Consider the following 56522-nt stretch of genomic DNA (forward strand, 5'->3'; position numbering starts at 1 on the left):
CTTGACTTTTAAGAGAGTAATACTTTTATTCAGACCTACTTTACAGCCTGCCATTTTCATGTTTGGGTGTTTTTTTAAGCGGCCATAAACATACGGCCAAATGTTTAGTGGTATGTTATAGTGTAATTTCCATCCATACAGGATTCAATTTGATTGGGTCTATTCAGTACAGAATTACTCTGCAACCCATAAACATAATCAAAAACCTACCTTAGTCAATTTACTTCCAAGGGTTGTAGGCCTCATGATGGTCACGAGAGTAGTTTCACCATACCTCACCACGCTTGTCAGTTCAAGTTGGTGTAAGGTGAACCCAGGACCGGTTCCGATATCACTCATCATTCATCTTAGCCGTGGTGGGCATTGAACTCAGGTCTCTGAGTTCATAGTGTAGTCAGCTAACCACTGTTCGACAATTCAAATCCTGTTGCCCTACATCACAATAATGTTGACACCAGTGTTACCATTGTTAGGGATAATCAGAGATACGGTGGTGAGTTGTTAAGATATATGGTGGCGAAATGTTAACTACCTCACCTGGTATACATGCGGTCGTGAGTTCGATCCTGACCGTGACGCCTGCTGTATATTTGGAGTTTTTATGTTCTTCCATGGTCGCGTGGATTCTTCTCCAGATCCACCGGGTTTTCCCTCAATTTTTAGAATAAACATGCATTTGAAGCATGTGGCTGCTATAAATGTCCACATTATAAGCCACTTCGTTGCACTATAATTTGTGACCAGGTCGTTTCTGAAAAAGAGCCTTTAGCTCAGTCAGCCTTACCTGGTAAAATACAAAATATTTCTATTGTAGTTTATATTTAGTTTTTCGTTTTCTGTACCCCAGCGGCCTAGCTGCCACACAGTGAAGCCTCCATCATTATTCGTTTGGGGGTGTAAGAAGTCAGCAGTCCTGGAGAGGCTGGTTCCAGACATGTAAATGTGGAAATTCTACCAAGAAGTGATGGAGTAAGCAAATGTTTTCGTGTTTCCAGTGATGCATGAATATGTATGGGGATGGTGTATGTATGTTTAACTTCTTTCACACCGTGCATAGCTAACCGTGCCATGTGTAAATCACTACTGTCCTATTGTGGCGAGCGCTGAAAGTGACTATTAAAGTTTGCTTGAACTCATGTATCTTTAATGCAGTTGCCATTTCTCCCAACTCCATCCCGATTGTTCCATCTGTGTAATTTCATGAGACAACTAAACCAGCGAAACGTCGTACAGTACCAAATTGGCAAACGTGTGGATTGTTCACCAACAGCACACCCGGTGGGCGGTTTGCTGCTGAAGCAGTCATAACATTGACACGTTTGTTCACGTGACAACTTCATCAAATCAATTATGAATCAAGCGCTCTCTTTTGCTTTGTTTGCTCCATCAATTAATGCATCTCCCGGGCATCTGTGAAACTGCTGGACATCTTATTCTTGGTTCTTTCGGTAAAGTCACATAGAAGGGAAATAATAAAATAAAATGAATATAAATGCTCAGGCTATACGTTTCGACTGCAACACAAGCAATCATCATCATCATCAGGTGTGAAATCCATCTGTGAAGACGAGCTTTACAGCTCAGCGCACTCCTCCCCAGTATATAAATACATATTCTAAATCTCATCGATTAAACTGCAGCCCCCTTGCCACGCATCACGTGCGAGATGACGCAACCATCCCTCCCCCTCGTCCTTTCACGACCAGAACAATTCCGTCACCGCCCCCCCCCCTCCTCCAACGTGATCGCCGTCCAATGGGAATGCGGGGATGCGCGTGACCCCCCCCCTCCCACCCCAACTGCCTCTTTAAGTGGGGGCCGCAGAGCGGGGTGGGGCTCAGTTCGGCGCCAGCCGCCGACGTGACAGGAGAGCAATTCCGTATCGCATCAGAGACCCGGTCAACAGCGATTTGTTTTTATCTCGGTAAGAGCGAAAACGTGTGTCAGTAAATGCCTGTCGATGTTATGATCGAGGTGACGCTCGCGTAATTTGTGTGTGTGTAACGTGTCCTTCACGTAATGCGGTATAACGCGGTGTGTTCTTTTGTTGTTGGAGCTGACGTGTTTGCAACGACGTTACTTGTTTTCTTCTTAAGCCTGGCGGCGTTATATAACTTTTTGGGGGGTAGTTGTGGTTATGATTTTTTTGTTTTGTATAAACGACCGTTCTCTCGTCGTGTTGTGAGGGGGGTGGTGGAATGATGCCCGAACAAAAGCGATGGCTGTTTACGTGAGGGAGAGAAGGGAGCGCCGATGGGTAGGCAGACTCGTACACGATCGGTCAGCAACCCGCTTTGTACAAACCCAGGGGGGGTTATTGGTGATGGGTCGTTAGTGATCGTTGGTGTTGAGCGCCTCGTGCGGTGTGAGATACACATCAGCGCTGGGGAGACAAAGGCGGCCGGGCGTGGTGCTGGCCACCCAACCGCCCCATCGTGGGTGCTCGCTAACAGCCCCACACATCTGTCTAGGTGATACGGGGGGGGGGGGGTCTGTCTTTGATGATGTTGGAGGTGATTCTGATGATGTTGCCGCTGGTAAGTTGATGGTGGTGGTGAGGTTTCATGGTAGAGGCGATGATGTAATAGTGTAGGTGATGTTGACGGTAAGTTGGTGATTGTGGAGGTGATGTTGATGGTGGGTGCTGGTGTTGAAGACTGGATAGAGGTCACGGTTGATGATGGTGGTAATTCTATAGGTGATGGTGCTAATGATAGTGTAGGTGATGTTGAGATGGCAGTAGTGATTGTGGAGGTGATGTTAATGGTGTTATTGGCGTTGGAAGGTGGATTTGTGAGATAGGGTGACGGTGTTGATGGCGGTCGTAGTGATGATGATGATGGTGGTTGGTGGTGGCTAACGGTGTAGCAGCGACCACACCCCAAAGGTCTGTTGTAAACAGATCGGTGTCCTAGCAAATAACAAGACGTGGGTCCAAACAAACTTGGTGGAAATTGAGAGAACACGGCGAAGTGAACGTGGTATAAGAAGCACATATTGTTGTCGTTTATGTAACCTGCTAACGGCTTGTTGCCGCAAGGGGCGGACTGTAAGGGTCCAATCGTTAAATGTGCTGCAGAGTTGACGCAGCCAATCACTGGGAGCGCCGTGACTTGTCAAATGTGGTGCACTCGTCCACCAAGCCCATCATCACTGCGGAGTCAGTTAAATGAAGTACCAATTTGTAGGAAGTCAACGGTGGTTGTACCATGGATAGGCTAGCTGTTTGCTGCTCTGTTGTTTGGTTGTATTGGGAGACTGGCGTGACTTTAACGATTATAATAATGATGCCCTTTATCAAGATTTCAGTCTCGAGACTTTTTTAGGAGGATTCTGAATTGGGATGTTGTGTCCAATTGTATTCACGAGTTGTTTGGCATGAGGAAGGAAACTGGAGTACCCAGAAAATGCACACACAACGGGGAATGGCACGAAAAGCTCCACACGTAACATTGTGTTATCGTCAACTTGCTGTGCTGTCATGTCCTGGCCCCACCGGGTTTGAGCGTTTCCCAGTTTTTTTTGTGGGCCACCAATCCATCGCCCCTCGAGTGCTGCTGGATTGCAGTCACGCCCTCATTTCTATTCGGACTCTCTCATAACACGATTTGTGCCACACATGACCACCGGGAGGAGTTGTTGTTGTTACAAAGTGTTCTTTTTGTTGTTGTCTCTCGGCAGGTTTCTATTTTTAAAATCTGCCACCATGAATGTTCTCTGGAGCCTCGTGCCAGCGCTGCTGGCGGTGATGGCCTCGGCCACTCCCATCCACGACCCCATGCTGGACGAGGAGTGGGGCTTATGGAAGGACTTTCACCAGAAGCTCTACGAGCCGGTGCGGCGGACGCACGCAGAAGTTGGCACTCGCGGATTTGTTTGCGTATCATTTTATCTGCTGTTTGCGTGGCCGGGCGATTTTAACTGATATGATAAATATATAATTGGAGTGATAATTTTTAGACTCCTTTTTGTTGGTGCACTACAAGATGAAGGCTTTCCCCCACTGTTTTAGGTCATGGCGCGGTGGGGGTTGTTTAACCATACTTTATATTTAGATACGATGTGCTACTGCTGTTAGCAATGGCTGGGAATGGAACTTTGGTGATGGCCGTACAGTGCACAACCACTGATCCAACAGCTTCCCCCAATAATGAATAACGTCCCTCTTTTATTCATCAAAGTCTCAAGACTTTTTCAGGGGCATCCTATATTGAGATGTCCATTTCCATTTAGTGTGTGTGTTTTGCACTCGCATAGTAACTTTGTGACCTTGGTGTGACGTGGTTTTCTTTGTTTGTGCTATAGAGGCAGGAGAGCTGGCGGCGTATGATCTGGGAGAAAAACCTGAATAAGATTAAGATACACAATCTTGAACACTCCATGGGGAAGCACTCTTGGCGCATGGGGATGAACCACTTTGGTGACATGGTAAAGACCTTTATCCCACGGTGTACATATACTATCAATGCACTACATGTGTTAATGCCCTCTTCATTGACATACAACTGTGGTCACAGCTGAAAGTATTGGTTTTAGTCTAGGAATATAATGAATTCCAATTGCATTCCCGCCTGAGCAGACTAATGAAGAGTTCCGCCAGAAGATGAATGGTTACCACGGGGCACAACCGCGCAAGGTCTCCAAGGGTTCCACCTTCCTGGTTCCCCAAAACTACGAGGCTCCACCCACTGTCGACTGGAGGGACAAGGGCTTCGTCACAGAAGTGAAGGACCAGGTGATGTCTCCAGACATGGTTTTTGTATTCCAAATTACCTCAAATCGGTGGCAGGGTGGCGAAATGTTAAATACCTCGCCTGGTTTACAGGAGGTTGTAGGTTCGATCCCGACCCTGATGCCTGTATATTTGGAGTTTGCATGTTTCTCTCCCCATGGCCGTGTGGATTTTTTCTCCGGGGCCATCTGGTTTTTCCCATTCACATCTAGAAACATGCATTTAGAGTATTAGGCTGCTAGAAATGTCCGCATGATATGCCATTTCGTTCAGCTATCATGTGGACAGGTGGCTTCTGAAATAGAGCTATGTAGCTCAGTGGGCTTTACCTGGTAAATGAAAACATTTGTTTAGTTTTTAAAACTAGTTTTCGATTATATCAGGAAGCATAGGTAAGGAGAAATTGCACTTTCAGCATTTGTTTGGCAATCCATTTGAGGCATCTTAACCAAACGCAATTTCCCATGGATCGCATTCCCTTTCACCAGGACAATTTCTCACCAACACTTTTCTGGGTCACTGGTACCTTTTGACTAGTAACCAATGCCATAGCAAGAGGGTTTAATGAATGTGGAATGCCGGATGCAAAAATATTACCCAGGTAACTCCGGCTGAAGTTAAAACACTTAACAACCCAACAATCTTCTCAAAATTAATAACTTGGTGTGCTTTACTCTTTGGTTCTTTCGGTAAAGTCACGTATGAAGATAAAATAATAAATTAAATAATAGCATACGACGTTTCGATTGCCGAAACAACCAAACAGTAATTCCTGCAGTCACGAAAGCTCCAAATTAAGATTAGTGTGCTTTGTTATTCTACTGCTGCATGTAGGCCTCCCCGAGCTGTGTTGTGTCGGTCATGGGAGTTTTTGTTACCATACACACTGCTCAGTGGCGGTTAGTGAAGGCTCGGGGAAGGTGGTCGAGGAGCGGTTGACATAACGCGATGTCGCCTTGCGTGTTAGGGCGAGTGCGGCTCGTGCTGGGCGTTCAGCACGACCGGCGCCCTCGAGGGGCAGCACATGAGGAAGGTGGGCCAGCTGGTGTCGCTGAGCGAGCAGAACCTGGTGGACTGCTCGCGGCCCGAGGGCAACCAGGGTTGCGGTGGCGGCCTCATGGACCAGGCCTTCCAGTACGTCAAGGACAATGGAGGCATCGACTCCGAGGCGGCCTACCCGTACACCGGCACGGTGAGCACTGGAGTCCTCGCGATTTGTGCCCTCCCCCCACCATTGCGATTAAATTACAAACATGAGAAATGTAATTGTTGAATCCATGCATTGATACACATCCTTGTAATTCTGAGTTTTGTAATCGAATGTATTGGGTGTTCATTGTTTGACACGTAAATTCACTTAAAGATGCCCGGTGTTTGCGTAATAATGCAAGGCAAGATTTGACTGCAGTTTAAAAGTGTTTATTGTTGTGTTTTTGCGTTTCAGGATGGAGATAAGTGCAACTACGATCCCAAGTTCAACTCTGCGAATGACACTGGATTCGTAGACGTCACCAGTGGCGACGAGAAAGCGTTGAAGATCGCCGTGGCATCTGTCGGTCCAGTGTCCGTCGCCATCGATGCGAGCCATGAGTCCTTCCAGTTCTATCAGTCGGGTGAGCGCTCGTGTGTCTGGAGTTTTCGGCGGGTTTTTATGTTCGTGTATTTGGATTTGAAAACTAAAAATGTACTTTAAGATGATTGCACAACTGCACAGGATTCGGTGAAGGGTATACCCCCCCCCCCCAATCCCTCCTTGATAAATGCTTTTTTATGTCTTGAACTTTGATTGAGTAATAATTAAACAATTTCCAGCCTTAAGTAAATTTGCTGCTTAATGACGCCCCCCCCCCCCCCCACCACATCAAACTTTTTCTTTCATGGGGGTTGTTTGACCATACTTCACCATCCTGGCCAGGTGAGGGTTGGTGCAAGGGGGGGGGGGCAGGACTGTTTCCGATATTACAATTGACGTTAGCCATGGTCAAAAATCGAACTTTAGTCACCGGGTTCGTAGCGCAGTTGCATGAATCGCTTCACCCATCGTTACCCACACAGCAGTTGTAGTTACTTTTTAAAGTTTTGTTATTTCAAATTGTCCGTTATGCTTCGCTTCTGGATGGTGTTGTTCTTGTGTGACCTTCGGGCGAGTCAGCGGCTTGTTGTCTTTGTGACACGAGGCAGGCGTAGTCCAAAGTTCAAAACATGTTTTGAGATAGATTTGCGCAGTGCATTGTTTTCACAGAGTACTTCAACGTTTTTTAACCAATTATCTTTGTTCCTTGGATTTAACATCCATTTTTAAAATAAGTAAAAGTTTCTAAAGAGTTGCAAAACATGAAATGTGTATCGTGTTTCTGATGTAAACTGGTGAGAGTGTTTTGGTTGGATCGGTGCCAACTTTGCCACGTGCCAGCGGTAGTTTATCATCGCTTTGCTGAGCATTGCTGAAAGGGGCCATCGAGGGGAAATCCCTTCTCGGCGGCAGGAAGTAGCGGACTTTATTCGACGTGTATTCCGTTTCCTTTATAAAGAGAAGTGTCTTTTTAGTGCGATTTCCATGCAAGTCGTTCACGATTTTAAAATCGAATTATTTACATAATATCGCATCTCCGCTGCTGGATGAAGACCTCCCCCACTGTCATGTCGGTCGTGGGAGGTTGTTTTTTTTTACCATTCTTCACCCTCTCCATGGCGGGTTGGTGAAATTGAGGTGGGAGCAGGGGAGATTATATATGTCCAGTTGAAATATCACTTGCCACTCGCGTTAGCCATGGCTGGGAATGAAGGTCTGATCGTCTGGTTCATAGCGCAATAGCACTAACCACTACGCTGGCACTCTGCAGTGGAAATTATTGCCTTGTTATAAATACATTTGCTTACTGTGCAGGATTCTTGGGCGTCACATGATCATGGTGTTTGTGCAATATGCTTGTGCTGTTTTTCATGAAGCCGTGCATGCATGTTTATATAGTTGAATAATTTTTAACTTCTGCGGGTAGAGTTTTACTGGCTTTTCTTATTGCTTTTTAGTGTTTTTTTTTATATATATATATCTCTCCTAGGTGTGTACTTCGAGCCCGACTGCAGCAGCCAAGACCTGGACCATGGCGTGCTCGTCGTGGGCTATGGTGTGAAGGGGACTGGTGAGAATGGGAAGAAATACTGGATTGTGAAAAACAGGTACGTCCCATTGTTATGGTTCGTGTATAAGACTACGTACGCCTTTAGCCACACCTATTGTCACGTTTGCATTTGTATTGTTTTAATGTATCTGTCAATAAGTAGGTAATTTAATTGGCTTAATTGGCTAATAATTAGGCATGTAATTGATTCGTGCCACACCGATCTCCCACATCGATTCCATAAATTGCCTTATGTTTGTGTGTCTTATAATTTGTCTTTTTCCTTCATATTTAAAAGTATTCTCATTGTGTTTGTATAATTTGAAGTTGTATTCACTAATTGCCATAGGCGTAACATCATAACAGTTGCATATAATTTCCAAGAATCGCACGTAATTGGATATGCACATACAATTTGTTGCGTGTATCCTGAGTGCAATAATCATTCCTGCGAACTAATGCATCGTTTAACATGTGCCTATAAATGACCGTCGAGTTTTCATGCCATGAAAAATAACTTCCTAGTGCTAACCAGAAGTGCGTGGTTTGTATTTTTAAATTGCTTATCCATGTGAATGTACGCCTGTTGAACGTTTTTCGCACTGTATGTCGCCAACCGTGCTAATTTGGACATCAAACTAAATACAAAAAGCAGTTCTAAAGAAATTGGTTTTCAATCTAGATGTACCGTGCATTGCTCCAGTGGCTTCCTAATATCGGAAAGAAGAGCGCTCCAGACTGCCGCAGAAGTGCATCTGAAAGCGCTCGATGCAGTGACAGTCTTTGTTCGTAGGCAATCGAGGAGGACCGGAGGTTCACGTGATGGTTTTATGCTCTTCGAGATCTGTGACATTTTGTGTAATGAGAGCGAGCTTCGTTCAGCAACTGGAAGCCAATGCAGCTGGGCGAGCACTGGACTGACATGGTTTTGGATCTTGGCAACGAAGTGATATTGCCATGACATTTTTTATTAACACAACTGTTGTGTGTGTGTCTTCCCTCTTGTGTGTGTGTTCCCTCTTGTGTGTGTCCTCTGCAGCTGGAGCCCCAAGTGGGGCGACGAGGGCTACGTGCTGATGGCGCGCAACAAGAAGAACCACTGCGGCATCGCCACGGCGGCCAGCTACCCCTTGGTTTAAATGAAGCCACAGCAATGCCCACTTTAGGCTCGTTTGCTTTATATTTATCCCAACTAAACTTCTTTTTTTTTGGTCGCAATTTTACAATCTTGTTTGTTTTGATTAGGAAATCTAGATCAAGTTCGTTTTAATAGTCGTGTTCAACTTTTACATTTGATTGTACATAATGTGATCTTAGTTTCACAATGGTTAACAAATTGTTCTTAAACGTGAAATGTGTTTTTTATTTGGCATTTCAAAGGAAATAGTATTTTTTTGGGGGTATATCTGTGCAATACCCGAGTGTGTACACTAACCTCAAACTCAATAAAGTATTGACAACAATTTTTGGAGAGCTCTTATGCCAATTGATGTATCTGTTTTCATCCGTGACATTAATTCCACAAACATACCCTAATGTTACAGGAGGGTGGTTTATTTATTAGGAGACCTAAAAAAAATTACATTTTGACAAATGTGAAAACTCAACCTTTGGCCTTTGTTGGTTCTGAAAGATATGTTATCGTTACAGAGATGAGTTCGTTGGGTGTTTTATGGTGCATTGTTATGCGTTTGTTGACATACACGAGTTGAGTCATTCTCCAAGTTAAACTCCACAGTCTTGTCACGTTAAAAAAATGACAACATACAAGAAGCAGTTTGTAGATCTTGTAATTGTATAGTTTTGTTTTAACAGTGAGTGGGGAAAGGGTGCCGATTTGAGGAAAGTGTTGGGATCGGAGCTAGTAATGTCTTATTTTTGGTTCTTTCGGTAAAGTCACGTAGAAGGGAAATAATAAAATAATAAAAATACAACTAAAATTCTCACGACGTTTTGATTGCAACACAAGCAATCATCAGGTGTGAAAACCACAGCAAGAACATTTTTGAAAAGTGGCGGTGGTTTTCACACCTGATGATTTGCTTGTGTTGCAATCAAAACGTCGAGAATTTTATTGTTAAATTTTTATTATTTTATTATTTCCCTTCTACGTGACTTTACCGAAATGACCAATAATATGAATCCCTGCAGTCACGAAAGCTTTAAATTGAAATCCAGTAATGTCTGTTAACCTTTGCACCCCACTTGAATCCATGCACAGTTTCTTACAGCACAGTGTTCGTACTGCTTGGCACAATACCCCTGTATCCTGTGAGACGATAAACATCGTGGTATGTGGGAGCATTGGTGGCGCTAGGAATTGGTTGTCCGTGTTTGTATGCATCACGGTTGAGCTGTGTGATGGTACAAGCAACCCAGAGGACCACTTCAATCATAAAACACATGCAATTGGAACAATTAATTTGGTGATGCTGCTTTGGCAGGGGTGCACATTGTATAACTCCGCATTCGTCCATAAGTGGCCGAAAAATAAAATATTGTATATAATAGGTGAAGTTTTTGGCAAAAGCCCTTCACAGCCACCAAGAGGCCAGACGGTGGATAATAGGGATTGGAGACTGCAATTTACACCATGAGGCCTGATGAGGATTAAACCTTCAAAAATGTATTTCTGATTACTGGTTTTTAAATTGGCATAGGAATAGTTACACTTGCAGCTATTGGGTAACAGACAAACCCTTACACAATAAAAACGTGTTTATAAATACACTTTTAAATTTACAATTATGTTGGTGACCATGTTCCAATTAAAATTAAACTGGTAATTTAATATTATTGAAAGACAATCTTAACTGGGCCAATGGTAAGGACAGTCTCCAATCCTTACTGTCCACTCTGCTGTGAAGGGCCATTGCCCAATTATATATTTTTATTTTAAGACCAGTGGCGTTAATGAACGTGAGTACTAACTGAAGAATGATTTAAATCTCGAAGAATTTATGACGAGATAAAGATTAAAAACTAGTTGGATCAATTGTGCCATGCTTTAAAGTATACGTGATGCTTTAGATGAGGATCCTGATACCAGAGGCAGATTAATAACCAGGGGGTGGGCCTAAAATGTTCAACAGTTTCATCGGGCCTTAGATTAATACAAAAAAATCATTAAATGCATTTTCTCTGATAAAATATCAATAAAAGAAAATGTTTCAGGGTCTGGAGGGGGGTGAGGGCATATGCCTGATCCACCACTGCCTGATCCTAGGTTTGTATTGGAGAAGCCACCCATAAACCAGGTTCTCAAGTGTACCGAGCTGTTGGGGTCAAGTCAGGTCTTAAATAACAGCACAGTGAAACTGGCTTTTTACTTCATGTGCCTTCATTCCAGCTCTGAATACACGGATTGCTTTTACTGCTACGAAACTACACATTTCTCCACAGCAGGGTGTATAATTGCAATCGGCCCTCGTGTGGTTAAGAGGTCACTTGGGAATACAGTATCAAGAGAAGTTATATGATATCTCCTCCTCTGCTAACAGTGGGGTGATGCATTGCTGCATGAGAGTTTTAAAAAAATGGTCACGTGGGAGGCTAACGGAATTTGCTCACGTCAACGACGAAAGAACGTTGCTGGCTCATTTCCTCTTCACTGGCCGATGGTGACTGAACAGTGCATGACTGGAGGGGGCGAAAACGTAGTTGGAGGAGGTGGTGGTTTTGGGGGAATGTTGCACTGTGACACGTGCAGTCACGCGCGTTCCGTGAGCGATGCACATGTTTGCTTGTGGGTGAGCAGCGTGTTGGGAGTTGTGTCCAAAATGACGTCGGCATTTTTAGGAAGTTGACGAGAACGAAGTGCGGCCAGAATGTTTTGTCTTACTCCAGCTACGATTGGGGATGTTATAAAAATCCTTGGTTCGGCAGTTTTAATCGAATGCTTTTGATCATCGTGCTTCGTGACTTTACGTTAATAGGCATGTGACGATGCACTTCCCTTTCCAGCGATTCAATGGATTTTCACGATTTGGTGGGAAGAGGGGTCACAGTTCAATTGAAGAATCCTTCATCTAATTATAATTATTTTTTATCTCGTTTGCATTATTTCTGTGGGTTTTTTTCGTGGCTTAAGCGTAGTTTTGTCCTCCATGACTCTAAATGTAACCTCACAGTGATGTAGCCTTGCGATAGTGCGTTTACCGCTTGTTTTAGAGGTCTCAAATTTCAGCTAAACTGGGTAATGCTGCAGGAGTATTAACAATAAAGCAATTCCTCCTTGACACTCGTCAACATTTCAGGAAATGCCACTTTTATACGTGAAGAAGGGCCATTGCCTGAAACGTTACCTATTAATGCTTTTATGTCTCCCTTTGAAGGCGACGTTATTGACGAGCGTGTTCAGTTTTTGTTTATTAATTGTGGTTGTGCACAAGTGGACGCTGAAGATCCCAATATTATTCAAAAGAGGAGGCCGTGCGCCGATGTCGCGGTCGAAAATTCGCCAAACATGAACAATCGCTCGCACCATTCTGCCCGTCGCGCGCGCGCCCGGAAGGTGCGATCGTAATGGGTCTGTGCATCGTCACGTGCCTAATCGTTTAACCGACGGTCCCGTCGCCTATTTCTTTTCCACGTGCTTCTTCACGATCTCCAGGTACTCGTTGACGTCGTCGGGTGACCCCACGGCGAAGGGCACGCGCTGGTGGATGGTCTCGGGCTGGACGTCCAGGATGCGCTGAGTGCCTGTGGTGGCGATGCCTCCCGCCTGCTCGATGACGAACGCCATCGGGTTGCACTCGTACAGGAGACGCAGCTACGCACACGGGGCAAGGCGGCGAAAGGGCGCAGGGGGAGGGTGGTGATGGGTCAGAACGGCAGTGCCACTGTGACCATATTGGGGCATCTGTTAAAAAGAGCTTCATAGCTCATCGGATTCCTCCAGTATAAATAAAGATTCAGATTCTGACATTAGGGCATTTCTCAATGTCCACCACAATGGCGCGGCTGAGGGCCATGGTGACGAGATGTTAACTACCTCGCCTGGTATGCAGGAGGTCATGGGTTCGATCCCGACCCTGAAGCCTGCTGTATATTTATAGTTTGAATGTCTCTCCCTGTGGCCGTGTGTATTTTTCTCCGGATCCTCCAGTTTTCCCCTCCACATTTAGAAGCATGCATTTAGAGTTTTAGGCTGCTAGAAATTTCCACGTGATAAGCCACTTCGTTGAGCTATCATTCGTGGCCAGGTCGCTTCTGAAAAAGAGCTACATAGCTCAGTGGGTCTTACCTGGTAAAATGAAAATAAATCTTGACTGAAAGCTTTCGTGACTGCAGGAATTCATATTCTTTGGGGTTTTCTGTAAAGTCACGTAGATAGGTTCAAATAAATTTAGTTTTATTTTCTTTGAACCTATCTGCGTGACTTTACCGAAAGACCCAAAGAATAAAAATGAAAATAGTTTAGTTAAAGTTAAATAATATTTGGTGGCACGGCAGTTCGATTTGGTTCCATGCTGCAGAAGTCTTCTTAAGATAATCGCAGAGGTGGCTGTGTGGTTCTGGGGGGTCAGAGAGCTGAGGCTGCTCCGCTGAGTTATGCTGGGATTTGAATCCGAGTTTCAGCCACTGCCTGCGACTAAACCAGGCTCTTAAGTGCAGCGAGTTGGTGGTCTCATCCCGGTCACCAAACGACTGCACGCGCAACAACAAAAACCCGCATCGGATGAGAAGATTTGTTTTCACTCAGTCTGGCTAAATTCTAGCTCTGAAGATTAAACAGCAGCGAATAGTTCTCAGCGCCAGGGAGTGTGAGAAAGTACAACCCCGGGGGGTGTGGAGGTAGAATTCAACCCGAGGAAACCATTCTGCAGGCTGTTGTCGAGCACGTGGGGCGAAGCGCTGGTCCGGTGAGACTTCAGATTGGACACTTCGTCTCATCACGTTTGGCAAATAGTTACACAAAAGATTGGAAGATAAAAATATATCATTGCGCGAAGTGGATGGGTGCGTACACGCTTATTCGAATTATTAATTTTCTTGGTGCAGTGTTTTGCCATTTATGGTAATGTGGAGGGGTAACTAGTCAAAAGTAACTACACAGTATGCACTCGAAGTACACCTAGCCTGGCACAAATGACAAAGTGATATCACCACCACTAAGCAGCAAAGGGCAGCTGTTGCAAGTTTACACAGATGAATACTTTTGGTCCGTTTAATCACCAACTTAATAACTTAAAGATATAGGCAACATAAATAAGAACAATACAAATAATAGAAATAATAATAGAAATAACATTTCTGATTTATAATTTTATTTTTATTGTTATTTCTATTGTTTTTATTGTTATTATTTATTTTTACCTACGTGACTTTACCGAAAAAACCTAAGAGTATGAATCCTTGCAGTCACGAAAGCTTCAAATCTAGAACATAAAAAACAAATATGTATTGTAGACAAATACCTAAGCTGAGTCGTGTTTAAAGCTGCGAATGAAAATAAAAGCATTTAAAGTTATGGTCAGGAGCATACACGGGGTGCCTCTGAGTCGTCAATCTTGTACTTTTCAATTCGATGTCACTGCAGTGATGTCACGAGAGTGCTCCTGACAAATAATGTTCTCATAGTTTAATTATATATATAAATATTTTCCTCTTTAATAAAACTTCAAACTCGCATTGTACAATAATAGGGTTGATCCTCCTTTTTTTCTGGCAACAAAACTGAAACCTTTTTACGAGGAATCATGTCTGCATTAACCACAATACGTGCGGTCAAAATGCAAACAAAAAACACACTCTGATAATATATGCATTGTCCTTGAAACTGAGTGGTCCACACCTGAGACAGCTTTCTTTAGAGCCTCGTCTCAATTGGTGCTAGACCAGATGACACCAAAAGGCGTACAGCTCAAAGACAATCCCACTATCAAAGTAATGAGGGATCGGGGTAAGCATCTACAAAATATAATATTGGCTACCCTATTATTATATTTTGGGACCCTATTATTATATTTTGGTACTGGCAAAGGAGGTCTAATGATCGCATTGTATAGCCCTGAAGAAAATATAGAATCTCGCGCAAAGTTCATCACTTGGCGACTACCGTAACGCGCGTACGTGTAACAATTCATCGTGGTGAGGATTACTCAGGAATTTGTTTTCCATTATAGCTCCGCGTCCCACGTACAGCCCGCATCTCGTGACAGCAGATGAGTGTGCGTAATGCTTTGACTGCGCGCCAAGTCAACAGGCTCCCTTGTGTTGTTGCCCTGTGCGTCGCACCTTTCCCTTGGGGCTCTTGGTGTTTGCCGGGTACATGAAGATGCCGCCGTACTTGATGGTCCGGTGAACGTCGGCCACCATGGACCCCACGTAGCGGGCGCCGTAGGGGGCACTGCCGTCCTGAGAGCGACAGCAGAGGCAGGGGGCTTCGTGAGGCGCGTCGCGTGGGTCCCGACACGATCCCTCCATCACGCGGTGGTTACTCTCCATATCCGTGGAGGCACTCGGGCAAAAAAAGGCGTCTTGCCAGCGCTTTACGCATGGGTGCCCTAATAAAACTCGCGAGAGACATTTGGTGTCATGAATTGTGTCAACAAAGCAATGTACCCGAGTCAATACAACGTGAAACTTATAAAATAAGTTATATAACCATTAAACATAATTTAGCAACGTCAGTGAATGACATGGTAAAAGCAGATGTAGTGGGTTGTGGAACTCCCTACCTGTGGAGAGCAGGCTCCCCACTCACGCTCACATCTTTAGATCCCCACTCAAAAACCCATCGTTTAAAAACATGGTTTTCTTTTCTTCTAAATCGTGTTGTTCTCTCTTTGGCTCTTATTCTGCCACCCGGCTCTCTCTTTAAATACATTTCTCATTTTTACTCACACAGCGACTTGGGACCTTTTTTTGTGACAGGTGCCTTATAAGTGCAAATTATGATTAGGTGCACGGAAAGAGGGGGGGGGGGTTAGTGAACGTTTAAATGTACCTAAACTATTCGGTCATCGGATGTTGGCGTTGGTGTCATCGAATGTTGGCGTTGGTATCAAGACTGCCAAAGGAATTCGATAGAGTAGCAGTGGGAAAACCATCTCCCCTACTGGGGGCCAGACAGGATATTCAAATGCCTTTGGCGACCACACAGCAGCTGACACCGAACTTTGATTGTGCTCGGACTGTGTCTGTCGACTGTGTGCTCGGAACTACCTGGATGACGAGACGCGACTGAGCACGCTGAGAGTTAGAAACGCTGTTTCCAGGTCAAAAAATATCACTCCTCCTCTCCTATTCGATCGGCGCGGCTAAGATGCTCGCAGTTACGGATAAATTATCGTCTGCAAGGCCGTTTCGAAGTGGTCGGCGTTGTGTGACCTTAGGCCGAGTGGAATGAAGTCACAGGACGGATATGGCCCATGAGCCATAGATTCTTCACCACTGGTGTCGAGCGAGAAGATCGTTGAGTGAGATCCATGACATGAATTTACAGAACCCGTCTTGTTGCTACATAGTCATGTATGTATGTTGAACTTCTTTCGCTCCATATGTAGCCAACCATGTTAATCGGAGGTGCGGGGGGAAGGACAACAAACTCAACACAAAAAGCAATTTTAAATAAATTCGTTGTCAATATAGAATTGAAAGTGCAGAGCTTCAGTGGCTTCCTAATATCGGAAGGAAGAACGTTCCAGACGGCCGCAGAAGCACATCTTAAAGCGCGCGATGCAGTGACCTTTATTCGATGACTCGCCAAAATCCGGAGTCCGCGTGATGGTTTATTCTCCTTGACGAGATCAGCAAGGTATCGTGGTTCATTTGTGGCAAGTAATTTGTGTGTAATGAGTGCGACCTTAAACTGTATTCGTTCAGCAACCGGAAGCCAATGCAGCTCAGCGAGCACAGGACGGACACGGTAGTAGTGTTTGATGCACGACAGTCAAACCAATATTTGTATTTCTTGAAAATACAATTTACTCAATAACAAATGCAGAACCAAATTCGATCTGATGGGTTTTTTTTTGTACAGCCTATGCGGACCGGGCCGAGCCCATTGACTCACTACACAGTGGAGAACCCATTGTCACCACAAGCAGCTGTCTTGGATTCAAACCAAGGATCCCAGCAGTCGTTGCCAGCTCAGTCATCTGACCTCAGAGCCACACAGCCATCTCGTGACGAGACACGCTCCTGCAGACAGACGGCTTATGTAACTTGTGTGAGCAATCGTCGCACGTGATCTCTCTGAGGCTTCCACACAATCGGCAAACAGCAGAAAGCGGCCACTGCAGCCAGGGACGGACGCTGTCTTGTTGATTATTTAATTACAGCTGCTGAGCACAGGACCAAAGTCTCAAAAACTCAGTTGCAAACAACAAACAGGACTGTTGAAAAATACCAATACAATATTTATGTATCCAGGAAAGCCACACTGAGTCGTATGGCTCTTCTTTAATTAGGGTCCTGAAATGCGGTTTCATTGATTTATTTGTAGACGTTTTTAGGCAATTAAACGACGAGTGTTTATTATTCAGGTGGGAGGAAACCGCAGGGCTCGGGGGAAATACCACGCGCGAGTGGGGGCAACCCCTATCCCCGTACGGATGGAAACGGATGGAGATTAAGTCCAATTGCCGTCCTGCCTACTCCTGGTGAGCCAGGGTATGGCAACCTCCTCGACACCCACGGGAATGGAGATTCACGACCGTCCGTGCGGTCTACGAACACCGTCGCCTGCGCAGTGCTCGATTGGCAGGCGTGCAGCCACGAGGTCTAATAGATACATCGCGAATATGCGTGCGTTGCATTGAGCAAGCTTATGAAGAAAAAGAGACGCGATGGGAGGGAACTCTGCAGTCCCAGCAGTGTGAGGGAAGAGGCGGAGGAATTGATGAGCGAAGTTTACTCGATGATTCCAATACCCCCTCGGTCGTAACAAGGAGGCAACATACGGCCGGTCACACCATTGGCCAGAAAAAAAATGTGAATTCTGCGTAATCTAACGTAGTAAGCTCTTGGTGCTAAAGGCCGTGCTCTTTTGTGTTTGTTTGGTTGTTTGTAGTCGGAGTTGTAGTGAGATAGCTTGGCCAATATCAGCCAACAGTGGGTGGTGATGGGGGTCACAGGGTCAATGTGAATTATTCAAGCAAGTTGTGAAACCTCTCGCTGGAGTGAAGAGGCCACACTTGTCAACAATATTTCCTTAACTCCACTCCATGCAGACGTTCATCCACAAGAGAATGATGACAGTTTGTTATTTCCCAATAGGCTGCACGTTGGGGGTAGCGGTGGTGGCGGTGGCGCAGATATTAGTGCTATGCACGATATAACATCACCCGAGTTCAATTCCCGACCACTGCTGCCGGCATGAACCCAATAACCTGAGTTTGACTCCCGGGCAAAGCTGACGTGAGTGGAGGGTGATAGCGGAACTGGTCCTGGACTCCTGCCTTCGCCTCACCTTCACGAACCGAAACTCACCAGTGTGGTGAGATATATAAGAATATGTAGTACTCTTGCTGGCTATAAACAGCTGTGTTAAGATGTTAAAACACAAAACAGAATCCTTTTTTAAGAAATCCTGTCTGCATTAACCACACGTACTTGTGGTGAACATGCAAATAAACAAACATACTCTGGTAGTATATGCATTGCCTTTGAAAGTGATTGGTCCACACCAGAGACAGCTTTCTTTTGAGCCTAGTTTATTTTGAGCCTTAGTCAAAATTAGGTTTTATCCTGTCTGCATTAACCACAAGCACGTGTGGTTAATGCAGACAGGATTCCTTGAAAATGGATTTTAGTTGGTGTTTTAACATCTTAACACAGCTGTTTTATGGCCAGCGAGGGTAAAACCTATTGTTATATTCTGACACTGGCAAGAACTGCGACATATTGTGGTGAGTTGTGGTCAAACAACCAACACGGCCTCGGGGTGCCTTGCTCAAGCAGTGGATTAACGAAGGGCTGTAAGTCGTTGATTGTTATTTGGTGGTTGATTATCCGATACAGGGGATGCATTTAAAAACTCTGTCCGAGTCCAGCACGCGGAAAATATTTCCGTACCCGGCATATCGCATCCAGTATACTGTCCGTCTTTTGTCTGGCTGTGGTTACAAGTCACGCGCCTTCTGCAGTCTGACAGTGACATTAAGCTCGGGTTGTTGATGCACAGTGCACGCATTAGAAGTGGCTGCTGTGATCAAACCTGTCCGGTGGGTGGGGTACGTTCCGAGTGAAACCGCAGGCGTGTTCCATAACTCACCTCTGGGAATTTCTTCTTTTGAATGTACTCGGTCAACGCTGGGTCAAAGTACTTGGCGTAGCCCTCGTTGAGGCTGAAGATTTTGCCTTTCTTCTTGATCTTCACGTTTCTCTCCACCAAAATGAATTCTCCGATGGCCTAAATGTGGTCATAGTGGAGAAAGGAATCGGGGAAACAACAACACTGGCTATTTTATTTTCATTGCTTAAAGATGGTTTAACGACACATTTACATATTTACGCGATCTAACCCAAAAAAAACTCCATTATGGATTAATTGAAATCGATAACATACGTCGGTTACTATGTGTGTATTCTACAGCCTGAAATTCCGCCTATGGCCTGCATTATTGTCGTGCTCTGCTGGGCATCAACAACCAATAGTGAGCCAGGTCCACACCGCCGATGAGCACAGTTGGCTACGTACGGCGCGAACAAAGTTCAACATAATACTGCCCATAGACTAACAATACCCATAGACTCAGCACTGCCCATAGACTAACAATACCCATAGACTCAGCACTGCCCATAGACTAACAATACCCATAGACTCAGCACTGCCCATAGACTAACAATACCCATAGACTCAGCACTGCCCATAGACTAACAATATCCATAGACTCAGCACTGCACATAGACTAACAATACCCATAGACTCAGCACTGCCCATAGACTAACAATATCCATAGACTCAGCACTGCACATAGACTAACAATATCCATAGACTCAGCACTGCCCATAGACTAACAATATCCATAGACTTAGCACTGCCCATAGACTAACAATACCCATAGACTCAGCACTGCCCATAGACTAACAATATCCATAGACTCAGCACTGCACATAGACTAACAATACCCATAGACTCAGCACTGCCCATAGACTAACAATACCCATAGACTCAGCACTGCACATAGACTAACAATACCCATAGACTCAGCACTGCACATAGACTAACAATACCCATAGACTCAGCACTGCACATAGACTAACAATACCCATAGACTCAGCACTGCACATAGACTAACAATACCCATAGACTCAGCACTGCCCATAGACTAACAATATCCATAGACTCAGCACTGCACATAGACTAACAATACCCATAGACTCAGCACTGCCCATAGACTAACAATACCCATAGACTCAGCACTGTGCCCCATAGACTAACAACCCATAGACTCAGCACTGCCCCATATACTAACAATACCCATAGACTCAGCACTGCACATAGACTAACAATACCCATAGACTCAGCACTGCACATAGACTAACAATACCCACAGACTCAGCACTGCCCATAGACTAACAATACCCATAGACTCAGCACTGCCCATAGACTAACAATACCCACAGACTCAGCACTGCCCATAGACTAACAATACCCATAGACTCAGCACTGCCCATAGACTAACAATACCCATAGACTCAGCACTGCCCATAGACTAACAATACCCATAGACTCAGCACTGCCCATAGACTAACAATACCCACAGACTCAGCACTGCCCATAGACTCAACACTGCACCTCCGATTAGCACAGTTGGCTACGTATGGTGGTGCGAAAGAAACGCAACCTACATACTCTTGCAACTAAGACTATACTGGTCTCTTTAGATCTAGCCTGGTTAAATCAAATGACATAAATTGCTACGATTTAAACAATTAATAAAAACGTACAGTCTATATTTGTGTTCACGATGTAATTGTATCACGTGTAGGCCAACAACAACAACCCTTCCCTGAATAATGGCAACTGCCCAACAGGTCAAGGGGCAATGTATGTTTGTCTGTTATGAGTCAGCGTGACCTCCACACACACACACGAGTGTGTCATTTGTGGTGGTGCGCAAGGGAAAATACGCAAAACCACTGCACATGCGTGGAGTGTTAATTATACAGGAGCATAGCTATCAACCCACACGGTTTACCCGTAGTCATGTACAGGGAAATTGAGTTTTCAGGTCCATACGGCGTACGGCCGTTTCAATACGGGCAACATTTTTGCTGTCTATTTGTTTGTGTTTCTCTCTTGCGATGGGACTTTGTAGGATGAACGTTGAGATGTATAAGGGGCACGGGGTGACCAATAAGGTTTGAATTGGTCTGTAATAAGGTAGGGCACTGATAAGGAGTTGACAGGTATGCAAGAGATCAGTGAGCAAAGCTGATAGGTTCCCATGGGTGTTCCAGGCATTGTAACAACAGAGGACACAATACGATGTACAATACAAAGTATCGAGCATTTCAGGGCACCTTTACAAAATATCCTAAAAAACCATTGCCAAATAAATCGTACAACTATTACAAATAATCTATGCCTCGAGTTTCCTAGCTGGCTGCTGACTGGGCTCCTCTCTACCCCAACGATAACTCTTGTTGTTGTTGTTGTTAGTGGCTGCTGCGGGACCTTTCCACAAACACTAGCTGGGTGAACTGACATTAAGTTAAACCGAAACGTCGGAAGAAGTTCAGAAGACATTTAATAAAAATACAAGGTGGGACTAACGAATACAGGAGACTGACCACGGTTAATTAAAAATATCTCTAACTTTTCAGTTTGTGCTTCTGTTAATGTAATTCTTTCACCAGAATATTCCCTAAATCCTCGTGAATATACTGTACAATTTAAACCCTCACGTGACATTTCATCGTGCCGTTTTATGATGTATTACACAAAAAGCAGATAATTTTCGTGCTTCCGAGAACAAGAAGAGTGTGAGAAGGGCATGGAAATGGTTGTTGTAGCGTTCTGACCCCGTGCCCCTACTGGACGTCGGTGAAAAGAGCTTTATAGCTCATCGGATTCCTCCAGGTAGATATAAAAAAGAAATTCTGACAGCTGTCTCTCATTTTTTTTCATTGAAGAGCAACTATTGGTTCTCCACTCGTTGAGCAAAACAAAAACAATTTTAGCGAACTAAATTCATGCTCGACGATGAGACCAAGGCCTCGCTTGACCTGTTTCTCCCAATGGGACCACACCAGGAGGTTGGCAACCAAAAAATAAGAAGACCCATTTTTTCGAATTCGGTCAAAAAGCTCAATATTTCAAGAGCCGCAATGCAACGTGAATACGAGACGGTGGCCCTTGATAAAAAAAAATAACATCACGAAGCAGCCCTTTAAAGAGCCGCATGCGGTTCCGGAGCCGCCGGTTGCCCACCCCGGGGCCAGACGGATCGAGCCATCCACGGCCCCCGACCACGCACCGGATCGAGCATGAAGAAGTTGAGTCCCTGGCCCGTGGTGAGGGCCACGAGGGTGGCGCTGCCGTACAGGGCGTACCCGGCCGCCACAATGTTGCGGCCGGGCTGCAGGGCGTCCTTCTCAGAGACGGCGACGCCCTCCTCCGACACCTGCACACGAAGGCATCAACAAAGATCCCCCGTATAGCCGTTAACAGACTGTTGGGGCAAATGCTGTCTAGCGAGTAGCAGCACCTATGGAGGCTGGCACGGAAACACGAGGGTGGGTGGACAGCAACCACGCCCGGCCGCCTTTGTCTCCCCAGTGGCAATGTATACTACACACCGCACGAGGTGCTCATTTGAGGCTGAGCCGACTTAGGGGAGGCCCAGGACCAGTTCAGATAATCGGGTCCCCGCTCCCCAAAATGGGCACGAACACAACAGCAGCAGTGGCGGTGGTGGAAGCAACATCAGCAGCAGCTGTGAATTAAGGGCTCTCATCGGGGTTATAAGGGAGTGTTTGTGTACAGGTCATTTCATACCAAATCAATCAAGAATATCCTTCAGCAAACCCCTATGACATTTCGTGCGACAGCTTTGTCGTTGACAAAGAAAGATACCACACACATTGCAGGTCAATCCGACATTCCATTCCCGAGATATAGATAATTGAAGTTGGACCCAACAAGGACATTTGACGATCTAGCAGGTACTGGGTTGAAACTCCCTCATTGTGTCGGGGTATAAAAGTGAGGTTGGCGAGTCGAGTGACTTTCTTGTATGAGGACATAGGCAGGTTTAGGAACGATTCCATGTACGTATTTATGGAGGGTTCTGTATCAGTTTACTGCGTTTGACACTTGGGGCGATATGTTACCCGCAACGCCTGGTATGCAGGAGAGCGCGGGTTCAACCCTGACGCCTGCTGCTGTATATTTGGAGTTTTACTGGTAGGAACCCACTGGTTCCACCAGCCCACAGGGGATTATTGTGTCCGTCCGTCGTGCAGGAAGGGCTGGATGGGGAGGGAGGGGCTGGGTGGGGAGGGTGGGGAGGGGCTGGGTGGGGAGGGTGGGGCTGGGTGGGGAGGGTGGGAAGGGGCTGAATGGGGAGGGTGGGGTTGGGTGGGGCTGGGTGGGGAGGGGCTGGTCACCCCGTGGTTCCCTTATAAAACTCAACGTTTAACCTACTCACGCTGGCTTGTGCCCGCCCTCACAGTCGGGAATATTTGCGGAATACACCACGCCGCCGTTGACCCTGGCCATTGACCGAGCAACCCAACGTTCCTACCAGCTCCCTCCGCAGGAATGTGTTCGCGTCTCTCTCCCCGTGGTCGCGTGGATTTTTCTCCGGGTCCTTCACTTTTTCCCTCCACATTTAGAATCATACGTTGAGAGTATTTGGCTGCGATAAATGTCCACGTGATGAGCCACTTTGCTGAACTATTAGTCGTGGCCAAGTCGCTTCTGAAAAAGAGCTATGTAGTTGTGGTAAAATAAAATCAAAAGTTAAAATAGCAATGGACGCTTGCAAAGTTGTCGAATGAAAATGTTGATGGCTTTGGGTCTATCTAGAATTTTTTGGGGTTATTTGTCGACTTTCCGCACTAATGAGTTGGTAACACTGCTCCACTAGATGACAATTTTCCACGTCTGCTACGTGTGAACAACGATGGGCTTGGGTCTACAAAGCAGGCCTCTTGCCAAACGTTGGCACACCATTCATGGGATTGCGTTTCAACGCGCCCCAGATTGTTGTGTAACGCGTCCATTGGCTGCTTTGAAAGAGAAAATAAAAATCCCCCACGACATTTAAAGTGGCTTCTCTTGCAACATTAACAATTGTGAAATTGTGGCATTGATATTTTTTATCTAAATCTTTACTAGATGCACGTGTGACTAACCACTGTCCTCTAGTGGCCCACTGCAGGCCTGCATGCAACGTTCAGCACACTAAACGTGAACAAAAATGAATCTTTAATAATATAATTCAGAGATATCTCCCAGGCCATGTTGACCATGGGGTTGTTTGACCTGGTCAGTGCGGCTTTAGAGAAGGGGGTGACCCAGTATCAGCACGCACATCACTCGCCACTGATGTTACGATGATAATACATTCAATTGTCACTCGCTGCGCATTGTTCGCTCGCTCACGAAGAGAGAAAACGACTCACAGGCGCGAGGAAACCACAGACAAGCGGGGAAGGCAGTGAGATGACACAATCAACATTTACCCAGGCTCTGCGGCCTTAGCATATTAAGATGTTTTCAGCCCACCCGGAGGAAACCCACGCGTACGAGGAGGAAACGCTATCTCGTGTAGATGGAACGGATGGTGATCAGTCCACATTTTCCTGGACTGCAAAACCAGAATATGGCACCTCTACACCCATGGGGGGTTCACAACATTTGTGCGACTCCACCAACCCTCGTTGCCTTAATTAATTAAAGCCCTCAAACGCCAAGCGATTGGCTTTGGGCTCTTGGCCAGGGATCGAACTTTGGGTATTGGGTTCATGGCGCAGCGCATCACCAATTATGCAACAGAACCACCCCAATATGCACTGTACGGGAAAAGTGATGAATAGCGAGTCAAAGCAGAGAGGTCCTCTTGAAACTTTAACTTCACTGGGATCCATCACTGATCCAGGGTTGCCATCTGCTGGACGCAGCCGTGCTAAACTGCCTTTAGAATTAAACGTTCTATATGACGCAGTTCCTGCTTTTTGACAGTGGTGTACAAACACAGATACCATCTCCGGCATCTGATCTGTGTGCCGTGAAGAAAGCCCATTGCCTAAAACGTCGCTTCTTTTACATGTATATTTATTTTTCGAAGGCAATGTTATTGACGAATGTGTCTAGTTTTTTTTTAATTGCCGTTGCGTGCTATGCGAGACACTAACAGTGGATTCTCTCCTCCGTCTGTCCCTGACTAGTTACACGAATTGCGTAAAAATTTTGTAAAAAAAAAAAGGTAACTTTAACGGAACAATTAAAGGAATGGGAATAGAAATCAGAATAAGAGTAAAACGGTGGATACTATTTTCGTCGCAGTGTTATTGACAAATATCGCATCGTATTGAGCTCATCATGAATAATAATCCCATCGTTCGCTGGTTTCTTCTCTGTCAGAATGGAACCCTTAATCGGACAACTGTGACTGACTTACAGACGGGGAAATGGAGTTTCTTGCTGTTATAATCAGGCTTATTTACCCAGGATAGCCGCTTTGAGTTTTGCATTTTCAAATTTTCGCAGAAGGGGGCGATTGCTGTGTACAGGACAGTAACTGCTCGTGTTTCTTCTTCTGTCCGATTGCTGATGATGCAGATGCAGAGCAGCAGCTACAATTTCACATTCACATGGTTATCAAGCCAGATAACCGTGTCAGGAGCAACGGAGTGTATCGCTGCGATGTCTCCTTCGTATGTGTGGCTCGGGCATTGCGTCATTGTACGTTGCATGGTCTGTTGGGGATAACCACAGTCGCACACTGGATAATTTATAATTTTCCATTTGCACATCAGGCATACGCATAAGCCACGGTGTGTGCAGTGGATGGGTTTAGGATGGACTATGAGCTTTGTGAAAGATCAAACCCAGAGATCTTCTGTGTTGGATCTGTCACAAGGTGTTTGTTTGTTTGTTTTTTTGACGCGGTCGATGCATTCCTGAAAAGTGCCGGGTTGAAGCGAAAACCGCATTAAGCGAGGAATTACTCTTACTGAATCTCATGTACACTATAAAATCAGCCTGCAGTCATCCTATATGGGGACAAATAACTGAGATGGGGGTACACCGCTGCGTTCTGTATCATTCCGCATCCTGTATCGAACCCGCTCAGCCACACAGCTCAAAAAAGTTCACCGTCAACTGCTCAGAAACTGCTTTGTAACGGTGCACGTTATAAGGGTAAACGTCTTCCGCGTTGTGCGAACAGTGTTCTTGAATGGAATAACCGCATTATAGCGAAAACGCGTTGTGTGAACGCACGTTATAGGGAGGACGACTCACTGCACTGTATAATCCCAATTCATTAATTTGCGAGTTTTTCAAATTTGGTAACTAAGCCCAAAATTGTGTCTACTCTTGCGAATGACCTCACGGGATCTTTAAGAGCCGTTGCGAAGCAGATGGCGTGGAGTATTCTACGGCTAATGCACGCGCAGCGATAACCAGGGCGGCCGCTGGATTCGAACCATGAGGCCGCTGCAACAAGTTGGGAACGTGCCATGGCCGGGCCATGTCACCGCCCTTTGCTGTGCAGTGGAAATAAAAGAAAAACTACAATTGGGTGGCATCATGAATCCAGTAGTGATACGATTACTTTTGGTTTCACAAACTCAAAAAAATAAACTTCCCTTCGTTGATCACTCACTAAAGTCTTGCAAATAAGACAGTCATATACAGTGGTAACCGCAGAAAATTAGGAGCAGCAATTCGAAAATTATTGGGGAGGGGGGGTTTCTCAACACAGTAGCACTTAGTCGCGAGTGATCACACCTTCTTGTAGATGGCGAAAATGGTCCCGATGGACTCAAGGCAGTCGATGTTGGAGGAGCCATCAAGAGGGTCAAAGCAGACGACGTACTTGCCCTAGAGTTCAAGGCAGACAGAGCCACCTGGAATTAGGCCCCATCAATACCAGTTCACAAAACGGGACTTTATTGTGCAAAACGGCAAAACTGTGTCAGGATTTCCCAAAACCCGCACCTGTCAACCCACCACAGTTGGCTTATATCTTTACAATTTTTACAAATGTATCTTTGGAAAAAAACAATGTAGTTCCACACCAAACATGCCTGATGATTGCTAAACAACAGTCCATCATCATACAGTCAGCACTGATTCAAATTAAAGCGCTGATCTCTCTGTCCCGAATAGCCCTAACCCGGCGAACCGAGTTCCATTCCATGCTCACGACCAATATGCATCAGTGGCGAATATTTGCACCTTTCCTGGGCCTCCCTAAGATCTGCTCAGCCTTAAATAATCATCTGTTGCTGTGTGTAAACATCCCCACTGTGGAGACAAAGGTGGCTGGGCGTAGTGTTGGCCACCCACCCTGGCATGTACCTTGCCCACCTTAATATGTGCTCGCTCTCAGCATTTGCCCCAATCGTCTGTTAAGGCTACAGTATATGGGGGGTCGTTGTCTGTGTAACATGACATGGAGCCAGGTCTGCTTAAAATAGAGATCTGTGTCCCACATGACCTAAAGAGCCAGTTTAAATTAAGACGAAACCATACGTGTGTTCCAAGCCCCATGCGAGAGCAGTCTTAATTTGAATCCATGCTCACTGTGTGACATTTACAATTGTGTATAAATCATCAGGCTTGTGTTGCATGTCACGATCCAAGAATCTGTTATTCCACTGGTTTTAACACAACGTTTGAACCAAAAGTGGCAAGACGACGAATTTCTGGTGGCAGTGCCAATTATGGCGCCTGTTGCGAATGCCGACCACGCGTGTCTGTGGCTGGACTACCGAGGGCTTCTGTGTGGACGTGGGGGGCCTCGTTGTTGTACCGTCTCCCCCACCCCTTACCTGCTTCTCGGGCTCCACGATGATGGCCTTCTCGTTCTCCTCGGAGACCAGCACGCACGTGGAGAAGGAGGCCTTGAGCATGTTGATGACCAGGTCGTTGGACAAAACGTCGAGTTTCTTCACCTCGTCACCGGTGACGTTGATGTTGCCTGCGATGCCATACCTGAAGGGTGGAGGCGGTCATCGCCTGGTCAAGCGTGACTCATATCGGATCGTCACTGACCGTTACGTTCAGTTATAGATACAGCTGCTCAACCCGAGCTGTTCACACTTTGATACTTACATTGCCTTTGTAGTGTTCGCTTTTTGGTGTTCTCTGGTCTAACACTGGTGAGACAATGCCATGAAGAAGGTTATAGTAGTAGGGTTTTTACCCTTTCAACTGGTACAAAAACTGACACCTTTATACAAGGCATCATGTTTGCAATAACCACAACACAAGCAGTCAAAATGCAAACAAAAACAACGATGATAATGATATGCACTGTCCTTGAAGTTGATTGATCCACACCCGAGACAGCTTTTCTTAGAGCCTAGTCTCCATTGGTGTTGGACCAGATGACGCCAAAAGGCGTACAACTCAAAAACAGCGCACTATCAGAGTATTGAGAGCTCGGGGTAAGCATTTACACTATGAGATCTCCTTTACCAGTTGAAAGGGTAAAAACCTACTACTATATTTTGTCACTGGTAAAGAAGGTCTCATAGTATGAAGAAGGCTGTCTGTGGTGTTGGCCAATCTGTTTCAAAGGCAATGCTAACATTATCAGAGCACGTTTGTTTTTGCATGCTTTTCCACAGGTACGTGGTTAATGCAAACTTGATGCAATAGGCATCTAGTTTGTGTTTGAACATTTTAACACCTGATTTGAAGCTTTCGTGACTGCAGGAATCCATACTCTGTGGATTTTATTTTATACCTCCGTCACTTTACCAAAAGAACCAAAGAGTATTTTAAGACCTCCTGTTAAAATTATTTATTTGCTTAACTTGGCTACAGTCCATTCCTGAGAATGAAATATACCAACTTGACTGCCGTGACATGAACATTTCTGTACAGTGGGGTCCAGAGAGAACGTGTTCGGGCAAGGCAATGACTTGACGGGGTCTTGGAAGTAGCTGTGATGTCCCTTTCCACGAAGCTTTTGCTAACACGAGGTGATGGACTAAGTTTAGAAAGTTCCGAATAATCACTTTGCCTCACTACATGATGCCAAAAGCACAGCAGGAAAAAAAGACGAAACAATATTTTTTTAAATAACTTTTTTGCACGTTATTTGAAACATAGCTGGCCCCAAATAATTTCTGTTTATCACCACAGGTCTCTCAGAGAAGTCGAAAGCTAATGTTTTTTTGTTTCGACTCACGTGACCTATGTTTTCACAAAATCTCAGGCCACATGCCTTCCCATGAGCCAAATGTTAGCGTTAATGCATCAATATTTCAGCATTCTTATCTAATTGCAACCACAGACTTCGTGAGATTCTGAGGGCTTCATTTTGAGACTCCCTGATACAGCACAACGTGAAGTTTACTTGTTTGATTTGCTAAATCAAAGCTTTGATATGGCTCGGTGGGTTCGTTGGACTTGATCCTCATCAAAGTTGTGAGTTTTCACTGCTGAGATCCCGGATTCAAATCTTGACATCTACCTTCTGAGTTGGTGTTCTCAGCCTGGTCATTACGAAATGCACAAAAAATTCATTCCTAAATTTGGTTTTACATTTTAAATAAATTCCAGCAATGACAATTAATAAACATGTTTTGATTGTCACACTAATTATATATTTTTTCAAGGCATATAACAGATGTGTGGATGAAGAAAGGTCAAAGTATTTACGTGATTCCATCTTCCTGGGCATTACAGCAATTGCTGATCACAATAACTTACGGTGAGAGTTGCATATTATGATTTCTTCATTTCACGATGAAATGCGGATTGCACGTGTGGAAAAGTGCACGCGAAAATACACGTAATATAACTTGGGATAAAAAAAGGCAATAAACAGCAAAGCAAAGCTTTATGCACAATGCATCGCATGTGTTTATTTGGCTGTTATATATGTCACAGCCGGAGGACACGAGACACGCCTCTCGACCCCGGATATTCTGGGAGCATCGTGACCGGAATGTCTGGCTTGCACAGACAGCTGTCTGTTCGGTGTCTCTCCGTTCGTAGTCGGTGGCGTCGCTATCGTGCGTTCAGGCGGTGCTATTTGCACTGGTGGCCCCCGACTGGAGGGGCCCATGTCAGTAATATGTAGGTTGAACTTCTTTAGCACCGTACGTAGCCAGCCGTGCTAGTTGGGGGCCCCAGTTCATCCTTTGCACCAGGGCCCATGCCAACGACGTTTCACCACTGCATCAAGTAGCTTGGCAGTGCCATCAGCAAATGCTGTGGCTAGTGGTTACGCATGAGTCGCCTTTCTCTTAAACGCACGCAAACTTAGCCTTGTAGTCTTTACACAAGCTCACAATGAGCCGGTCAGTGTCTTTGTTATACTTATTATCAAAACATGTTCGTGTCTCCCTGCCGAATGAGCAATGAAATGGCATTCATCTCAGTCCGTATTGTAATTGTATTCCACTACTAATTATATTTGAGCAACTTGATATGCATTGCTGACGCTATTTCTTCCTAAATCAAACGTTTATTTCTTATTTCATTTTACCAGGCAATGACCACTGAGCTATGTAGCTTTTTTTCAGAAGCGACCTGGCCACAAATGATAGCTCAACGAAGTGGCTTATCATGTGGACATTTATAGCGGCCAAGTACTCTGAACGCATGTTGATTCTAAATTTGGAGAAAAATCCACGCGACCACTGGGAGAGAGACGCGCAAACTCCGAATATACAACAGGCGTCAGGGTCGGGATCGAACCCACGACCTCCTGCATATCTGGTGAGGTAGGCGCGTTTAGCAAAACATCAGGGACGTTCTTTGTTGAAGGTTAAGGAGATTCAATGACAGGGGACAAAAAAAGGTTCAAGGTTGCTTATTTTAAAACAGGGATTCCCAAACTGTAGTCCTCATGACCCACCACCCAGCCCCTTTCCACACTTACCAATCTTTTCCATTTGAATACAAATGAAGTCGTACACACTGCACGCTCATTATTATTGCAAATAAAGTTCCACCCGATGCAAAAAGGGCTGGTTCAAATTAAGATAACTACACAGCACATTATGTGGAGAAAACATACGTAAATACACATACACACAAGAGTTCTATCTTCATCTTGATTTGAAGCTTTCGTGACTGCAGGAATCCACTCTTTGGTTCTTTCGGTAAAGTCACGTAGGTAGAAAAAGAATCATAGATCACGACGTTTCGATCGCCACACAATGCATACTGGTGAAATTTGGAAATGAGCACATTAGTAGGAAACGAAGATTTATATTTGGGAAACCCTGGTTTGAACAAAGGCTACTGGGAAACAACAGAAATGTTTAGCTGACAATACTTTCTGCACCAACTTGCCCAGTAAACACGCAACTTTAGGTCAACGTTGGCATGTGGTTGGAACCGTTGGACCAACGTTGGACCCAACGTTCCATGTTTATTGCGTTAACCTGTGCAAAGTCACCACAGCAGCAATGCATCGACATTAAGTAAGAACAACTGCATATGGTACTATTTGGTTTGCAAACAAATATATTTTGCTTTCGTGTGACTGTAAGATTTCTTTAATAATATAGTAAGAATTACACGATGAAGATTATTTTTGCGGTGTGAGTTTAATGAACATCAATGAGTATAATAGCAGAAAAGTTAAAAGTGTTTTGCACCAACTATGGCATTGGTGAAGCTAATTTCCATCAGCATTCCTGAGCCAGCGATGGAAATTCCACATTCCAATGACGAGGGAGAGTCAGAAGGACAGCATCTGTTAATTTCAAAATAAGTGGTACTCATATTATTACATGAGAGGGATTTTGTGAAATAAGCCTCTTGATAAATAATGTCACTTTAGCCATAAAAGCCCGAATCTCGAATTTATTTTTCAAGAGGAACTGTATTGCAATGCCCAGCCACCTCCATGAATGAATATTCGGTGTTTGCGGAAACGACTGAACATCTGTGAACCTACTGGACATCTGTGAAAGAGAGCTACAAAACTCATCGGATCCCTCCAATCTAAATAAGGATTCTGATTCCGAACTATTTTCCAGACTCGGAGCAAGGTTGACCCTTCGAGAGTAACATTTCCACAGTGCGTAAGCATGAGCGCGGCGCGTGGTGCGAACGAAGCGTGTCGCGGAACTCACAGGTGAGCGAGGCCGGCTTTGCGCACGGCCGAGGTGATGGCCTTGATGGAGGTGAGCAGAGCGGTGAGCAGCTGGTTGAGCTCCCCGGTCCCCTTCGCCTTGCGGCCCTCCTCCAGCACAAACCGGGTGAGCGTCTCCACATTGGTGTCGAACGCGGTCTGGTCCGACATCTTTAACGCGTCTATTTGCACGCGCCGGAACTAAAGAGCGCGCAGGTTTGGCTTCCTTCTCACGCGATGAAGATGCCCGGGGCCCTGTGCAGTGCAGCGGACCCACTCGGCGGACCCACTCGGCGGACTGCTGCAGCACTGCGCCGGTTTCGTGTGTCCAGCTAACTTTGGGTTCCCCCTGCCCCCTGCAACTTAAAGCCCGGGACACGTTCGCCGGTGTCCGATTTCTCTGCGACACTGGGCATAGTGCCAGATCTGCACCCGTCGTGATGTCACGTAGGGACATGCATCTCTTGGCAACCGGAGACGAGCCACACCTCGAGGGAGTTTTTGTTTCTTGCACGAGGTTAACCTTTCAGCTGAAGCAGCTATTGGATTTGGCAATGGTATAAATGTGTTAAAGTGTGTCAATGCGGAGGTGGCTAGGTTGTTTTTAGGGGGACAATGTCGTGTCCAAGCACTGTATTGACACCGCAAAAATCCTGGGTTCTAATCCAGTGTTTGCACCACGTGATTAAACAGGTTTTCAAATACTGGCATAAAGAGTTGGTCTCCGCCCAGTCACCATTGAAATCCGCCCCAAAGCATGACCATTAAATTTGCTTTTATATGCAGTATATTTCAGCTCCGCAAAAAAATAATGTTTGCTCAACATGTCCACAAATACTCCCCTGCATAGCATACACAAGGTGTGTCCCCTCGTAGAGATAAAAAGGGCGACTGAAGTTTAATTCAGAAATCTGTTGCATTTTCTTCTAGAGCCATCTTCAACACATGGCGGTGCACTGGTAGCTGGGAGAATTCAGAATTAAAGTATCAATATCGAGTGGCATGACCCCAATGGCGCAATTGGAAAATAACTTGCGAGGAAGAAAAGTACCACTGTATCACGACGGTTTTAAAACCATCCTTCACCAACGACCCTTGAGTACCATGGAGAGGTCGAGTATTGCACGCATCAGCATATATGAGAATATTTAAGGAGTGCAGCAGCTAAATATAGCATGAGGAATTGCTGTGCCTACGTGTCTGGCAAGGTTGATAAAGGCCAACATTCCAGGCAGGCGCATTTAGCAAAACCATGGTCACGTGAAAGCCTATTTTGAGAAAAAAACTATTTGGAGAGCTCACATTTTGTATGATATATGTAATTAGTCTGTTTATTATAATCAAAACATCTTAGCGTCTCGCTGCTCTAACCTAGTGATCTCACTTTGATTCGTGGCCACCAACATCGGTGGAATTATAATATCCGAATATATATCTGAACCGATCCTGGGCATTCTTTTAAACACGCCACACTCACTAGCATGATGATGTACGTGGGGATGATGTCACGCAGCGGTGGATTGATAAAAGACTGTAAATTATGTATTTGCATTGAAAGGCAACCACAGATGAATGACCACTGAGGTATACATCTAACAATTGATAATTGGTTTTTTACCCTTCTATCTGGCAACAAAACTGACACCTTTTTTACAAGGAGTCATGTTTACATAGACCACAATACCTGCAGTCATAATGCAAACAAAAAACATAACTCTGATAATGTGCACTGTCCTTGAAGTTGATTGGTCCACACCCGAGACAGCTTTACTTAGAGCCTAGTCTCACATGGGTTGGACCAGATGACGCCAAAAGGCGCACAACTCAAAGACAATGCACCATCAGGGTATGAGAGCTTGGGGTGAATAAAACCTGCGTTTTCAGGTTGTGTATCAGACAAACGTATGTAACAGTAGGACACAAATTATTTCTAATTTAAACTGCTAATAATGTATAGTTTGGGGAATTAAGCTGAAAGTTGAACACAGGAAAAATGAAGCAACCACTTTTGTTCGTGTTTTTTTTTATTTGAAACAATATTCTTCATGATTAAATTTGCTAATATTTTAATGCACAGTAGGCAGATTCGCAAAATGTAACCGGTGACTTGCAAGCTAAAGTGACCATCAAGTGATTTGTTTGATAGCAGCCATTAACAACACCCTCGTCAAAAAGCAAATGAAAGGCACACATCCAACAGTTGATCTTTTTTATCTAATGAGAATCAATAGTTCTTATACTTTACTGCTTCTTACAAAAGAATTGTAATAAACTGTGCATTCATGCCGAGCGATTGACACAAAAGCAGCCGTGGCGTTAAGTCCTTTCTCTCACCGCTCCCTGTTAGGTCCTCAGCAATCACAGCTGTCGAGAGGAGACATTTAAAAGCCAGCAGGGTTTGGCGGAGCACGTAAAGTTCATAGCGTTAAACGGATTAAAAATACCATTCTGTAAAACACTGATTGCCGACAGAAAGGACTGCGGGTAAACCAGTGCAGCGAGTATCAAAAGCAAGCGCGTTAATACCTTCACATGTGAACCAGCCGGACACTCTTAAAACTTCCCGGTCACAAATGCTCCTGCAGGAAGTGGAGGAGAGTGGCTTCGTAATGCTCGGCAGACTCGGCTGAACGGATGCTATGCCTCTCGTTGGGGTAGATCTGAAAACAAGGCCAATTCCAAAGGTAAAATGCAATCGCGCACGCAAAGACGAAACAATATCGACGCATTACTTTTCTTTATATTACTAAAGATGCATCCCTGCAACTGCTTGCTCGACAAAAAATTCAAACTTCGTTGATTTAGAAAAAAAGAGTTTCAATGAATAGTCAAATCCATCATTACGGAATTCGAGTACACGTCAATGTGAATTCAATCACATATGTTTGAATATAATGTCAATGTATTGACATCACGTGGCAATTATTATCGAGAAGCCAGCCACAATTTTAAAGTTTTTTTAAAATCATTCCCGAAACCTCACTCTTGCTGAACAACATGGTTGAGTATCTACGATGCATAGCCCGAGTATCTACAACACCCAGCCTGAGTGAGTATCTACGATGCATAACCCGGCTGAATAACTACAACATCCAGCCCGGGTGAGTATCTATGACACACAGCCTGGGCGAGTAACTAAGATCCACAGCCCGGCTGAGTATCTATGACTCACAAGCCCGGGTGAGTATCAACAAGTGCTGTTTGTTTTTTGATTTGTGTCTTTCTTTTAACGGCAGCACTGGGAGTGAATGGAGAAAGGGAAGTACCTGCAGCTGATAGGGCTTGCCCATGCGCACCAGCTGAGACACCAGCATGCTCGTGTGGAAGAAGTGAACGTTTTCATCCAAGAAACCATGCAGGATAAGCAGCCGGTTTGGCCTGGGAAAGTCAATCACAATCGCAATATCAGATTTGTTTAAACATTATAACACCACTGTACATGATAAGCAAAAGTGTATAGGGTGTTTAGATGCTCAAACACCAAATAGGTACCTTTTGAAAGTGATCAAGTCTGCATTAACCACAATTACTTGTGGCGAACATGCAGACAAAACATGCTCTGATACTATTGTCAGACCAGAGAACGCCAAAAGGCATTCGCTGTAAAGAAGGCTGTCTCTGGTGTAGGCCAATCAGTTTCAAAGACAATGAATATAGTATCAGAGCATGTTTTTCTTGCATGTTCACCACAGGTAATTGTAGTTAATGCAGACTTGATCCCTTGCAAAATGTACCTATTTGGTGTTTGAACATCTTAACACCTGTTGTATTGGCAGAAAGGGTAAAACCTATTATTATTTCTCATTCTTTGGTCCTGGCAAAAAAAGGTCCAATGATAAAAGTAAATAGTGTAGTTGGTTAAATACGTATGAGGCATGAGATAACTCTCGACAATAGTAAGGAAATAATGTAATGCTCATTGATAACGTAGGGGAGTATTTACACAAGACCACAATGTTTCATCACTAAAGCCACAGCATGACACACGCTGGCAATGTAGAAACTGCTCATCAAGTGTATGCCTACGTCGAAGCCTGTGGTTTTCGCTAAGTGTAGTCTGAGCAATTGGCATTTTATAGCTCATGCCCCCTTCCTGCCACGGCAAAATGAATTGTTATTTGGATTAGAAATAGATTTTTTCTTCGTCTTATTTGTGCTGCCTCATTTGAAATGTAACCAATTTTTTCCTACCATAACGCCTGTCTCATCTGTACTATCCTGTTTGTCCCTGTGTTGTTTTTCCGTCTCGTCTATGTTCCATCTCTTGTTAAGACCCTTCTGTATTGTCTGTCTTATTTGTTGTCTGATTTATTCCAAGCAAATGCTTAAGTAAGATGCGATCATAAAACGTGCAGAAATTTCAAATAATCGAGTCTTGCACAAACAATTTAACGCACGTATCATTAGCCGGAAAATCTACTTTCACGGACAAATAATTTCGCAGCATACGATCGCGCTGCAGGCAACACAAGCGTAGTAATACAATATTTACAAAAAAACTATTTGGAGTACGGCATCTAAATGCGACTGCATCTCATGACGCACTCCCTGGGCAGCTTGTCCACGTGGTAGGCCACGGAGCTGCTCTCATAGCCGGACATGTTCTCGTCGGGGGTGCCGAGGTAGCGCTCCGTGTAGGCGGTGTCGTACGCCATCCACACGGTCACCGGCGCGCCCGCTATCGCCACCTGCAGGATGTTCACGAAGAGGAAGACGAAACCCGTAAAAAACACAATTCACTTCAAGGACAGTGCAGATTATCAGAGTTATGTTTTTTGTTTGCATTATGACTGCAGGTATTGTGGTCTATGTAAACATGACTCCTTGTAAAAAAGGTGTCAGTTTTGTTGCCAGATAGAAGGGTAAAAAACCAATTATCATATTTTTTACTGGCAAATGAGGTTCCAATGGTGTAAATGCTTACCCCGAGCTCTCATACTCTGATGGTGCATTGTCTTTGAGTTGTGCGCCTTTTGGCGTCATCTGGTCCAACCCATGTGAGACTAGGCTCTAAGAAAAGCTGTCTCGGGTGTGGACCAATCAACTTCAAGGACAGTGCACATTATCAGAGTTATGTTTTTTGTTTGCATTATGACTGCAGGTATTGTGGTCTATGCAAACATGACTCCTTGTAAAAAAGGTGTCAGTTTTGTTGCCAGATAGAAGGGTAAAAAGCCAATTATTAAACACAACGGAAGTTAAGAGAAGAAAGTTTACCATCTAACAATACATCACATTTCTCGACTCAAAGTCACTCCTCTAAAGTGTACAATGAGAGTCAAGGACCGTATCAACCTTCAATGCATCCGATCTCATCCCATCTCTTCCAATCTCAGAGTTAAGCCTCGGTTAAGAGGCATATAATGACTCAGTCCCACAGCAATTGACAAATTGTCACGATTTGTGATATGTCAAGATACCCAGTGAGGCTATCCTGCGTGGTCAGCTCTCAATTATAAGGGGTGATGAGAATGGAAGGGGAGGCCCGGATAAAACAAATGCCTGGATCAAGTAAAACAAATGTCAATTATCCTAACTACATAGAATGGGAGTGAAGTAATTTTGATGTGTTGTTTTTAGTGCATCTTAAAATAATTGGTTTATTTGCCCAAATATTTGCAATCACTTGAGCACACAATTGCTCACCCTTGAAGAGTAACTAATAAAGCAGCAAGTATGCATTAAAAAATTTGGAAAAAACGGGTTATACACAACCCGGACAATCCACCCAGAGACAATCGTGTGTTAACATAAACTGAATTCCTATTCAATACATTAGTCCCTCTTCTTGAAGCTCGCGTAAGCAGGGCACCTTGAAGATGTCCGGGCGCAGTGCGAGTCCCATGAGGGAGAGGTACCCTCCGTAGGACCAGCCGTGGATGGCGACACGCGTCAGGTCGATAAAGTTGTGCCTCTCGGCCAGCCACTGCAGCCCTTGCACCTGGTCAGCGACTTCCACATCGCCCTGAACAAGCAACAGGTGAACACAAACGCCCAGCCGGCGTTAGTGCAGAGAAGAAATGCACTCTTTGCTTACACCAGTTTGTATTTCACTGCAGTAGGTTGCACGGTGCAAGACTTGCATATTTATCATCTAGGTAAATATAATCCATTCACATTTTCTTAAGAGTATTTCTTAGCTTTTCAGTAAAAAAACCTATTGACAGCATCAATATTTCTGAATATTAGCTTCAGAAAAAAAGGTAATTTTAGAATCTAACATATCAAACTCTTGTCACCCAAAATGTAAAAAGCACACAATGAAACAGAACACTCACGACAAACAGAAACAAGACACTGCAAGCCTCAAGCCCAGGCTTTGGGCAGTTTAACATGTGTTGGAAGTCGGTGAAATAGTGGTGGAATTAAATCAAACGTTGCCAGCGCCGGTGACATTATAAGCAAGAAAGGGTGGCGGCTTGCTTTGATCACCACGAACCATTCGGCGCTTGAGAACGCCCTCGAACTGTAGCCCTCGGTTGGAGGAGCCGCGATTGTCGATGACGACCACGGTGTAGCCCAGCGACGCCAGCGTGTTGAGCCGCATGAACTTGGTGCCCTTGAAAGAGCTGCTCACCAGCTGCACCTGCGGGGGAAACACGAGAGCCGTGTGCTCGAGACAAATTTTGACGTGGGAAATTTACGTTATTTGACATCCGTTTTTGTTTGTGCAATTGTTGATGTCTTGTGTAACGTCGTTGTTTTTACTGCAATTTATATTTGGATGTTTTTCCTCTATCTGCTTAGTTGTGGTACTTTGTTTCATGTTATTGTTCTTGTCATTTTAGTCATCCAGGTCACTGTTTAAATAGCCTATCCTGGTCTCGACTTCTCACCTGGTTAAGCAAAGTAAACTTGAAACTAAACTAAGCTGTACTTCATGCAACTTGGCAGCTTTTAGCAAATCTCTTCATATAATATTACTTTTCACCAACAGGATTCATTTTATAGCAGCCATTTCTCCACGCCGATATAACTAAAATTAAAAGCACCACATGTAGACATTGATAATTTTTTCACTTATATAATCATAGTTCTTCATCAGTCAACTCGTATTGCTTCACACATTAGATGCGCTAAAATATGCATTCGTACTGAGCGACACAACAACAGGTGAAGAGATGTGGTGTGAATCCTCAAAGTAAATATGTATGCATGGCAAACGTTTACGCAAGAAAGTGTACTTTACTGTGATCACATAGTGCGGCATGCAATGAAACACGAACGTTTAAGTAGCAGTGGGAACAGACCGTGTGCAGGATCAAAGATTTAACTATTTCGAACTCGGGTATTGTGGCACTGCAGGGCGTGTTTGTTGGGCGCAGTTGCTTGCACTCACGTGGGGTCCCCCATACACAAAGACGACGGTGGGGTATTTTTGGCCTGGCTTCAGGTTGTGCGGGTGGTAGAGCATGCCGAAGAGCGTGGGGCCGGACTCGCTCTTGAAGTTGAATATCACCGGTGGTTTGTACTCCTGCATGTTCTCTGGTAAAGCACAGATAATTCACACTTCCGTGATTTTAAGTAGAGCACCACAACACGTGCTGTGTTCATAGTGTAAAATGTTTAAACATTTGGCATGCAATGAATAAAACTGGAAGGTCACGATATACACATTGAATTGTGCTTGCAATGATACGATGGTGTTGTTATTATATGTACTGGGTTTAGATGAACCATGCAATCACTACAGGCCACTACATTAACAACAATGTTACCATGGGTTCAGGTGAACGCGACAGCTACTAGACAGTGCCACGTTCACTCAAGTGTTAAAAAAGTAACGATTATTTAATCAAATCATGACCCAGAATTGAGACATTTCATATCATTGCAAGTGGCTGTATTTTTACAGGCCTATTAAATATATTTATTTTTAGACATTCAACTCAAACAGACCATAAACTGGCAATAAAGATACACTTGAGAATATGCCATAAACACTAACGACGTGCAATTACATTATTACGTTATTGGACGTCGTTTAAACTCAATGTGCCGCATGACTCGATGTGCGATAAGCAGACCAGGTGGCTCCATGAGGCTGCCCCAGGGTCCAGGCGCGATGTGGGAGGAGGCTCCTGAACCCGAGCTTGACAGGGGGAAGAGATGCACGGCTGGCGGCCGAGCCACACTGCTGCACTGCGTCACGAACAAGTCAAAGTCCTGCAGCAAAGGGACAGCGGGCAAACCCCACCCCCACCCCCAAAGACTTTGGTTATGTCACGTTTGGCAAAGCAAGGTAACGAGACAAAAAAAAAACGAAAGTGTACGTAATCGCCGTGGTGTTACGCAATGAATTGGTACAGTGACAGCTGTTATTACAATAATGAACATTAATCGCAAAGGTCACAGTTAACTTTTTGAAGTGTAGCATTTGAAACTTCATCTCAGATCGAGTTTTATACCTGGGCTAAATGCATTTTCTTTGAATTAAAATATGCATACAATTCTTGAACTGATATTAAGATTATATCTCTATCACGAATTACCGTTCGATTTTTCTCCCGAAGTGCTACCGATTGTGCATTGCCGATCATCTACCTCCTGTTTTGCTACGTTCTTGGTTATAAATCAAAGGGGATGGAGTAAATAAACAAGACATTCCTTACCGGACTTAGTGAGCAGATATGCGAGAAGCCTGGCTGGGTGAGTCTCCGCACCTCCCCCGGACTCACGTAGCTCACCACGTACAGGTGATGCTCCAGCGGTGAATCAAGTGTGCTCTGAAAGAACACCACGCCCTGCGCCTCGTCCACCCACACCTGGTGGCAGTGAGTATTTTAAAAACAGGATAAAAGTACACCTGTGACAATACATCGATTAATACATTTTAAATAGATTCTTACAAAAGTAATACAAATAATTTAACATCTCAATACGCTTTACAAGAATGAATGCAGAAGGGAGGGGGGCAAGCAGGGGGATTAGAGCAGGGATCCCAAAGCATGCACACATCTCATCAGACATGTAGGAATCAATAACTTACACTTTATGCAAAGTGTACACACATGTTATGCTGTTACATTTTGGCTAATGGTATAAAAAAAAACTGTACTAAGGACACAAACAAACATAGAAATAATACAAATGACATTGGAAAAAGTGAGAAAAAGAAATAACTGAATGTTAAAATTTAAACCCCAAAATCATGACAATTATTGGAATCATGCCGAGTTTTCACTACATTTCTAAACCCGCAGTGCCTTAACCGTTGTCTAATGTAACCATCCAAGCAGGAGCTTGGTTACTCACTTTGAATCCTTGCTGACCAAGCACCTCCCAGTCACCTTGGGTCAAGACAATTTCTTCTTTCAGGGGGCACAAAAAATCAGCTGGAAAAAAATATTCAATATGATTACATAAGACGAGTTAAAAAAATACTTTGGATATCTATATACACACACGCAGTATATTGTCGCTTTAAAGATGGAAATATGGTCAACCAGAATCATTTTTACACGTATGACAAAAACACGAAGCAGTGCTATTAAAGTAATTCAGGCCAAAGATCTTGGCACGATACGAGGAGATTTAATGACAAACACACTAAGCCTGTAATCGCGTGAGAATGGCACTGCAACTGGGATTATCTGGTTCTGGAGGCACTTTCCCCTTGTTACAAAATTATGAATAATTTATTAAGTCTCTTCCCACCTACTTCCTCTGAAGCAAGAGTAACACAGTAAATGTCAGTTTGGAACACCCTCTGAGAAAGGAAGTCAGAATCCCCCTTTTGAAGATATTACTGTGGAAAATTCCACCAAAGCAGTCCCGAGAGAGGGGATCACTCTCGGGGTGGCCGAGTTAGTTACGTCTCACCGTGTGATTATATAGCCGGGACAGGTGCGCAGGTGGGAGGAACTTCTGACCTCACTACCATCATCAGTACCATCATCACTGCCATTATCACCAGCACTACCACTATCATCAGCACCATCAATAGCATCATCAGCAGCAGCAGCACAATTATCGCATCTCCGATTAGCACGGTTGGCTATGTATATGGTGCGAAATAAGTTCAACATGCATACATTCAGAGAACACATCCAAGAGGATATCAACTGCAGAGATGGTGCGTTGAGATCAGCTGGTGTGCAGCTGCTAAGTGGATTTTTACATCGCAGGACTGCGAGAAACGGCGACGGTGTTGGGAGACCTTCATAGCTGATGATTATTATGAATGGCGATAATCAATGTTAGTAAGCAATGCATGTCGTGTTCAAAGGGAAAGCTTTACCAGGGTTTGGGGCCGACTCCTCAGAGCTTTTGCAGCTGTTCTGCTGTAGAAGCGCTGTGACTCGATGCAGGTGGCGAAACCCGGTTTTGGTCTCATTTGCCCAGATGAAAGTAAATTCATTCTCTTTCTCTTGAGGAAGTGGATGGAAGATGTCGGTGACCTGAAGGTCAACAATACACATATCATTGTCACCAGAAGCCTAAATAACTTTATTGGCAGTGAGAGAGATGAGGTGTCCAGTGTTGTGCGCAAGGATGTTCAATTAACGGCTGCTTGCCATGCCATACATTTATCCAGATGTCAGTCTCCTCCTGGTAGATGAGGTAGGGAGTGAGGCTGCCCGGGGTGGCTCGAGCGATCTCATCCCACTTTCCACCTGTAGATGGGGAACGCACAAACAGCGTGGACGGGAGCAGCACCAGCTGCAGCCTCTGCTGGGGACGGTCTAGCAGCTGGGCCCACACACTGCAGATGTCAGAAGTTGCAAGGGGACAGAGAGGCAAGTGTCAAAAAACGGCACGCACACACACATCTAAATATTTCACCACAACCACCAATTCTTAAAAATGGCCTGTAAGGCAAATGATGACGCAATGGTTATTTGATAAATGTCCATTCTCACGCTCCCGATGCGTGAAATAAATCGTGTGAGAAGTGATACTTTCGGGTATAATAAAACTATGCGCAATGACAGACTTGTCATATTCAGAATGGAGGAAACGAGACTACAAATGGGACAAAAAAACCGAGAAACAATGCAAATAGGTCAGTACAATTTTTTTACAAAAAGAAGTTGTTTCTTGAATCGAATTGAGAACCAAGAAAATTTTGGGGAGGCGAATCCATTAGATGCCTAAAGCTTGCGTTGCATTGCAGGCAAATCGCTTGTAACGTAAGATTGCGTGTGCCGTGTCCATTGTGCGATGTCCTTAGTGCACTTACTACTGTCCATCTCGAGTCCAGCCTGCTCGCGTGATGTATTCCGTGCCAGGGAAAAGCACATCAAGTGACATCAGCAACTCCTTGTCAACCACGTCTGTGATCTGAACAACAGATGTGCGCAGTTGGTTTTAACTGAAAGAGTATAAGGGGATTCAATAGCCAAATAACTTTCCCCGTTTTGAGAAGCACCCTCAGATAAAATCATTATTAATTGAAAAATAAAACATTATTATCACTTCCACTTACCCTGCCTTCTTTGTCCACTGTGAATTCACATATCTTAAGTGAAACGAGAGGGTTTTTACTCCCTGAAAAAAAGACAAAAAAAATCAAAGCATTGTTGAAAAGTGTTTACAATAATGTCATGAAAAACAATGTCATGCCAATGATGCCATGATTCAACACATTTTTACTAACTTAAAGATCTATTTTTATTGAGCCAACACCCTATCCCAGCAATCAATGGCTCACGAAGGGTACACAACCGTATTTTTTCAGTATATCTCCTGCACGACCCGTGTCTGTAAATGCTGTATACATAACTGCTCAATGAAAAAAGAAACCCTTTGAAAATTAGTTAAATATTTCCATGTGAGAGACGGTTACTGTTTAAATTACCACACAATATCCATGTACACAAGAAAAAAAAGAAATGGCCGGTTTATGGCCAATCGGGAACGCTGTTTCAAACGGTGAAATACCTCCGGAGAGTCAGCTGCAGCCAGGGTCACCCCGTGTGTTTGTCGGAACCTAGCGGTGTGCGTGGGTGGGGCGCTGGGATGGGTTAATGACCAGACTTCTGTTACAACCAAGTAATCGCAAATGACGGCAACTTAGACACAGCTAATGTGGAATTATGTGATTATGTTATTGAGGGTTTTTTGTCATGTTTGTGGGTTTTTTTCTTTGTGTGTGGGCGCTTACCGGCACGGGGGTAGCGGAAGCAGTCTGCTTTGCGCTGCTGCAATGCGGCAGCTGGCACGTGAATGACCTCCACCTCGCTCTCGTCCACCTCTTCATACAAAATCTGCAGAATGTTGCTGTCACCAGCACCTGCAGTTCCGGTAGGTTTAACGAGGTAGGTGTTACATACCTATCTGTTTCTAAGAATTTCATGAAAAATAGCAATGACAAGTGGAAGGAGCGTTAGGATCACCTGCTTGTGCCACAGGACAGCACCAGTAGCCGGTGTATCTGTCAAACTCCTCTTGAATCACAAACGTGGCCACACCAGCTGTTTTGCAGTCTTCAGCCACTCCACCCACACCTGCAAAGCAGAGCCCATAAGAGGTCAATTTATTTGAAACTGGCTACAAATTTGCTTGCGGGCAATTCAGTGTGCATGTATGCAACTAGACTGTTAACAATTTGCTGTGAACCTTTGTGAGCAAAGGTGAGCCTGCACTCTTCCCCACTCTTCAAACTTGCTGCCCAGAGGTCACCACTGTGGATAAAGGTGACGATGGATGGATCTGGAGGGAAGATTTTGGGATCCATGCGGCTACCAGTACAGCTTGTCTGCACCTCTTTTGGCATCAGCTGTGATGTCTGTCCACAGCACAAACAAAAATAGGCATGTAAGTGAAATTAAATCCTATCTTAAAAAACTGACCAGAAAACAAGTCACTGGAAGACTCACGGTGAACTGGTTGTTGACACCATCCTTGCAGTAGAAGATGCTTCCACCAGCCTGGAAAAGAAATGTTCCGCTGTCCCTGTGGTAATCGTAAGATGTGATCCCGAAAGTGCCCATCCTCTTCCGCTCACGAAGAAGTTCTTCTTCCCGTGAGAATGTGCCAAGTTGTACTGCTGACTGTTGAGAACATATTTGCAATTTCACTACAAGTGTACACATTTTTGCACTCTTTCACATCAACATAAACACAACTATTAACTGGCATAGAAAAAACAAGAAAGCAATCCAGCATCTACATTAAGCGTATAATATGTAAAACGTGAAACACCAGTTACTACTGCTGGTCACTTGGAAATTTCAAATTTACTCAAAACCTGTAAACTGAGCAATGATTATTCGTGGGTACGAACCTGAAACTGATCCAACATTTGTGTCCATGACAAGAATGTATGTCCTTCATTCTGAAGCTGCCTTGGAACCTCAGTATAGAACAGAGTGCTCTCTCTGCTTCCTGTTGGCATACCTGTAACAGAGGCCCCAGTTAAACTTAATTCACGTGACATACCTATTTTCATCTTGTCATGCAAATTGTACTTCCCTGTTGATTTAACACAAAAAGTACTTTTCTTGTACTGCTAAACTCTGCAACTAATTATCCATTTCAATCTTTTCACCAAATCATGTTGCAGTTTGTTAAGGTCAATGTAAACTGCTTACCACTCCTAGATCTCCATTGGTCCTTGGTTCCTTCCAATAAGTTCCTTCAAGTCAGAATGAGCCTTTGTTCTATATGACAACATTTCTCAAGTACATTCTGTGACTAATAAATTAAGTTTCTACACATAAAGAATGAGTGGATGGTAGCGGTGGTGCAGTGGTTAGAATACTGCATTATTAAAACGGTGAGTTGATTTCAGCCATGGCTAACATCAGCAGAAAATGACATCTGAACCAGTCCTGGACCCCCCCCACACTGACCAGCATGGTGAAGTGTATCAGATTGCCCATTACTGGCATGGTGTGCAGAGGCCTTCATCCACCAGTTGATTGTCAAAGTTCATTATTTTATAAAATTATGAAGGATTGTGAGCGCTGTTAAATTTGCTCTGGTGCCCAATCACTACTAAGTTGATAGTTAAAGGGCCCATGGCTACGTCAAAGTGCAGTGTGTCCACTGCCCGCACGTGTCGCACCGAGGAAGTAGACGCGGTGGGATCGCTGAGGGTCGGCCTCATCGCCGTAACGTACGAACTGGAACTCGTGCGGGGCCTTGCAGGCCATCAGGCTCTGCTGCTTGCGGCTGGCACGCACCACCTCCCGGAGCTCATCCCACGAGCGGCGCTGCACGCGGAAGCGGGACACATCGGGCTCGAACACCTCCGATGGTTCGGGAAGGTGAGTCATGCTGTAAAAGAGTTTCAAGGATTTTTTTTTATTACATAGTGCGGCGAGCACACTTTCCCCCCTGCTTTAAACCCAGATGCAGTGTGCAGGACTGAGGTCTGCGGAATTTCTGTAATCCCCCCTTCTGCCTCATTTTTGCTCTGTACCGGGCTCATATTGAAATACAATAAAAAATTGTAAAAAAAATCATATGGTAAGCTGTTTTTAACCTAGATTTCCAATTAACTTTATTTTTACATAAGTGTTGTTTAGTTGGTAAAATAAACTGTTTGTAAAGTCGATAGTAAGAGAAGAAATGTACTGTATATCGCCTTCGAAAAAGCCTATCCTACTCAAAAATGTATTTTGTCCAATGCATTGAAGATGCAGTAAATAGGTTTCATCTTAAGCTGAACATGACAAATTACATCCGATTGTGGAACACAAACATAATATAAAACGGATCCATCACATTCATAGACACAACAGTGCCCAGCTGTTAAAGATAAACTTTTCCATTTTGAAAAACAATGTACAGTAATTCAATTGTCTAAATTTTTCTTTAAATAAGAAGTATTTTCCATACTTTTTAATGGATACTCGGTGCTAACTACAGCATCCCACGACACAAATTGTATCGATACGTGTTTGAATTGGTCAACAATGGCCCCTGAAGCTTATACCACCACCCATCTTTGCTTAGAGGGCTTTGAAAGCTATATCACACTCAAAGACAGTCCAGCAACAATACTGTATGTTTAAATCCCAGTAGGTTTATGACGAATCCCATGACAACGAGTTCATCTTGCAATAATATAACCAGTTACACTGTATTCGTAACAAAATCAAGCAATTGCTCGAAATAGCCACCCTTCAATAAGGGAATTCGGGGACAATTAAAATATAATATTCTTGGAATGCACTTAGGTTTCCTGTTTGGTAGACAGTCATTTATAGTAATTTTATTAACTTCAAAAACCCAAAAAAAAGTTTCCATTAAAAAGCAAGTCATCTCAGTGGACTATCCGCGTTTTAGTACTTAACATTGTCAATAAAACATCAGTCCTTACTCAGGGTAAAGTTTACCCTTCGACATTCACAACATTGACATGCGATTGTAGCACAACAGAATCTTTCTGCACTGTGCCAAGAGTCGTTAAATGAATTGGGCCGAACGTCAAAATGCATGACTTCATGTTCAGACGCATCCGCATGTAGACGCGATATAATAAACACACACACATTGTTATAAAATTGCAGTATCGTTGAATATTCAATTTTTTTAAGTGATTTCCTGTACTTTTGGCGACGCTCGTGTTATGTGTTTTATTGGCCTTAAAGGTATAAACAGCTGCATTTACGCACACATTTCGTCACGTACGTCAAATCGCAAAACACTACATGGGAAGATTAAAAAAAAAACATTTAAATGTCCGTCACTATCGGGTGAGGCTTACGGCAAAACTGCCGAAACCCCCCGACCCACCCCTGGCCATTCTGATAACGACGCCGGGCAGGGCTCGCCTTCGTCGGGAGCCACGCCAGGCAAGAACGGGCCTCGGCTGCGGCCTACTCGGTCTCAGGTTGTTTTTGCAAGCCAAGGCAATCGGCCACGGAGCGACCGGGAGTCGAACTACAGACGACGAAAATGAGCGGAGGTTCAATTGTTTGTATCGAAGGGAAGAAGGCGAACACTGACTTTGTGCCGACAGAGGAGGAGGAGGACGAGTGAATAAGACGCAGGCGTCCAGGAACAGCTGGCCCGTGACCTCTGACCCCTCGGCCAGGGGCGGGGCTTCATCATCATCCTCCCCCCCCCCCCGACTCAGCCGCTCTCCATCCACTGCTGGATGGAAGCCCTCCAAATACCCCTTGTCCGTATTATTCTTTGTTTTTTTCGGTAAAGTCACGTATAAAGATAAAATAATAAATTAAATAATAGCATACGACGATTTCGATTGCAACACAAGCAATCATCATCAGGCATAATGAAATAGCGACATAGAATCTAACCAGAAAACTATAGACAGACATATAAGCAGACAGATATCACCAAGATACATAGAGAGAGAGAGCAACACAGGCACAGAGAGGGGGGATCGTCTCTGTGGGGTGGCCTTAAATAGACAGAGGGGGGCGGAGGCAGAGAGAGGGAGGGGGTAGGGAAAAAATGTACATGTCAATGAGTACGAAGGGAGGGGAGTAAGGTAAGCAGGCTTAGAGGGAGACCGCTTGTCCGTCTTTCACGATCGCCCGATGTCAAAGTACCTCCACCGCACACGAGCTGTTTTCATGGCTCCGTCTCCTGGGTTTTTTCGCGTCCTCTGTGGGATGGGTTTCCTCCTAAATCAGCAGTTGTCCTGCTGTATCGGTTCCGTGATCGAAACGTGGTTAATTTATTTTATTTGATACCTACGTGACTTTACCGAAAGAAACAAAGATAATGAACCCCTTCTCTGTGCCCTACCTGATCACAGACCTTATTGGTCACCCCCGTGTCCTTATCAATCTCAACATCCATCCTACAAAGGCCCATCACAAAGGAGAAACACAAATAGACAGAAATGTGCCCGTATTGAAACGGCTGTACGCCGTATGGATCTGAAAACTAAATTTCCCTGTACAAGAATACGGGTTAAACCGTGTGGATTGACAGGTGTGCCGTCATGACAATTGACGATCTGTTACTCGACTCTTTTGGCCAAGACTTGTCGTCAAATCACCCACCGAACGCTGGAGTTGCAACGCCGCCATGTAATTCACGTGTCCATGTTTCTCTCCGTCAATGTTAATTCCAAGCGTGCGTTTTACGAAGCTTAAGACTTTGATGTTCAAAAAGCAATTGGCCCCGTGTCTGATTCTCTCACGAGCCACCACGAAGTCAATCTCACGCGACCATTTGGACAATCTCATGCGTAACCCCATCCATATCCCAATGTCAGAGGTCTCAAATAAAAATAAGTATAACCAGTAAAAACAAAGTTTTTCACTATAAATCCTTTATATGCGTGGCGGCTAGAGTCCTCTCGTCCTCTGGCTTGAGATGCCTGCCACCTATGGGTCAGATGATTGTCTTCCAGTATTAAGCAATTGGTAATTAAATATTTAATTAGTTTTCCCTAAACAGTGTAAAATTTTGGAAAAACATTTTCACGAACATTAATTGTCTCGCACAACGAGTCTGTGTGCAAAATTTCAGCTCGATTGGATCACGGGAAGTGGGTTAAAAAACGACCGAAAGATTTGCACGGTCGTAAGCAAGCAAGCACGCAAGCAAGCGAACTTAATATAAAGGATTTAAAAACGTCGACAGAATCGATTAGTCAAAGTCGGTTAAAATACAAGGGTGGCCAATTCTTAACTCTTCACAGACTGACCCCTGTAATAAGAATATCGAATTTCCATCACTGGTTCAGGGTCAAACAACCCAAAGCTTGCTTTAGATCAGCGGTCGGGAACCTATGGCTCGCGAGCCATATATGGCTCTTCCAGTGACGGCATATGGCTCCCAGACAATTTTGAGTTAAAAAAATAATAATAATAAAAATCAGTTTGGAACTGATTTTAAAATACTTGTGATATTGTTTAATAATACTGTGTCATTTTAAAGTAAACAGAAATTAGTTTTGAAGATAAATTTCACGTGTCACGCCTGCACGAAGCTCAACCTCACCAAGTCGTATGAACCAGACTACAAGGCCATCAGCAAAACCATGCAGCACCAGAAGTCGCATTAAAAGTAAGACATTTAATTTATTATACGTTTAAAATACTATATGGCTCTCAATGAAATATATTTAGAAATATTTGGCTTTAATGGCTCTCCCAGTCAAAAAGGTTCCCGACCCCTGCTTTAGATACTGCACAGTGCTCTCACGTGGCCCGAGTCCAGTGATAGGAGAATAATCAACTTATGAGTCGTGATAAACCTGTGGTGTGAGATTAAAAATTCTACACTCTACGGACAAGTTAATAACAGACAGCTTGCCTTCAACTTTGCACTGCAATAATCATTAAATCCAGTAATGCCATTTTGTATTGCCATTATTTTTCACAGCCATCGGAGAAGCAGGCGATTGATTCTACAAGAAAGTAGAAATGTCCAGGTATCCAATGGACCCAATTTATACACAGTGTATGGACAATCACGACTAAGGTCTGACTTATATTCTAAAATGCCAATAAAGCTGAGATTTGGTAATGTCGGTACAGGGTGCGTATGTTTCATTATGTGGGGAAGTTAGCCACGCAGATATAGATGAGGATGGGTAGGAGGGAGCCAGATAGGGAGATAGTTAAGAAAGGATACACCACTATTGTTTGAAAGATAGGTTATGTATCGATTAGTCAAAGTCGGTTAAAATACAAGGGTGGCCAATTCTTAACTCTTCACAGACTGACCCCTGTAATAAGAATATCGAATTTCCATCACTGGTTCAGGGTCAAACAACCAAAAGCTTGCTTTAGATACTGCACAGTGCTCTCACGTGGCCCGAGTCCAATGTATTGTCTGTAGATTATTAGACTACGTGTATTTATATTAATTTGCTGCTATAAATTTCCACATAAGCCACTTTGTTCAGCTATCATTTGTGGCCAAAGTCGCTTCTGAAAAATAAATTAATAGTTCAGTGGGTTCTACCTGGTAAGATTAAACAAATTGTTAAGTTTTATTTGTATATTTTTTATCGGTTTGTTTACCTTTCCTTTACTTTGCACTCCTATCGTATTTTTCTATTGTTTGTTGTTGCAACGTTCTGACCCTCCCCTATTGGACATCTGTGAAAAAGCTTTGTAGCTCATCGGATTTCTCCATTTTATTCAGATTCTGATACTAGGTAGGTCAGGGGTCGGTAACCTTCTTTGGCTGCCCCCCCAACTCCCCATGGGGCTATTTGGCTGCCCCCTTGTGGGCTGTCGTTTTCTTTTTAAATCCTTTATATTAATCTTCTTCTTGTTTCTTTCGGTAAAGTCACGTAGAAGGGAAGTAATAAAATAATAAAAATAAAACATAATAAAACAATTCTCACGACGTTTCGGCTACAACGCAAGCAGCCGTCTTCAGGTGAAGAATGAGACACTACCAAACTAGGAGCTTATATATAAGCTGCATTGGGGGTTGAAGAGCGCCTTAACAAAAAGAATGTGCATGTGAAGAGGGATTTAGCATATTCATGGAAAATGCGTAGGCGTTGGGCGGGGGGGTGTCAAAGTCATATTATGCCCATGCATTATGCAGGATCAGCAGCAACCAAGGGGGGTGCAGGGATTAGCAGTAACAAAGGAAAGGAATGTTAATGATATGTAGCTGCAGTTACTCAACAACACGTAGAAAACTAAAGTATAAACTACATAAAAAACTAAAGTATAAACTGCATCGCACCATCAGTATACTTACTATACTCTATAATAAGCTGAGTTACTAACAGCAAGTAATACATTACAATTTTACCTCGTAAAAATTCTATAATATGCTTCCATCTAAACCTTATTCTCTTACATCACACGAGCATATACCGTACTATATACTGCCATAGATAAACCCAACATTAAATTATATACTGTATTGCTGTAAACCAACCTATATCTTATACATTTAATATCACACTATGTATTATTCTACACACCCTAATGTGTATCGAAATGGTTTATTACGTCCTTCCAATGATTGCTGAGCCAGAATCCATCTTCTCGGTTAAAGTTGTCTCTGTGTTTGTATATGTGGATCGCCTCATGAACGAATCTCTCATGATAGCCAGATGGCTTGCAGAGAACCTCTGTCTTGGAGAAGTCAATATCATGTGAGCCCACTGAGTTGTAACAGTGATCTGCCACGGCTGAGGTGTTAGTCCTACCGTGTTTCAGGTCAGCTTTATGTTCACGGATGCGGTCCGAGACATGTCGTTTGGTTTCCCCAATGTAACTGCTACCACAGAGGCAACTTAGTTTGTAGACGCCAGGGTACTGTATGTCTGGAACCACATCTTTTACAGACGGTACCAGATCACGGATTTTATGTACTGTGTTGAATCGGACCTGGATCTTGTGTTTAATCAGGATTTTGGAGATCTTTTTTGTGACCCCAGCAATGTAGGGTAAGGTGATGGTCTTGAAAGGCTCCTCAACAGGATCCTTCTTGATGGTTGGAGTGATGGCTTTGCGGATTGTATAGTCGGAGTAACCATTTGCCTTAAGAGCTTGGCGTACGTGTTTGAGTTCACTGGAAATGTGTTCATGGTCGGAGATGCATTGGGCTCTATGATATAGAGTCTTGATGAGGGAATTCTTCTGAGATGGATGGTGGTGGGAATCCGGTTTTAGATAAGCATCCGTGTGGGTGGCTTTCCTGTAGACAGAGTGGCTCATTGAACCATCAGGTCTCCTTTTGATTAGGACATCCAAAAAGGGTAGCTTGCCATCATTTTCGACTTCCATGGTGAATCTGATGGCTGGGTGTATGGAATTGATGTGGTCGAGAAATTGGTCTAGAGCAGGCCGGCCATGTGGCCAGATGACAAAAGTGTCGTCTACGTACCTCTTCCATAAGGTCGGGCGTAGAGTGGCAGTCTGGATGGCGTCCGTCTCAAATTTCTCCATGAAGATGTTGGCTACAACCGGAGATAGGGGGGAGCCCATTGGGGTGCCCTCAATTTGCTTGTAGAAGGTTCCATTCCAGGTGAAGTATGTATTGGTTAAGCAGTGTCTCACCAGGGGGGGTACCCCAGCATTCAGTCCTTGATGAACCAAGTCTTCAATGATTGCGATGGTGTCAGGCACAGGTACCTTGGTGAACAAGGAAACCACATCAAAACTGACAAGCAGGTCGTCTGGGGACAGGGCAATCCCCTTGATTGTCGATACCAGGTCAGTAGAGTTTAGTACTGCAGAGGTGGTTTTTCCAGTGAAAGGCCGTAGGATTTCGGACAAAAAACGAGCCAGTTTGTAAGTGGGGGAGTTGATAGTAGAGACAATGGGACGAAGAGGTGTATCTTCTTTATGTATCTTTGGCAAGCCGTACAATCTTGGTGGTCTGGCTGCAGAAGGTTTCAACGAGAACTGTTTGGTCTGATCAATTAATGCGGTTGAAGCAGAAATGATGTTGTTGGTTTTGGAGACGAGGCTGTTGGTGGGGTCTCTTTTTATTTTTGTATAGCTGCCATCGTTTAGTAGTTCTTGAATTTTGTTGTTGTATTCTATTTTGTCCATGATGACAGTGGCATTGCCTTTGTCGGCTGAGAGGATGACAATGTCATCCCTCTTTTTTAATTGAGCTAATTCAAAACGCTCCTCTTTGCTGATGTTGCTAGCTGGCATCTTAGCGTTTTTGAGGGTTACAGAGATTTCGGATCTTGCTACGTCTGCAGCGATGTGACTCAAGCCCTTGAGAGCTACATCTACTCGAGCAATTATATCATTAACTGGTATGTGTCTAGGTGTGACTGCAAAGTTTAGTCCTTTAGCTAAAACGGATTTCAAACCTTCAGAAATAGGACTGTTACTGCGATTAATTACGACTTTGTTAATATCTAGCTTTTCAATGTGTGGGTCCGGTTTCTTGTTTGAGAGGCGATTGAATTTGGAAATCAAGTTGTCCTTACATTTAGTCGACATAGCGGCAGCTGAAGAGGCAGTCATTTTTTCCACATGTTCCCAATCCGATGTGGACATTGTTACACTCAAAGATAAGTGTGATTTGTAGAGTGTCTTGTCTAACTGATCTAGTTCGGTGCGCGTAAGTCTGATTTTCTCTGAGATAAGAGCTAAGCTAGTTCTAGACAGAATTCGTTTCGCATTAGAAGAAGTTACAGCAGCAGATGTTAGTGTAAATGCGTTTGGTATTACCTTAGAGTCGCGGCATCTCTTCAGAAAGGTGAGAGACTCGATTAGCTGAGCCTTCTTATCCCGGAGCTTGTTGAAGGATCTCAAAGTTATGTGGAAACCCTCCCCGTAGAGGCGGTTAAATTTCGATTTAAAGCTTTCGTGACTGCAGGGATTCATCTTCTTGTTTCTTTCGGTAAAGTCACGTAGAAGGGAAGTAATAAAATAATAAAAATAAAACATAATAAAACAATTCTCACGACGTTTCGGCTACAACGCAAGCAGCCGTCTTCAGGTGAAGAATGAGACACTACCAAACTAGGAGCTTATATATAAGCTGCATTGGGGGTTGAAGAGCGCCTTAACAAAAAGAATGTGCATGTGAAGAGGGATTTAGCATATTCATGGAAAATGCGTAGGCGTTGGGCGGGGGGGTGTCAAAGTCATATTATGCCCATGCATTATGCAGGATCAGCAGCAACCAAGGGGGGTGCAGGGATTAGCAGTAACAAAGGAAAGGAATGTTAATGATATGTAGCTGCAGTTACTCAACAACACGTAGAAAACTAAAGTATAAACTACATAAAAAACTAAAGTATAAACTGCATCGCACCATCAGTATACTTACTATACTCTATAATAAGCTGAGTTACTAACAGCAAGTAATACATTACAATTTTACCTCGTAAAAATTCTATAATATGCTTCCATCTAAACCTTATTCTCTTACATCACACGAGCATATACCGTACTATATACTGCCATAGATAAACCCAACATTAAATTATATACTGTATTGCTGTAAACCAACCTATATCTTATACATTTAATATCACACTATGTATTATTCTACACACCCTAATGTGTATCGAAATGGTTTATTACGTCCTTCCAATGATTGCTGAGCCAGAATCCATCTTCTCGGTTAAAGTTGTCTCTGTGTTTGTATATGTGGATCGCCTCATGAACGAATCTCTCATGATAGCCAGATGGCTTGCAGAGAACCTCTGTCTTGGAGAAGTCAATATCATGTGAGCCCACTGAGTTGTAACAGTGATCTGCCACGGCTGAGGTGTTAGTCCTACCGTGTTTCAGGTCAGCTTTATGTTCACGGATGCGGTCCGAGACATGTCGTTTGGTTTCCCCAATGTAACTGCTACCACAGAGGCAACTTAGTTTGTAGACGCCAGGGTACTGTATGTCTGGAACCACATCTTTTACAGACGGTACCAGATCACGGATTTTATGTACTGTGTTGAATCGTGTAACAATGTCCACATCGGATTGGGAACATGTGGAAAAAATGACTGCCTCTTCAGCTGCCGCTATGTCGACTAAATGTAAGGACAACTTGATTTCCAAATTCAATCGCCTCTCAAACAAGAAACCGGACCCACACATTGAAAAGCTAGATATTAACAAAGTCGTAATTAATCGCAGTAACAGTCCTATTTCTGAAGGTTTGAAATCCGTTTTAGCTAAAGGACTAAACTTTGCAGTCACACCTAGACACATACCAGTTAATGATATAATTGCTCGAGTAGATGTAGCTCTCAAGGGCTTGAGTCACATCGCTGCAGACGTAGCAAGATCCGAAATCTCTGTAACCCTCAAAAACGCTAAGATGCCAGCTAGCAACATCAGCAAAGAGGAGCGTTTTGAATTAGCTCAATTAAAAAAGAGGGATGACATTGTCATCCTCTCAGCCGACAAAGGCAATGCCACTGTCATCATGGACAAAATAGAATACAACAACAAAATTCAAGAACTACTAAACGATGGCAGCTATACAAAATAAAAAGAGACCCCACCAACAGCCTCGTCTCCAAAACCAACAACATCATTTCTGCTTCAACCGCATTAATTGATCAGACCAAACAGTTCTCGTTGAAACCTTCTGCAGCCAGACCACCAAGATTGTACGGCTTGCCAAAGATACATAAAGAAGATACACCTCTTCGTCCCATTGTCTCTACTATCAACTCCCCCACTTACAAACTGGCTCGTTTTTTGTCCGAAATCCTACGGCCTTTCACTGGAAAAACCACCTCTGCAGTACTAAACTCTACTGACCTGGTATCGACAATCAAGGGGATTGCCCTGTCCCCAGACGACCTGCTTGTCAGTTTTGATGTGGTTTCCTTGTTCACCAAGGTACCTGTGCCTGACACCATCGCAATCATTGAAGACTTGGTTCATCAAGGACTGAATGCTGGGGTACCCCCCCTGGTGAGACACTGCTTAACCAATACATACTTCACCTGGAATGGAACCTTCTACAAGCAAATTGAGGGCACCCCAATGGGCTCCCCCCTATCTCCGGTTGTAGCCAACATCTTCATGGAGAAATTTGAGACGGACGCCATCCAGACTGCCACTCTACGCCCGACCTTATGGAAGAGGTACGTAGACGACA

The 56522-nt window shown here is 44.1% G+C and overlaps 3 protein-coding genes across 3 annotated transcripts; 1 reads left to right on the top strand and 2 right to left on the bottom strand.

Moving 5' to 3' along the window:
* The first annotated feature begins 1783 nt into the window (after window positions 1-1783).
* Window positions 1784-9319, top strand: LOC133343700 (procathepsin L-like). Its single transcript, XM_061553446.1, has 8 exons — window positions 1784-1924; window positions 3682-3835; window positions 4306-4428; window positions 4580-4735; window positions 5700-5924; window positions 6177-6345; window positions 7795-7912; window positions 8894-9319. The coding sequence occupies exons 2-8, from the start codon at window positions 3707-3709 to the stop codon at window positions 8991-8993; spliced, it is 1020 nt and encodes a 339-aa protein (XP_061409430.1). The 5' UTR covers window positions 1784-1924; window positions 3682-3706; the 3' UTR covers window positions 8994-9319.
* A 309-nt stretch (window positions 9320-9628) lies between these two features.
* Window positions 9629-32455, bottom strand: LOC133343699 (fructose-1,6-bisphosphatase isozyme 2-like). Its single transcript, XM_061553445.1, has 7 exons — window positions 32089-32455; window positions 27817-27979; window positions 26771-26863; window positions 22287-22433; window positions 19076-19213; window positions 15094-15213; window positions 9629-12625 (listed from the first exon to the last, which is right to left on the bottom strand). The coding sequence occupies exons 1-7, from the start codon at window positions 32256-32258 to the stop codon at window positions 12431-12433; spliced, it is 1026 nt and encodes a 341-aa protein (XP_061409429.1). The 5' UTR covers window positions 32259-32455; the 3' UTR covers window positions 9629-12430.
* Window positions 32456-34099: 1644 nt separating this feature from the next.
* Window positions 34100-48066, bottom strand: LOC133343701 (dipeptidyl peptidase 9-like). The gene is made up of 20 exons (XM_061553447.1): window positions 47988-48066; window positions 46099-46310; window positions 45316-45428; window positions 44909-45082; window positions 44649-44817; window positions 44426-44536; window positions 44194-44322; window positions 43516-43577; window positions 43270-43370; window positions 42615-42792; window positions 42328-42487; window positions 41343-41422; window positions 40700-40852; window positions 40115-40253; window positions 39427-39572; window positions 38527-38673; window positions 37900-38052; window positions 36633-36775; window positions 35354-35465; window positions 34100-34747 (listed from the first exon to the last, which is right to left on the bottom strand). The coding sequence occupies exons 2-20, from the start codon at window positions 46307-46309 to the stop codon at window positions 34655-34657; spliced, it is 2574 nt and encodes an 857-aa protein (XP_061409431.1). The 5' UTR covers window position 46310; window positions 47988-48066; the 3' UTR covers window positions 34100-34654.
* Window positions 48067-56522: the final 8456 nt, after the last annotated feature.

The sequence above is a fragment of the Lethenteron reissneri genome, chromosome 18 (assembly GCF_015708825.2).
Source record: "Lethenteron reissneri isolate LAM-NWPU_2019-01 chromosome 18, ASM1570882v1, whole genome shotgun sequence".
In the NCBI taxonomy this organism is placed as follows: domain Eukaryota; kingdom Metazoa; phylum Chordata; class Hyperoartia; order Petromyzontiformes; family Petromyzontidae; genus Lethenteron; species Lethenteron reissneri.

Bases quoted from the DNA above. Each gene is read 5' to 3' on its own strand.
- LOC133343700 (XM_061553446.1), top strand. From the start codon at position 3,707: ATGAATGTTCTCTGGAGCCTCGTGCCAGCGCTGCTGGCGGTGATGGCC. The intron at 3,836-4,305 runs GTGCGGCGGACG...TTTGTGCTATAG, and splicing joins ACCAGAAGCTCTACGAGCCG to AGGCAGGAGAGCTGGCGGCG. The intron at 5,925-6,176 runs GTGAGCACTGGA...TTTGCGTTTCAG, and splicing joins CCTACCCGTACACCGGCACG to GATGGAGATAAGTGCAACTA.
- LOC133343699 (XM_061553445.1), bottom strand. From the start codon at position 32,258: ATGTCGGACCAGACCGCGTTCGACACCAATGTGGAGACGCTCACCCGG. The intron at 27,980-32,088 runs GTGAGTTCCGCG...TCCACCCTTCAG, and splicing joins AAAGCCGGCCTCGCTCACCT to GTATGGCATCGCAGGCAACA. The intron at 22,434-26,770 runs GTGTGATCACTC...CTTCGTGTGCAG, and splicing joins TTTTCGCCATCTACAAGAAG to GTGTCGGAGGAGGGCGTCGC.
- LOC133343701 (XM_061553447.1), bottom strand. From the start codon at position 46,309: ATGACTCACCTTCCCGAACCATCGGAGGTGTTCGAGCCCGATGTGTCC. The intron at 42,488-42,614 runs GTATGGCATGGC...GTTGACCTTCAG, and splicing joins AGACTGACATCTGGATAAAT to GTCACCGACATCTTCCATCC. The intron at 41,423-42,327 runs GTAAAGCTTTCC...ATTTTTTTCCAG, and splicing joins GGAGTCGGCCCCAAACCCTG to CTGATTTTTTGTGCCCCCTG.